The 70,374-nt window shown below is 48.6% G+C and overlaps 2 protein-coding genes and 1 long non-coding RNA gene across 3 annotated transcripts; 2 read left to right on the forward strand and 1 right to left on the reverse strand.

The window, feature by feature from the left end:
* The first annotated feature begins 21,032 nt into the window (after nt 1-21,032).
* ENSA (endosulfine alpha) lies at nt 21,033-37,202 on the forward strand. The gene is made up of 3 exons (XM_081173930.1): nt 21,033-21,231; nt 30,114-30,242; nt 32,148-37,202. The coding sequence occupies exons 1-3, from the start codon at nt 21,169-21,171 to the stop codon at nt 32,316-32,318; spliced, it is 363 nt and encodes a 120-aa protein (XP_081030056.1). The 5' UTR covers nt 21,033-21,168; the 3' UTR covers nt 32,319-37,202.
* Nucleotides 37,020-42,397, reverse strand: LOC308575353. The gene is made up of 2 exons (XR_014002805.1): nt 40,641-42,397; nt 37,020-40,369 (listed from the first exon to the last, which is right to left on the reverse strand). It is a non-coding gene; the product is annotated as an uncharacterized lncRNA (long non-coding RNA).
* A 10,339-nt stretch (nt 42,398-52,736) lies between these two features.
* MCL1 (MCL1 apoptosis regulator, BCL2 family member) lies at nt 52,737-59,681 on the forward strand. Its single transcript, XM_081173745.1, has 3 exons — nt 52,737-53,552; nt 57,435-57,682; nt 58,121-59,681. The coding sequence occupies exons 1-3, from the start codon at nt 52,808-52,810 to the stop codon at nt 58,235-58,237; spliced, it is 1,110 nt and encodes a 369-aa protein (XP_081029871.1). The 5' UTR covers nt 52,737-52,807; the 3' UTR covers nt 58,238-59,681.
* Nucleotides 59,682-70,374: the final 10,693 nt, after the last annotated feature.

Consider the following 70,374-nt stretch of genomic DNA (forward strand, 5'->3'; position numbering starts at 1 on the left):
CGGAGCTGGACCTCCGTGTCTGGGCAGAACGGTGGTGGTGGAGACGCTCCTTCAGGTATACAGGACCGAGGCCGTTTAAGGCTTTCAAGGTCAGCACCAACACTGAATTGTGCTTGGAAATGTACCGGGAGCCAATGTAGGTCTTTCAAGACTGGTGTTATGTGGTCTCAGCGGCTGCTCCCAGTCACCAGTGTAGCTGCCGCATTCTGGATTAGCTGTAGTTTTTCAGTTTTGTCTTTCAGTTGGAGGAGAATGAGGAGCTGGGTAAGTATCACTCAGCTGGGAAGGAGTCTGAGACAGGAACCCTGAAAGATCCCACCTCCCCCAGCTTAAGCTTCTTGGATTCAAATACTGCCTGTGTTATGGCCACTTCTGCCCAACAGCGCAGGGAGCATGTTCAGCAGGAGACCCCGTAGAAATCTCTGGGATCCCCAAGTGGAAGAATAATGTGATCCAGTGCACATTTTCCCACCACACTTAACCTAATTCACACTTTCGAAAACAAGAGTGTTTGTATGAACTTAACGGTGCTTAGTTTATCTTTTGGTTGCTATTTTGTTGATGTCACTAATATTGTTTTATATATTATAAATGCTGTCTTGATTTGTTAATCATATTATGTGACTTTTGCTTTAATTGTGATGTGCAGCTTTATTTGTTGCTTTGTTTATAGTATTTTATAGGTTGCAATTGTTTTACTGGTGATTTGTTCATTATTCTGTATGATTTGTATTGTATTTGGGATGTTCTATGTATGTTCTACCATGTTATTTTTATTTGTTGTTTGTAAGCCGCTTTGGGATTCATTTGAGTGAAAAGCAACATGTAATAAACCAAATCAATACAGGAGCCAAAATACAGCCGTCCTTTAAAATTCACGCTTCTCCGAATTTTGCAATGCAAGTGCTCCAGAGAAGCAACGTGTACAAAAAGTACAAATACAGGGATGTGCATATAAATGTGTAGATTAAGAAAAATAAAATTACAGAAATGCATTGCATTGGGGAAACAGCTTTCCAAAGGTATGTCTCTCAGGCTATATTGACAAGGGGGGAGGGAATGTACAACATGATAAATCTTCACTGAAATGCTGGTTTTGAGAATTAAAAAACAAATAAATTCCAAACTGATGTGGAAATGTGGAGAGCTGAACTTTAAAAGAGTGAAAAAGTGAGAGAAGCTAAAATTGACAGAAATTGACAGAAATTTGTCAGATATTGGAATCTCCCACAAAAAAATCAGAATGAATTATTATGCAATAGTTGGCATTGTCTGATCTCCCAGCAAACAAGCACTCAATAAAACAGGTCGTTTATTGTTCTTTGTGAAACGGGGCCCTTTGCCGTCCTGACCAACACGGCGATAGATTTGGCTCACACATCTCACCTGCCTTGTGAGGTGTTGGGCGGAGGATTTCAGCAGAAACTCCTCCGAGATGATAGATAGATTTCCCACCCACCCGAATTGAATTGATTTAAAGAGCCATTTCAAGCAAGTCTTCCAAACCATCTCACCCCCAAGGATCTTAAAACGCCTGGCAGTTTTTATTTGGGCCCTCAATCTCTTTTAAAATTTGTCGTCGTCCGCAGCTGTCAGAGCTGCTTCAAGATCCTAGCTCACAGAGGATCACGCTAGCCAGCGGTCATTAAGTAAAAGTCTTTATTGAATTACAGTTTCCATTCTCACGCTGCTGTCTGCAACTCTACGTCTACTAGCTAGATCGGCGAGGCTCCGTCTGAGTCTCCGCCCCGTGCGCACCAACTTAATATCCTAGCCTTGCTCCACCTTTTCCTCCTGACTGTCCTCCTCTGGGTCCCTCTACCCCCCGGGGCTTCTTCCTTCCGGGATTCTTCTGACGCTGACCCGGACCCTTCTGCCTCCTTGCGCCGGGCTTTAGGACCTGGTTCCCTTTCGGGGCTGCTCACTGCGCCGCCTTCCTCTGCATTTGAACTTGGCGCGCGCGCCCAACCTTCCACTTTCCTCTTAACCGTTTCTTCGCTCCCCGATGGAGGTGTGGCCACTCCTGACTCCTGCCCTCCCTCCTGTGGTGAGCTGCCAGCGCTTCCCCCCTGGCTCCTTTCCTCTTCCCTGCTTCCTGGCGGTGACGCTGGTCCCGATTTCCAGCTGCTCCCCCCTGAGTCTCCTCTGGCTCTATCTTCCTGGGGTGCCTCTCTAGATTCCCCCCTTGCCCTGGCCACTGGTGCTCCTTTCTGTGAATCCTCTGATTCACTGGAAAGACTGGGAGATCTCGGGTCGTCGTCATCACTCATCCTTTCCTCTGTCTCCTCCCCTTCGCTCTCTGTTTCCTCCCTTGCCCGTGCCTCTGCACCTAAACCCCTGACATCCATCCCCCCCTCGAAGCCCCCCAGTCCCCCCTCCCCTCCTTCCGGTGCTGGAGCTGGGGGCTGCTGTTGCAAAGGGACGAACGTCGGATATCGGTCGCTTCCCGTGGCAGGCCTCCATCGGAACTCTTCCGGGTCTTCCTCCCTGCTCTCGTTGACGACAGTCACCTCCTCTTCCATCTCTGTGCCGCCGTGCTCGAAACCAGGGTCGTCCCCGAAAATGTCCATGTCCGTCTCTCCCGCACTTCCTCCAGGCGGCGTTGCTCGGCCGGAACAGTCCAGCCACTTCCTGCGGAACTGCTCCTCCGGCCTATCGTCCCACCAATACGAGGGTTCTGAGACAGATCCCGAGGGTGACCCCTCCGGGGAACGGACGTCTCGTGTCGGTTCCTCGTCCGAGTCGAACCCCCTGAACGTGCTGTCCGAAAGCGTGGGCGTGAAAAGCCAGTCGTCGAAAAAGTCCGCTGGCATAGGTCTATGTGGGAAGAGGGCATGAAACTCGTCTTTGAGCAGAGGTTCGTCTAAAGCGTAGCCCGGCACCCAGCTGTTCGCACTGGCCGGGGTGCCCTCCCTGGCGAGAAAGTATTCTACTCCCTCTTCCCCCCATCTGGAGTCCAAAATCTCCGTGACTTCGTTGATGCGCTCCTCCTGTGCCACTCCCGCGTGCCCCGTTCCTTCTCTGAGCGGACTCGGCGCCGTTCCGGGTTCCTGGAACCTGTGCGGTGCCTTGTAGGGAGTGAGCACCGATCTGTGGAACACCGGATGCATTCTGGAACCCTCCGGAAGCGCCAGCCTGAAAGCCACCGGGTTGACCTGCTCTTCGACTTGGTAGGGCCCCAGTTGTTTATGCCCTAGTTTCTTCTTGGCCAACGACCTGGCCGGCACTGCGTGGGCTGCTAACCAGACCCAGTCTCCCACGTGGAGCTCTTCGCCAACCCTTCTGTGTTTGTCCGCTTGTACCTTGTATGCGTGTTTAGCCAGCTCCAGGTGGCGCCGCAGCTGATCGTGGACTTCCTGCAGCTCCGACGCGAACGCATCTGCTGACTGCGGCTCCCCTTCTCCCCTGCATTCCAGTCCCGGGAAGGTTCTAGGGTGCCGCCCGTTGTTGGCGAAGAACGGCGTGACGCCCGTGGATACGTGCTTCGTGTTGTTGTAGGCAAACTCTGCAAGCGGCAGGTAATCCACCCACGTCGCAGGCTGTTGGTTCGCATAACATCTCAGGTACTGCTGCATGATGGCATTGGCTCGCTCCGCTTGCCCGTTGGTCTGCGGGTGTCTCGCCGACGCCAGATTGATCTTGACGTTTAGGAAGCCCATCAGCTTCTGCCAGAAGTTCGAGATGAACTGCCGCCCGCGGTCGGACAGAATAGACCGTGGCAGACCGTGAACCTTGAACACGTGGTCTATGAACAGTTTGGCGGTTTGCTCTGCCGTGGCCACCTTAGCACACGGAATGAAATGCGCCATCTTGGAGAACAGGTCCACCACCACCAACACTGCCGTCTTGCCCCTTGAGCTGGGCAGATCCGTGACAAAGTCCAGAGCCACCCTTTCCCAAGGTTCGACCGGAGTTTGCAGCGGCTCCAACAGTCCAGCCGGCGGTTTGTGCACCGTCTTTGCCCTCTGGCAAGTGTCACACCTCGCCACGTAGTCTGCGACCTCCCCTCTCATTCCAGGCCACCAGAAATCCCTGGCTACTAATTCCACCGTCTTCTCCTTGCCAAAGTGCCCGGCCGTGGGTGCGTCGTGCAGCTGCTGAAGCACCTTGGCTCGAAGTTCGTCACCCGGCACGTAGATGGCCCCTTTACGGATGAGCAATCCATCTCGTAGCTGGAAACCGTCGGCCGCTGCCTTGCCCCCTCGCACCTTTGCCATCTTCGTTTGTGCGAAGGAGTCCCCCTGCAACGCTCGCCGCACCGCCTCTAGGTCCACGGTCGCCGCGGCGCACGCCCACACTGTCGGTGCAAAGATGTGCATGGCGGCCGCTGGTGTTGCGTCCTCCAGATACTGTGGCTTGCGGGAGAGAGCGTCTGCCATGATGTTGGTGTCCCCCGGGACATACTCTATTCGGAAGTCGAAGTCCGCAAAGAACTCAGCCCAACGTATCTGCCTCTGGTTCAGGAACTGTGCCGTGCGCCAGTGTTCCAGATTCTTGTGGTCCGTGCAAACCTGCACCGTGTGCTTGGCGCCGATCAGAAAGTGCCTCCACGCCTTGAACGCTGCATGAATGGCCAGCAACTCCCTGTCCCATATGGTGTAGTTCTGCTCGGACTTGCTGAGCTTCCTGGAGTAAAACGCTCCCGGCCGCCACACGCCCTGCTGGTCCTTCTGCAGCAGGACCGCCCCCACTGCTCTGTCCGAAGCGTCTGTCTCCACCCTCATCGGCATGCTGGGGTTGACATGAAGCAGCTGCTCTTCCGACGCGAAGAGACGCTTGAGGGCCTGAAAGGACTGCTCCGCCTGCTCTGTCCAGATGAACTTCTTCTTCTTGGAGCTAAGGGTGTCAGTGATGGCCGCCGTCTGCATCGCGAAGCCCTTGATAAACTTGCGATAGAAGTTCGCAAAGCCGACAAACCGTTGGACCTCCTTCCGGTTGCGTGGGCTCTTCCAATCCAACACTGCTCGAACCTTGGCGCTGTCCATGGCGAGCCCCTTGTCAGACAGCTTGTAGCCCAGAAAATCCACCTCCGGCACGTCAAATTGGCACTTCTCCAGCTTGGCGTAGAGCCTGTGTTGCTTTAGCCTGCCCAGCACTTCCTTGACGTGCTTGTCATGTTCTTGTTGCGACTCCGAAAAGATCAGGATGTCATCCAAGAAACAGACGCACGTCTTGTAGAGAAGTCCCGCCAACACGTGATGCATAAATGCTTGAAAAACGTGAGCGCCATTTTGCAGTCCAAAAGGCATAACTCTGTATTCGTAGGTACCCAGTGGCGTGAACATGGCTGTCTTCCACTCATCACCCTCCCGCATGCGAATGAGGTTGTACGCCCCCCGCAGGTCCAACTTGGTGAACACCTTTCCCTTCCGTACCTTCGCCAGGAGGTCGTCGATGCGGGGCATGGGGAAGTCCGACGGCTTGGTCACACTGTTCAAAATCCTGTAATCCACTACGAGTCTTTTTTGGGGTGTGTCTCGCTTCTTAACAAAGAATACAGGACTGCCCCCCGCTGCCTTAGACTCTCGGATGAAACCGCGCTCCAAATTATGATCGATGAAGTCTTTGAGTTCCTGCAGTTCGTCCTCAGACATGGAATACAGCTTCCCTTTAGGCAGCGCCGCCCCCGGCAGCAGGTCAATTTTGCAGTCATATGGTCTGTGAGGGGGTAGCTTGTCCGCCTCCTTCTCGCAGAAAACTTCCAGAAATTCTGCGTACTTGTGGGGAATCGCTTGCAGCGTGCCTAGCAGCAGCTGTGACTCCTCTTCCTCTCCTTCCTGCCTGGGTACGATGCAGTGTTCAGCACAAAAGGAAGAGCCGAAGACCAGCTGCCTCTGGAACCAAGCCATCGTTGGGCTGTGCTTGTCCAGCCAACTCATGCCCAATACAATGGGCGTGTCAGACAGTTGAGTGACGTTGAAGCTGATGACTTCCCTGTGATTTCCAAGTCGCATCACCATTGGTGGCGTCTGCTTCACCACTTGCCCCCCTAGCAGCTCCCTGCCATCCACAGTGACAACCTGCAGGGGCAGTGTGGCCGGCAGCAACTGCACAGCGTGCCTGTCGACAAATTCCTGCCCTATAAAGTCCGCGTTGCTGCCGGAGTCGATGGTGATTGGCACGTCCATGGTGATTCCATTGGGCAGCTGGAGAGATGCTGTGAGCCTCACTACTGGTTTGGGCGGGAGGGGGTTCACTGGCTGTAAAATCTCTGGGGACTGCGTCACTAACACGTCTGGCTGGGCCCCAGTGCCTCTTCCTCCAGCCAGACATCGTCGTTTCCCTGCTGTGGTCCTCCCTGCTGCGTTGCTGCAGTCACCATTGCTGAGGCTGCAGTAAGCTTGTGGGGCCTCTGGGGACACTCTTTCGCCATATGCCCTGGCTGCTCACAGACGTAACACTTCCTGGTCCCTCTAGGAGGCTTCGCCTTCACTGCTGCCGGTGCTAGGGCTCTGGTTGCTGACTGAGCCCTTGCACCTCCAACCTCCATAGGTTCGGCTCCTCCTCCTGGCGGAGGCGTGGATTGCGCCCGTGCTGCTTCTCTGGGAAAGAAGGAGGGGCCCCCGGCTGGTTCGCGCCCTCCACGTCCTTCGTCCTTGCTCCACGGACGTCCTTCCAGCCTCACCCCCACAGCCAGTGCCCTCTGAACGACCTCCTGGGTGGTTCGGGGTCTCTCCCCCCTCGCTATCTCATCTTTAATCGAGTTGTGCAGTCCCTCCCAAAAGAGGTCTCTTACAGGAGCCGAATCTCTGTCCCATTCCAGGGCGCTGACCAAGGCGAAAAAGCGGGCATGATACTGTCTGACGCTGGCCCTCCCTTGTCTCAGCCCATGCACCTCCTTCCGTGCAAGATCAATGTCAATACTTGATAAGAAACACCCATCCATCGCTTTAATAAAGGCATCCGCATTCTGGAGCGCCGGATCGTTATCTCTCCATAAATTGCGCAACCATGCTTTCGCCTCCCCATGCAGATGGGACATGATGAACCCCACTCTCTCCTGTTCATCTCTAAAGTCTTTATGCAACAGTTGCAGTGCGCACAGTACGTCGGCTCTAAAGTTGGGATACTGTTGCAGGTTCCCATCGAAGTGAGAGAGCAGTCCGCCTGTCCGTCTCGCCAACCCAATTCCCTCCTGCCGGGGTGTTTGCTTTGCCAGTACGTCTAACCTGACCTGGAGATCCCTGCAGGCGGCAGCTGCCTCGTCCTCTCTCTTCCTGGATGCGAGAACCTCGGCGTTCAGTTGTGCCACTGCTTTTCTGAGGTCCTCTATCTGCTGCTCAGCCGTCATGTCTCCTGCCGTTCGTGAGCTCGCTAGTGGGCGCCTGTTTCTCTCCCCTCCTCGAGGCTGCAGATGCCCACAATGTGGAGACGGAGCCTACTGTCAGAGCTGCTTCAAGATCCTAGCTCACAGAGGATCACGCTAGCCAGCGGTCATTAAGTAAAAGTCTTTATTGAATTACAGTTTCCATTCTCACGCTGCTGTCTGCAACTCTACGTCTACTAGCTAGATCGGCGAGGCTCCGTCTGAGTCTCCGCCCCGTGCGCACCAACTTAATATCCTAGCCTTGCTCCACCTTTTCCTCCTGACTGTCCTCCTCTGGGTCCCTCTACCCCCCGGGGCTTCTTCCTTCCGGGATTCTTCTGACGCTGACCCGGACCCTTCTGCCTCCTTGCGCCGGGCTTTAGGACCTGGTTCCCTTTCGGGGCTGCTCACTGCGCCGCCTTCCTCTGCATTTGAACTTGGCGCGCGCGCCCAACCTTCCACTTTCCTCTTAACCGTTTCTTCGCTCCCCGATGGAGGTGTGGCCACTCCTGACTCCTGCCCTCCCTCCTGTGGTGAGCTGCCAGCGCTTCCCCCCTGGCTCCTTTCCTCTTCCCTGCTTCCTGGCGGTGACGCTGGTCCCGATTTCCAGCTGCTCCCCCCTGAGTCTCCTCTGGCTCTATCTTCCTGGGGTGCCTCTCTAGATTCCCCCCTTGCCCTGGCCACTGGTGCTCCTTTCTGTGAATCCTCTGATTCACTGGAAAGACTGGGAGATCTCGGGTCGTCGTCATCACTCATCCTTTCCTCTGTCTCCTCCCCTTCGCTCTCTGTTTCCTCCCTTGCCCGTGCCTCTGCACCTAAACCCCTGACAGCAGCGCTTGCGTGTTTGCAAAGCAGAGAAACAAACGACCGGATTAGATTCAGCCGAAGGTCTCCTGGTGAGTCTATCTCTCTGTCTCACTTTTCATCTGTTTCAAAACTCATGCTACGATTTCCCACATGGAAGGAAACACACTCCCATGTCGGAAACAACACACAAACTCCCACATATACAAGTAAGGATGGATAAATCTGTCATGTTCTGTTTACTAAGTTTTTCATTTCTCCAGTCTTAAATTCGGTTCTCCACATTCCTGCAGCAATTCTCAGTGGAAAAGAATACTTCTAAAAATTTGCCACTGTTTTGGTGCAAATTTCTCCTAACAAACAAATTTTTGTATGCAGTTTTGACTGAGATACACATTATTGCAATTTCCCCAGTAGACTGGATCCTTGTACATTATTCCCATTAGCATATTCTTTTTCGTTCATGTTTCCCACTAATATATACATTTTGCACATAGTGTTTTGTTGGCTAAGTGCATTACAAAATTCAGAAAAGTTTGGATTTCAAAGGATAACTGTGTTCTGGGTTGAGAAGTGCAAATGAGGTAGTTTCTCATTACGATGCAAACAAATCAGATTTCACCTCCGTCACTATGTACAAACCTCATGCGAAACATTCTGTATGTGAGGGGGTACATCTTTGAACAGAGAACTTACTCTTTGCTCATAACACTAGAATTAGTGTTATGAACGCTGGAAGATTCACGACAGATAAAAGAAAATCTTTTGTTTTGTTTTTCCAAGCTAGATTTATATTAACATATAAAACACATACATATACATTTGCACAATACACATACACAACACACTACTTTATTTTCATAACATAAAACATACCTACATTACTCTATATAATACCTACCTATACTATACATATCAACCTACCTACACACCTACCATCACACGGACACCCACCAAGTGACTTGACTTCCAGCCGTTCTTGTTACGCTACTTTATTTTTCCAACTAGCTTAAACGCATTTCATTACTTCTTTAATCTCTTATTTTATCTTAACTTTACTCTCCTTTAATCATTTTCTGGATTCACTCAATATCTGTCAGAAATTCTACTTTTCCCACATAACTTTTGATGTATTCCTTAAAGATAGCCCACTCCTTATTCACTTTTTGTACCATATTTCCACTTATCCTCCCTGTTAGTTCGGCAATATGGAAGTAAGGTACAGGTAAAGGTACCCCTGACCATTAGGCCCAGTCGTGACCGACTCTGGGGTTGCGGCGCTCATCTCGCTTTACTGGCCGAGGGAGCCAGCGTACAGCTTCCGGGTCATGTGGCCAGCATGACTAAGCCACTTCTGGCGAACCAGAGCAGCACATGGAAACGCCGTTTACCTTCCCGCCGGAGTGGTACCTATTTATCTACTTGCACTTTGACGTGCTTTCAAACTGCTAGGTGGGCAGGAGCAGGGACCAAACAACGGGAGCTCACAGTGTCGCGGGGATTCGAACCACTGACCTTCTAATCAGCTAGTCCTAGGCTCTGTGGTTTAACCCACAGCGCTACCTGCACCCCAATATGGAAGTATTCCATCATTTTAGATAACCAGTCTGTTTCAGTTGGAACACTGTTGCTTTTCCAATTACACACAGTAGACAGTTAAACTATGGCACCCACTCCCATTGGAGACAGTGATGGCCACCAACCTAGACAGCTTTAAAAGAGGGTTGGACAAATTCATGGAGGAGGCGGCTATTGGTGGCTACAAGCCACGAAGGCAAAGCTCTGCTTCCACATTCAGAGGCAGCAATGGTCCTGAGCACTAGTTGCTGGGAAGAGTGCGCAGAAGGGGAGAGTGCTCTTCTGTTTGGGTCCTCCTTGCTCCTTTCACACAAACTTCCGGTTGGCCATTGTGAGAACAAGATGCTGGACTGGATGAGACATTGGCTTGATCCAGCAGGGCTCTGTTCTTATGGAACCTCCAGGTCCAGAGGCAGTCTATCTCGATTCCTAGGCTCTATGGGGCACATGAGCTCTAGAACAACAGGGTGCTGGAATAGATGGGCTCCCATTGCCCTGATCCAGCAGGCTTTTCTTATGTTGTTGTTGTTGAGTCGCGTCTGACTCTTCGTGACCCCCTGGACCAGAGCAGGCCAGGCACTCCTGTCTTCCACTGCCTCCCTCATGTCTGTAGCTTCGAGAACACTGTCCCACCATCTCGTCCTCTGCCGTCCCCTTCTCCTTGTGCCCTCCATCTTTCCCAGCATCAGGGTCTTTTCCAGGGAGTCTTCTCTTCTCATGAGGTGGCCAAAGTCTTGGAGCCTCAGCTTCAGGATCTGTCCTTCCAGTGAGCACTCAGGGCTGATTTCCTCCAGAATGGAGAGGTTGGATCTTCTTGCAGTCCATGGGACTCTCAAGAGTCTCCTCCAGCATCAGAATTCAAAAGCATCCATTCTTCGGCGATCAGCCTTCCTTATGGTCCAGCTCTCACTTCCATACATCACGACTGGGAAAACCAGAGCTTTAACTATACGGACCTTTGTTGGCAAGGTGATGTCTCTGCTTTTTAAGATGCTGTCTAGGTTTGTCATTGCTTTTCTCCCAAGAAGCAGGCGTCTTTGAATTTCGTGACTGCTGTCACCAAAGATTTATGCCATTTCTTATGTTAGAAATGGCATAAATCTTAGTGGTGGTATGGAATGGTTCTATTAAGTCAGGGGTGGGGGAGCCTTTCTCAGACTGGGGGGGCCACATTCCTTTCTGGGCAAGCTTTTCGGGGCCACATACCTATGGTGACAGAGCCAGAGGCAAAAGTGGGCGGAGCAATGAAGATATATTTTACCTTTGCACAGGAGACCACACCTGCACACCGCAGTCTCTGCCCTCCACCCGGGCAAGCAAGAGGCATTCAGAGAGCTCAAGGACACATCTTTGCCCTGCAAAAACAAGGAAGGGGCGGAGCAGGATCCATAAGGGGTGTGGCCTGAGAAGAGGCGGGGCTTAGGGACAGTTTCAAAGGCCGAACAGAGAGACTTGGAGGGTCGTATTGTGGCTCTGATCTGCGTGGGGTTGTTGCCATCAGACTCACTCTTTACTCCTATGTGGGGTGGGGAGCTGCTCATTGGTGCGGAAAAAATACTCTGGACATGCTCAGAGGGCTTGTAAGTGAGCAGAACCACAGATGAGAGAGGGTGGTTCTACACATGCAAGATGAATTTTTTACAATGCGGAAGCATCAGGCGGTGGTGGCGGACACTTCTGTGGCGGACACACAACTGTGCAGAGAAATTTCGTCCCTTATGACCGCCCCATCTTAACAGCGTCCTTAATTTTGGCTTAGAAGCGCAGAAACTCCCTGCAGAAAAAGGAACGGGTTCTGTTTGAGACATGGGAAGGTTAGAAAAACAAAAAGCACCCTATTTCATCTGGGGAGATCTCTCTGTCTTTTTCTGTGTCTTCTACCTTGCTGGATTTTTTTCTTCCAAAGGAAAAAAATTACACACACACACACACACACACACATATATATATATTGAGCGCTCCCCAGCAGCCAAGAACTTTGGAGCCATCTAGCAAAGAGCCCTAATTCTTGTCTTTCCCGTTGCCATAGCTGCAGAGCAATTCCGGGTGTATTGATGTCCCCCCATTGATCTGTGCGATGGTGCGGTGTCTGGACGTGCAGCACAGCCATTGTGCCCGGCAAGCTGACAGACACCAATCAATACCGCCCGATCTCTCTCCTGCCCCCCCTCCCCGCCATTACCATCCCACCCCCAGAATCCTCTCTTGTGTTGCTAGCACCTTAGGTAAGGAAGTGAGGCAGATCCCACACCTGTGATTTGGGCCTGGCGGTAGAGAAACTTTGGATTTGGGGAGCCGGGGGGTGTCATTTTAGAAACGTTCCGTGGAAGGGGTGTGTGGTTCTGTAGTGGGACGCCTGCTGTGCCTGCAGAAGGCCCTGGGTTCAAGTGCAGGTAGAGCTGGGAGAGACCCACGTGTCAGAATCGTGTTTTCAGGGTCATGAGGACTGGAGTCTTGCTTTGTTTTCTAGGGGAGGGTTGCAATGGTGGAGCACAGGCTCTGCATGCAGAATAATAATAATAATAATAATAATAATAATAATAATAATAATAATTTATTATTTATACCCCGCCCATCTGGCTGGGCTTCCCCAGCCACTCTGGGCAGCTTCCAACAAAATATTAAAATACAGTAATGCATCAAACATTAAAAGCTTCCCTAAACAGGGCTGCCTTCAGATGTCTTCTAAAAGTCTGGTAGTTGTTTTTCTCTTTGACATCTGGTGGGAGGGTGTTCCACAGGGCGGGCGCCACCACCGAGAAGGCCCTCTGCCTGGTTCCTTGTAACTTGGCTTCTCGCAGGGAGGGAACCTCCAGAAGGCCCTTGGAGCTGGACCTCAGTGTCCGGGCTGAACGATGGGGCCAGGTTTGATTCTCAGCATCTCCAGGAGAAACCCTGGAGAACCGCTGCCAATCAGTGAAGACAATCTGACTCCTCTGTGGGAGGAGATTCCTCTGTTTCTGTTTAAATCAGTCCTTTCTTCAGAACTTCATGAGGACTGGAACCTTAAGGGAAGGGCCATAGCTCGATGGTGGAGCTTAGGTAGGGGGCTTAAAAGAATCAGAACCTTAAATCAGAGGTGGTTAAGCACTCCACCTAGGGGACGCCTCAGAGGGTCCCAAAATACGTAGGACCTTTCCCTGTCCTTTGCCCGCTGGTTTCCCTGCAAAGGTTTTCTCTTTTTTGTCGCTGCCTCTGCCAAAAACCCTGCACTTTGCCTCCACCGCCTTCCCTCCCAGCGACTACGCAGCTGCTAACGATGTTGCTAATAATAACGAGCTGCACATTAAAAGCCCATCCTCGGCTTTGGAGTGGCTGGAAGCAGCCAGAGAGAGCCTCCTCCCCCGCCGCACTTTCCCAAGAGCCATCCAGAGAGGGGCCTTCAACGTCAGCCGGGATGCGAGGCGGCGGAGAAGCTGGAGGTGTTCAAAGGATGAGCTTAGGCCAATTATGCAAGGCTTTCGCCCACACACAGAGATCAGATTCTGCGCTGATTAATCCCAAATAAATGCCTCTCCCCGTTCCCGTTGCTTAGAGCAGCTGCTTTGCATGCAGAAGGTCCCGGATTCAATCCCCGGAAACTCCAGGTGAGCCTGGAAGGACCCGTGCCTGAAACCCTGGAGAGCTTCTGCCAGTCATGGAATCGTAGCGTTGGAAGGAGCCTTGAGGGTCATCCAGTCCAACCCCGAATCTCTTGCCCAACATTGGGCTCGAACCCACAACCCTGTGACTTATCATGCTCTAAGTTGGATTATCCTCCCCCAGGGCCAGGGCCTTTTCAGTGGTGGCTCCGACCTGGTGGAATGCTCTGTCCCAGGAGACCAGGGCCCTGCAGGATTTAACTTCCTTCCACAGGGCCTGTAAGACAGAGCTATTCCGCCTGGCTTTTAATTTGAGCTTAGCCTGATCTTTTATTCCCCTTACTTCCCTCCCCCTCCCCTTTTTATGAAGATTACCCGCTCTCCCCTGGTCTCCTCGCCGGCCCAAACAGGACTAATTTAGCCAGGTAGCCCTGGTGATCTAATGTTTATTGGATGGATTCCCCCCCCCCAAAAAAAAGATTTTTGATTTGTTATTCATGTTTTATACCGCATTTTATGCTGGTTTTTTTGTAGCATCAATTAAGTGTTTTAAATTTGTTGTTAGCTGTCCTGAGCCCAGTTTTCTGAACCGGGAAGGGCGGGGTATAAATAAAAAAATATTCTTATTATTATGATTAAACTCTACCAACTGAGCCATCCCGACTGGTCAGTGTATAAAATGGACAAATAGTCTGAGGGCAGATGCACACGGTGCGTTCAAAGAGCGTCCAATGTGTGCTTAAAGCTCATGACTTCCCGAAGGAACCTTGGGAACTCTGCTTTGTGAAGGGAGCTGGGAATTGTTGCCAGAGGCATATCTAGGCTCATTTGCACCCGTGGCAAGGAGATTAATTGGCTCCCTAAAATTGGGAAAGGGGTTCAACAAGGCTGTATATTGTCTCCCTGCTTATTTAACTTATATGCAGAATTCATCATGTGAAAGGCTGGGCTGGATGAATCCCAAGCTGGAATTGAGATTGCCAGAAGAAATATCAACAACCTCATATATGCAGATGACACAACTTTGATGGCAGAAAGTGAGGAGGAATTAAAGAACCTTTTAATGAGGGTGAAGGAGGAGAGCGCAAAATATGGTCTGAAGCTCAACATCAAAAAAACAAAGATCATGGCCACTGGTCCCATCACCTCCTGGCAAATAGAAGGGGAAGAAATGGAGGCAGTGAGAGATTTGACTTTCTTGGGCTCCATGATCACTGCAGATGGTGACAGCAGTCACGAAATTAAAAGACGCCTGCTTCTTGGAAGAAAAGCAATGACAAACCTAGACAGCATCTTAAAAAGCAGAGACATCACCTTGCCAACAAAGGTCCGTATAGTTCAAGCTATGGTTTTCCCAGTAGGGATGTATGGAAGTGAGAGCTGGACCATAAAGAAGGCTGATCACTGAAGAATGGATGCTTTTGAATTCTGGTGCTGGAGGAGACTCTTGAGAGTCACATGGACTGCAAGAAGATCAAACCTCTCCATTCTTAGGGAAATCAGCCCTGAGTGCTCACTGGAAGGACAGATCCTGAAGCTGAGGCTCCAAGACTTTGGCCACCTCATGAGAAGAGAAGACTCCCTGGGAAAGACCCTGATGTTGGGAAAGATGGAGGGCCCAGAGAGTTGCTGCAATAGCCTGTGCTGGTGACTGGATGCCTCCACCGAGGGAGTGCGTAGGCAGCGTTGGCCGACTCCTAGCCACTCCAAGCAAGAATGGAGAGACGTGCTTGTTCTGCCCCTCCCTTGGCCTACGCCCTTGGCAGGGGCCAACCTAGGTACGCCCCAGATTTTCACTTTGCAAGGAGGTGAGCACAGTTCCCAGGATTCTTTTTTTGGGGGGGGTATCATGTGCTTTCAATGTGTGGCGACAATAACGGATTGACATAACAAGCTAGAAGAATTTGCTGAAATGGCACAGTTGACAAATAGCCTGAGAGACAATTCGAAACAAAAAATTATGGGAAAGTGTGATAGGTATAAGATCTATGTTCAAAAATACAGTAAAGGTTCGCTATCTACGCTAGCGTTCAATTCACGTTGGAGAGAGACTGAGTTGAGAAAGAAGACCAAGGGTACATATTGATATAGGAATGTATTAGATAAAATGTAAAGAAATATACAATAATGAGAGTACATTCATTTGTAAAAAAGGAATATACAACAGGATAGACAGGAAGTCCAAAGTGTTGGTATATACAGTGGTACCTCGGGTTAAGTCCTTAATTCGTTCTGGAGGTTCGTTCTTAACCTGAAACTGTTCTTAACCTGAAGACCACTTTAGCTAATGGGGCCTCCCACTGCCACCGCAATTTCTGTTCTCATCCTGAAGCAAAGTTCTTAACCCGAGGTAATATTTCTGGGTTAGCGGAGTCTGTAACCTGAAGTGTATGTAACCTGAAGCGTATGTAACCCGAGGTACCACTGTATATGATTTTGGAATAGTATTTTGCCCTTGTTTTTTCCCCTTTTTTCTTTTAGTATATAAACTTTGTATACATGTTGAAAATTATAGTATTATAAGCCTTGTGATACGATAATGTTTACCGATGTAACGTAAGAACTTCAATAAATAAATAAAATTCTAAAATAATAATAATAATGTGTGCTGAGGATCTGAAAGAGAGCGATAGGCACGTCTAGTTCAGCGTTCCAGTTTCCCCAAATATTTCCCTCGGTCTGGACCCCCCACACACACAACTGCGCATGGAGGCAAGCCCCCTTCCTCCTCTTAACCCCCTACCACATAGTGGTCCCCTGCTTCGCAACCAGAAACTTTGCCTGTCCTGGATGCCCCCCCCCCCCAATTCAGCTCCGATGACTTGCTTCCCTGGAGGGGGGATACAGAGGGGTGTATCTAGAAACCAGAGGTGCTCAGAGGTAATATTTACAACCACTGCTCTGATCCTATTTGCCCTGGGCCCCGGCCACCCCTGAGATGTGGCCCCCAGTAGGTTCCTTGGGAGGCAATGCAGCCCTCAGGCTGGAAAAGATTCCCTGCCCCTGAGATAGAGGGAGGCTGACCTCACGCTTGGGGAGCGAAGGACTCCCTTTCTATCTCTCTGTCTCTCTCTCTCTTTCCACTTACAGATTGAGCTAAAGCGAAAAGCCCAGGCAGAGATCCCTGGTCTGCTTCGAATTATTGAAGGAGTCTAAATTTAGGAGCTCGGCAGAGCCGCTGTTTAGCCGCTTGACTCAACGTTGCCCTGAATTATTAACTCCACTTTCTATCTGCCTGGTTGGGCTTGCCTGGTAGCCCACTAATAGATGCCTTTTAATTTGTGTCTGTCTCAACTCCGGGAGGATGAAGTTTCTCATTTTGGACAACGGGAAACCCCGGCTTTCCAAAAGGATGCTGGCTCCCTCTTGTGGAGCATCCTCCAGCTGCAGCCCTGAAGAGGAAAATAGCTGCCGCGGCAGACATTGGAAGCTGCCTCATAACACAACTCAGGTGGTAGCTCAGTATTGTCTACACGGACTGGCAGCAGCTCTGCAGGGTTTCAGGCAGGGGTTTCTCCCAGCCTAGTGTTGGGATGCCAGGGACCAGGCTTAGAAAGTTCTGCGTGCAAAGCAGATGTTGTTGTTTAGTTGTTTAGTCGTGTCCGACTCTTCGTGACCCCCTGGACCAGAGCATGCCAGGCACTCCTGTTTTCCTCTGCCTCCCGCAGTTTGGTCAAACTCATGCTGGTAGCTTGGAGAACACTGTCCCACCATCTCGTCCTCCATCGTCCCCTTCTCCTTGTGCCCTCCATCTTTCCCAACATCAGGGTCTTTTCCAGGGAGTCTTCCCTTCTCATGCGGTGGCCAAAGTCTTGGAGCCTCAGCTTCAGGATCTGTCCTTCCAGTGAGCACTCAGGGCTGATTTCCTTCCGAATGGAGAGGTTGGATCTTCTTGCAGTCCATGGGACTCTCAAGAGTCTCCTCCAGCACCAGAATTCAAAAGCATCCATTCTTCGGTGATCAGCCTTCTTTATGGTCCAGCTCTCACTTCCATACATCACGACTGGGAAAACCATAGCTTGAACTATACGGCTTTTTGTTGGCAAGGTGATGCCAAGATGCTCTGTCGGTAAGTGGTGGGCCTTCCCCCTAAAACAAGGCAAGCTTCCAGTCCTCATGGTTCCAGACAAAGGGCTGGTTTAAAGAAGTTGCCTTCTACTGAGTCAGGCCATTGGTCCATCGATCTCAGAATTGCCTACACTCACTACCAGTTGTTCCCTGGGGTTTCAGGCAGCTCTCCCTAGAGATGGCAGGGATTGAACATGGGACCAACAGCTATGGCTGTTCCTTTGATGAAACTTCATTGAACCTTTTAAATAAAAAAATAAAATAAAATTGGGAGCACGCTTCCTGGTTACATAAGGCAAAATCAGTAAACATCAGGCAAATTTCGCTAGGTGGATGTTTAGCTACACATGCCTGCTGTATCGTAAGGAGAACTTGTGTTTGTTTGTGTGCAAGTTGACCTTGTTATACTGAGCGAACCTCCCACAAATAGCAAACTCAACTGTTCAGCACCAACAGAACTGGAGGCAAAATGGGGCCAGTGGGGAACTAGAGGAAAGTACAGTGGTACCTCGGGTTACACACGCTTCAGGTTACACACGCTTCAGGTTACAGACTCCACTAACCCAGAAATAGTGCTTCAGGTTAAGAACTTTGCTTCAGAATGAGAACAGAAATCGTGCTCCAGCGGCGCGGCAGCAGCAGGAGGCCCCATTAGCTAAAGTGGTACTTCAGGTTAAGAACAGTTTCAGGCTAAAAATGGACCTCCAGAATGAATTAAGTACTTAACCCGAGGTATCACTGTACTGGTGGTTGGGGCCCTGACCCACCAACTTCAGTCTGTCCTCAGCCCCTGTGTGCCTACCTGCTTACACCCAGCCCAGGGGGTGGCCTTGCCTGCCAGCTTCCTCCACCCGAGTCTCATTGTTGTCCTTGTAGAACTCAGCAGGGAGGACAGGCACAAAAGTAGAATTGGTTGGCTCTGCCTGTCGTTGGCTGTGGCGCCCCCTGCTGTTGGTCTCCTGGCCATCTCCCCTACCAGTTGCAACAAACACAACCCAATACTTATGCATTGTCGTCTCATCTCCGTGGCCACGTTTCCAAGTGCACAGGCATCTCACTACTTGTAACATTTCCCCAGCCTCTAGAGAATAGTGACTCATGCTGAGAGGCAACCATTACCCTCCTCTGAGGGCCACTAAACACAGCATCTCTGAATCAGAACTGACATAACCAGGCGGACGTACCCAGTCTGGGAGGGACCAAGGCTAGAATGAGGAAATCACACAGAGACACAGCAAGCAGCCTCCTCTCTCTCTCAGAAGCTGCTTTGAACCTGAACTGCTTTGGGGTGGGGTTCTGTACTAATAATTTATTTCAGGGTTCTTGAATCGCCACAAATCAAGATCCGCGATGTAAAGGTGCTTGAACGGTTTCTTTTGGGGCGTTCTTTGGGGGTGTATATTAATGGATTATGCCAGGGGTCAGCAACCTTTTTCAGCCCTCGTCCCTCAGACCATGTGGTGGGCCAGACTATATTTTTGGGGGGGGAATGAACGAATTCCTATGCCCCACAGATAACCTAGAGATGCATTTTAAATAAAAGCACACATTCTACTCATGTAAAAACACGCTGATTCCCGGACTGTCCACAGGCCGAATTGAGAAGGCAATTGGGCCGGATCCGGCCCCTGGGCCTTAATTTGCCTACTCATGGATTATGCTTTATGTACATATTCTTATATTTCACTCTTCCCTTGGTGGTAAATAACTAAATGCAAAACAGAAGGCCTGAGAAATCTTGAGTTTGGCTGTGGATAGTGGCGTAATTTCTGGTCTCCCTTTTGCCCTGAACAATAATACATAAGTGTTGCATCGAGGATAGATCATTAAGCCTTGGAGTGATGTCTTTTTCATTCCCCACCTGGCTGAAATGCTTCAACAGGGTGGCAAATCAGCTCCTGTGCCGGCAAGAAAGTGTCCTTCATTTTACTTTGAAGAGTAAAATGCAGCCAGAGTTTCCAAAGGCACTTCTTCATGGGGCTGTTGGTCTGAAGATATTTATAAAAACTTATTTCTTTTCTCAGACAAATCAAAGGCAGCAGAACCAGCGATTAAATGCAGAAATATGGGGGAGGTAAAGATGGCAAAGTGGGTGTCTCTCTGAGGAGGGAGTTATGCTCAGAGGATAAGCACTCTGCATACATGTTCAGAGGCATTTTGGCCTGAGATTGGGGTGTGTGGAGACTAGTCTGCTGGGCACTCTGCACATGCATCAGAGGCATCTTGACATCAGATAATAATAATAATAATAATAATAATAATAATAATAATAATAATATTTATTTATACCCCGCCCATCTGGCTGGGTTTCCCCAGCCACTCTGGGCGGCTTCCAAATGAATATTAAAAACAATACAGCGTCAGAGGTTAAAAACTTTCCTAAACAGGGCCACCTTCAGTTTTCTTCTAAAAGTCATATAGTTGTTTTTCTCTTTGACATCTGGTGGGAGGGCGTTCCACAGGGCAGGTGCCACCACCGAGAAGGCCCTCTGCCTGGTTCCCTCTAACTTCGCTTCTCACAGGGAGGGAACCGCCAGAAGGCCCTCGGAGCTGGACCTCAGTGTCCGGGCAGAACGATGGGGGTGGAGACGCTCCTTCAGGTATACTGGACTGAGGCTGTTTAGGGCTTTCAAGGTCAGCACCAACACTTTGAATTGTGCTCGGAAATGTACTGGGAGCCAATGTAGGTCTTTCAAGACTGGTTTTATGTGGTCTCTGAGGCCTCTCCCAGTCCCCAGTCTAGCTGCCACATTCTGGATTAATTGCAGTTTCCGGGTCACCTTCAAAGGTAGCCCCACGTAGAGCGCATTGCAGTAGTCCAAGCGGGAGATAACCAGAGCATGCACCACTCTGGCAAGACAGTCCGCGGGCAGATAGGGTCTCATCCTGCGTACCAGATGGAGCTGGTAGACAGCTGCCCTGGACACATTTACTTTTAACACATTTGGTCTGTGCATTTAGCCTGAGGTCATGGTTAAATCTCCTTTTCCTGGTGGGAACATGATCTCTAGATGCTCACAGAGGCACCTGGACCTGAGGTTATTCCAATAAACTTGACCTGCTCAGAGGACAAGCCCTCTGTACACGCTCAGATCCACTTTGGCCTCAGCTCTTTTTATTTTTTAAACCACTAATTCTGCTGCCTGGAAACGAACACTCTGCACGGGCTCAGAGGCACCTTGACCCGATGTAAGGCACTCTGTAAACCCTAAGTAGCATTTGGCCAAGATGTATTTTTTTAACTAGCACTCTGCACATGCACAGAGAGATTTTGTCAGGAAAAAAAATCTTGTCCTTCGGCGCAGGCGAATAAACACTCTGCACATGCTCAGGAACCTATTTCTTCAGGCGCCAGTTGGTTTTCCAATCCACTTACGATTTGATTGGCTCTCTTGCCAATTGAGCCCTCCCGAGGTCATAACCGGCCGCTCCCTCATTGGCCCAACGAGCCCCTTCTCTTATTTCTATTGGCTACAGAAGACGCCCGTCTAATTCGAACGTCTCTCCTCCCGCTCGTTCCCCCCCTCCCTTTTCTTTCGGCTGTCCTGTCACTCGTCGGGCAAAGCCGCACCGGATTGGTCGGCTGAGACACCGCCCGCCACCGGGGACTCGGCTCCTGATTGGGCCCGAGGTCCGCCGCTCACGTCAGAGCGGGGGATGGGGCGGGGCCAAGCTTTAGAAAGGGGGCGGTGGAGGCGGCGGCCATTTTGACTCTGCTGTGGAAGAGACGGGAGAGAGCGGCGAAGAGGGCGCCGGAGCAGGAGCGCCGGCCTCGCCTGGCCCCAGCGCCTCACCGTCTCGCCCGCCTGCCTCGAAGCCCAAGGCCCCGTCATGTCTGACACGCTTGGCGGCGGCGGCGACGCCCGTTCTGACGAGACGGGCGAGGAGAAACAGGTGAGGTCGGGGAGGGGAGCGAGCGAGAGCTCTGTCGCTGGTGTGTGGGTCTGTGTCCTGATTGGTCCGCCGGCTCTCGAAGCTGCTTCCGATTGGTCGCTCCCGAGCAATGCTAGGCGCTCATTGGTTGGCGCCTTCCAGGCAGGTGCCCTTTCCGGTATTGGAGGCCGTTGGAACCATAGAGATGCATTCTGAACTTCCGGCTTTTTTCAGCAAGACCCCCCAGCACCTGGATTCTCTCCCATTTTGGCATCTCTGGGGTTAAAAAGCCACTGTTTTTAATTATGAATTTAAAAAATGCATAGTTGACATTGGAAAGGGAAGAGGGGATTTGTCCGTTGCTGGGAGCGCGTTCCCGTTAAGTCGACCAAAATGTCACAAAACTCTGCAAGCTTTTGGGTTTCCCAGAGCTCTTCGTGAGCGCGCAAGCTTTTGTGAAATGCAGGACTCTTCCTATGCCTCTCCCGCTGAGGAGATTTGAGGGGCTTCACTTGCATGCTATTTTGTAACATTTTGGCAGGCCTTGTTGTTTAGTCGTGTCCACCTCTTTGTGACCCCCTGGACCAGAGCATGCCAGGCCCTCCTGTCTTCTACTGCCTCCCGCAGTTTGGTCAAACTTATGCTGGTCGCTTCGAGAACACTGTCCCACCATCTCGTCCTCTGTCGTCCCCTTCTCCTTGTGCCCTCCATCTTTCCCAACATCAGGGTCTTTTCCAGGGAGTCTTCTCTTCTTGGCTGGCCTACTAAAAGTAAATGGGGACACGGGTGGTGCTGTGGGTTAATCAGAAGGTCGGCAGTTCGAATCCCCGTGACTGGGTGAGCTCCCGTTGCTCGGTCCCTGCTCCCGCCAACCTAGCAGTTCGAAAGCACGTCAAAGTGCAAGTAGATAAATAGGTACTGCTCCAGCGGGAAGGTAAACAGCATTTCCGTGCGCTGCTCCGGTCCGCCAGAAGCGGCTTAGTCATGCTGGCCACATGACCCGGAAGCTGTACGCCGGCTCCCTCGGCCAGTAAAGCGAGATGAGCGCCGCAACCCCAGAGTTGGCCACGACTGGACCTAATAGTCAGGGGTCCCTTTACCTTTACTAAAAGTAATGTTCACATGTGAGTAAGGAGCTCAGGAAAACTTTTGATGCCCTGGTTAACTTGGCATTGCCCTAAATATGCATTTTGACTGATTTTACATCTGAGTGGAAATCTAGTTCCATTTGAAGCCAGAAGAACATAAGAGGAGCCTTGCTGGGTCAGGCCGAGGACCCATCTAATCCAGCATCCCCTTCTTACATTGGTCAACCAGGTGCCTGTTATGGGATACCCACAAGCAGGGCTTGGGCACAAGAGCAACTTTCTCTCCCCTCCCATGGTTCCCAGCAACTCGTCTTCAGAAGCATTGCTGCATCTGAGTGTGAAGGGAGAGCCTAGCCATCATGGCCAGTAGCCATTAATATAGCCTTATCTTCCATAAGTTCCATTAAGGACTGGGATGGTGAGTGACTAGCGTTTTAAAAGAAATCCTTAGCTCTGCATCTTGAAAAACGGGAATTGCTTCAGCTCTTACAGTACAGAATCATGGGATAAAAATTCCATGCTCTTAAACTGTGGGCTCGGATCATTGAGGTGGGACATGTTGGAGCTAGGAACTGAAGAAGGGGAACAACTATAAAGCCGGTTTTCAACCTTAGATGCTAGGAAACTGTGCGATACCCATTGGCAGACATGCTTCCTGTGAATTTCTGCTACAACTGACCAATCTTACTAGGACTGTGTTGCACGGCTACTGCGCCAATGCTGGTGGGTGTGAAATAGAATGGCGAGGCTTGTGGGACCTGTCACTCATCATAGAACAGGAGTGGGAAACATCCAGATATTCTCAGAACACAACCCCATCATCCCTGCCAGTTGACCATGTTGGCTGCTGCGAGTTGGAGTTCAAAACATCTGGAAGATGTCAGGTTGAGAGAGGCTGCCCTACATGCGGTTAAGACTAGGGCCTGGACAATTCAAATTCCCACTCAGCCCTGAAGCTCACTGAGTGACCTTGGACCAGTCGCTGTCTTTCAGTTGTTGTGAGGATAAAATGGGGAAAGGAGGAAAAAGGGTGGCATAGAAGTACAATCAATATATAAATAGCTGATGGAGCTCAGATAAAATCAGCCCTTTATATTTCCAGACAAGATTTCTCTCCTGCCCTTGCTCAAAATAATGTGGTTTCGAAATTAGCAAAGAGAACATGAAGTTATGGGTACGTCAAGAAGTAGCGCCACTACACATCTGGATTTCCCCTGACATTACCGGGACTTCAAAGGGGGAATTGACGTCTGCGGGGAATTTCCTATCGAGAAGGATAATGAGATCAAATCCTTTGTAGTTTTAAGACAGTACATTTTCTGATATTTTACAGAGGATATTTACAAGCAGGAACATGTCAGGAGAAGGGTAGCAAAGTTGGCATGGGACTTGGAGATCAAAATCCTATGAGGAAATGTAGAGGTGGAGTGGTTTGCCACGTTTAGCCTGGAGAATGCACCATTGAGAAATGCTACGGTAGCCATTTTCAAGCATTTAAAGGGACAAGTCCGAGAAGATGCAGTAAATTCATTTTCTGTTGCTCCAGGAAGGTAGTATCCCAGCAGGTTCAGAAAGGGGTTTTGACTGAACAAAGTACTTCCTGGTGGAATGAGCTGTTCGATGGCAGATCAGTTTGCTTTGGACTTTGGTAGGCTCTTACTCATTGGTGACTTATTTAGATGCTGGGTGACCATCTATTAGGGCTATTACTGAGGGCTCCTTCCAATACAGCTGCATCATTCAGAGTCCGAGACCATTGATCTGGGATGGCCTGCACTGTCTAATATGCCTGACCGTCACCCACCAAGGTCTGTGGCAGAAATCTTTAACTCCCAGCCCTGTGAGCTGGAGATGCAACCTGGGGGCTTTTGTGAGTCAATCAAGCACTCTACCCCTAAGCTCTAGGTCCCTCTTTCTGCTTGTCACAGTTGGAGGCAGGATGCTGGGGCTCAGACAAGCAGCTTGTCTGAGAGTATGCAAAGGAGTCTCTTGGCAAAGGTGGAACAAGTCGCCCATTTGAACCTGGCCCCTCTCATTTTCAACCGAGGACCCCTTTTCATCCTTATGTGGTTAATTGGGATTTCTGCCTACAAAGCCAGCCAGGCAGAGCTGAAGGGTGTGTGTGATCTCCCACCTGATGGGGCACATCAAGCTTGGGTTACTGGTTGCCCCAAATAAACGGCTCAGGACCGATGTCTCTGCCAAGCTCAGATTGGCATGGGGGAAAGCTTTAGCAGAGCGACAGAATTTTAGGAAGCAAGAATCACCGGTGGGGCATCCAGTTTGGCATCGCCCAGATAAGTGATGTCTGTTGATCTCTGTTGACATGACTTTGCAGGGCTCTGCAAACATAATTGGGTTGGCTTGGGTGAGATCTAGGTTGTGTCACACTTGGTTTGTGTGTTGCTGCTTTTTGAAGAAGAACAATATTTATCAAGCTGAGGTTCTTGATGCTGTAAAGGTAAAGGACCCCTGACAGTTAAGTCCAGTCGCGAACGTCTCTGGGGTTGTGGCACTCATCTCACTTTACTGGCCGAGGGAGCCGACGTTTGTCCACAGACAGTTTTTCCAGGTCGTGTGGCCAGCATGACTACGCCGCTTCTGGCAAAACCAGAGCAGCACATGGAAACGCCATTTGCCTTCCCGCCGGAGTGGTACTTATTTATCTACTTGCACTTTTTGGGGTGCTTTCAAACTGCTAGGTTGGCAGGAGCAGGGACCGAGCAACGGGAGCTCACCTTGTTGCAGGGATTTGAACCGCCAACCTTCCGTTCGGCAAGCCCTAGGCTCAGTGGTTTAGACCACAGCGCCACCCTTGTCCCCTTGATCCTGTACCTTCCTCTTAATGGTGATGGGATTTTTGAGTTCGTGGAGAAGCTTGAAAAAGTCCCAAGTTCTTCTCCTGAAGACATCCTGCAAGGCAGTGGAGGTTTAGGATCAGAGTTTTCCTTCTAGATGGACTCCCTCCCCAGGCTGATGAGCAGCACCTGCCCCTCACTTCCCTCTACAGCGCAAGCAGAAACCGGCTTCTTGGCATTTGGACCCACTATTGGTCTTGCTAGCTAAGTCTTTCAGAGCCTGTATTCACATGCAGGGGAAGTCCCTAACTCACAGAGGGTTTGAGACCCATCGGCTACCCTCACCTCACCTGGTTTAGCTGGGCGGTTGAAGTTGCTTCCTGGGGTGTGGCCCCTGTCACATGCCGACAGCTTCTTGGAGCAATAGGTGAGCTGAGTGCAGGGTGGGGACCGCCAAAGGTGAACAACCTACCCCAGAAGGAACATGTGTCCCCCAGCCAGAACCGCCCCTCCCCTAGCACAACTGTTCTTGTACTGTCTTTTACATTATTATTATTATTGTTATTACAGTGGACGCTCAGGTTGCGAACGTGATCTGTGTGGGATGCGCGTTCTCAACCTGCAGCGTTCGCAACGCGTGGGTTGCAATTCGGCACTTCTGCGCATGTGCAAAGCTCAGTTTAGCACTTCTGCGCATGTGCAACTGCCGAAACCCGGAAGTAACCCGTTCCGGTACTTCCGGGTTTTGGCAGTCTGCAACCCGAAAAAAACGCAACCTGAAGCGGACGCAACGTGAGGTATGACTGTACTACCGTGTTAATTTATTTTTCTGTTTACACAACAACATCATTACCAACTCTCCCTGCAGTACACAGACAGCATTAAAGAAAAGTGCATTGGAAACAGGACTTGGAGTGACGCTGTGTTCTTATGTTTTTTTAAAAAGAGAATCTTTTGTCAGCTTGAATCTGAGTCACAGAAGCTGCAATCCAAAGAGCAGAATTAGCTGCAGATTTATTTATAATGCATCTATACTAGCCGCTACACCCAGTTCAGAAGTGGGAAAGGCAGCAGCCCTGCCCTGGAGGCTTAGTACTGAATGCTGCGCTGACGCACATCGCCCCCCCCCCACCCTGAGCGCAGGATCGCTTGCTGCGCTGACATAACAGTACCAAAAGCCATTCTCCCTCATCCCACATAATTCCTCCACACAAGTATTATTTTCGCCCCTTGTTTTGCCTTCCCTGAGTCATCCACTTATTGTGAACGCTGCCCACAGAATCTGCTCTTAGCTACCGCCTGGCAATTTAACCATTCAAGCGTTCTGTCTTTCCCAGAGACTGAGTGTTTGCTTCCTCCTAATGCACAAGATAAAGAGGCTTTTTTTTAAAAAAAAAAAACATAGTACAGAGCATTCATAGAATCATAAAACTGTAGAGTTGGAAGCAGCCCCCATGTGGAGAAATTATAGTTAATAATCCCTGATGGATGGTCATCTAGCCTCTACTTAAAAACCTCCAATGAAGGTAAGTTTTTCATCTTCCCAGGCAGTCCGCTCTGCTGTCAAGCAGCTCTGTCAGAAAATTATTCCTGCAGAGAGATAATTCACATATTTCATGATGGGCTTAAAAAAAACAACCAAATAGCTGTGAAGGCCCGTCACCATTGGTTGAAATGCTGTGATGTCATGGAGTGCATCTGTCAGGCACAGGATATTGACATGCCATGAGGAGAGCAAAATTTTGCTGCGGCCAGGTGGGCACAGTGGAGAAATAGGAGTTCCTTAAAAGCTAGGAGGAACAAAGTAAATAAAAGAAAGGTGTGCAGCTGTTGACTTGAGAGAAGGAAGGTTAAGTAAGGCAGGTGCCTGAGGAAAAGAGTGAGAGCAAGGCATGTAAAGGTGGGGTGGAGGAAGAACCAAACACAGGCCCCAGACCCAGGAAGACCTGTTGGTGGAAAGCTGTATAAACAGGGAAAGGGGTGTGTTGAACTTACATATGAATTAGTCTTGAGGGATAGACCTCTTGGCTGTGAGTTCTCTTGTTCGGACATTAAAATGATGAACTAAAACCTTGCCAACAAAGGTCCGTATAGTTAAAGCTTTGGTTTTCCCAGTAGTGATGTATGGAAGTGAGAGCTGGACCATGAAGAAGGCTGATCACCGAAGAATGGATGCTTTTGAATTCTGGTGCTGGAGGAGACTCTTGAGAGTCCCATGGACTGCAAGAAGATCCAACCTCTCCATTCTGAAGGAAATCAGCCCTGAGTGCTCACTGGAAGGACAGATCCTGAGCCTGAGGCTCCAAGACTTTGGCCACCTCCTGAGAAGAGAAGACTCCCTGGAAAAGACCCTGATGTTGGGGAAGATGGAGGGCACAAGGAGGAGGGGACGACAGAGGACAAGATGGTTGGACAGTGTTCTCGAAGCTACCAGCATGAGTTTGACCAAACTGCGGGAGGCAGTGGAAGACAGGAGGGCCTGGCGTGCTCTGGTCCAGGGGGTCACGAAGAGTCGGACACAACTAAACAACTAAACAACAACAAAGCACCACAAAAGCAGGACTTCTGACCCTGCCTGCTGAGTGAGGGTTTAATGGCCGGTGATGGGATCTGAACTCTGATCCAGTGCTCCTTCCAGTGATCTCTGCTAGGAAGTGTGTGTCAGGAGAGCCTGAGGTGGCCTTCCAAAGTTTTGCTGAGCTCCGACATTCAAGTGTGGTTTTCCAACTTGGCGGCAGAGGCCCTTGAGCTGAGCTCAGCAGCTTCCAGCGCCGGGTGTGGAGGCTCCCAGCAAAGAGAGAAGGGAACTCTCTGCCTGCAGACTTCTTCCCATGAGGATGAGGAAGAGAATGACTGGGATGAAAGCATGGGACCTCTCAGAAATGCTTCTTAAGCAGTAAAGAACAAGTGAGCACCTTGAGGACTAGAAACTTGGGTTGATTTGTTTTTTTAACAGGTTCTTCTTCCTTCAAAAAGCCACACACCTGGCCTTGTTGTGTTGCAGCAATATAATATCCGTTGCCAAGGTTTGTGGATCTCACCTCCCTTGCATCAGTCATTCGGGAGGTTGGTCTAGAATCATAGAATCGTAGAGTCGGAAGGGACCCAAAGGCCATCTAGTCCAACTCGCTGCAATGCAGGAATCTCAGATAAAGCATCCATGACAGGTGGCCATTCAACCTCTGCTTAAAAACCTCCAAGGAAGATCTAGATGTGTCTCTCCCAGTTCTGTGTTTCAGTGGTCGTGGAAGGCGTGGGGAGCCTTCATCTCACACCTTCCAGCCCAAATCTATGGGAAAATTGATATTTAGCCTCACTACAACTGCCGGCTTGCCTCACACATCTCTAGCTTAGCAGTTATGACTGGCTTCTTTCCAAGCGGAACGGCTTCTAGCCTGCTGGCAAAGAAACCTGGGTCTCCCCGACCCCTCCTTGGTTTGCAGACCTGGCTTGTACCGTCTCCCCCTGAGGTCAATAAGAGAGCTGGGGTGTAACTTCTCTTTTTTCCTTTTAGACCGTGCAGTCGTGATTTATTTCCATCCCAAAGCCTCCTGACAGGTAGCAGTAGATTTCCCAAAAGTGTTCCCTCCTTCCCTTCCCGCCCCCCCCACTCCCAATTAAAACTGAGGCTCAGTGGCGTGCATTTTCCTAAAGATGTTAGAACGAGCTGGGTTTACGGGACAAGGGCAGTGCATTCGGGAGCATGGCTGCCCTCTGGCACATGCTGGTCTGAAAATAGTCGGATGTTCCAGATGGTGCTCGTGACTCAACAAAGGGCATCCTGGCCTGGAGGTTTATAATGGAACAGGGACTCAGCAGAAGTCAATAAAGGCTGAACCTGCCTCTCTCCCCATCTCTCTTTCGTGCTTGCTCATATCCCCCCCCCCCACACAGTCTCTCTCTCTCTTCCTTTAATGGAGCAAAGCAAAAACTAGCATTGCCCCAATGTTACTCCATTATATCCTGGCATTATTACTGTCAATCAGATTTCTTACCTGCATGAGGTCCCAGGTCGAGTTGTAACCATTTAAATATATATTAAAACAATTAAAATTAATGTATGCCCCACTTTCCTTGAAAGGCGGTCAGGGTTACATGACAATTTTGACAATGTAGATACCACTTGGATTAAAACAAAACTCTTAAGGGGTTCACAGCACAGATTAATACACCTTAGCTAAACTACAAATACTGTTGTTACTGTTGTTGTTGTAGTAATAATAGTAAGAATGTTCTATATATACTGTTGTGTTGTTTTGTTATGTTATTGTGAAATCATTTTTGCACTGTTTGGTTTTTAAAATGCATTCGTTTTCTTGTGGTAAGCCACTTTGAACATGATTTTTTGTTTGTACGAGAAATAAAATGAATGAATGAAGGAGGTGAGGGTTAATTTAACTTAACTCAAAGGAAGAAAATCTCAGCAACTTAGAAGAGCCACCTTTTTCCTTGCAATGACCCTGTTGGCTAGGTTAGGCTGAAAGGGCATGACTGGCACCAAGGTGAACTTCAAGGCAGGGCAAGGATTTGGAACAAGCTCTATATAAGCCCTGGGGCCATGCTCTCCTGCTGCAACTGGGCCCCAGGATGATTCCTATCCTTGGCAAGCCTTGGGGGGCACCCATCTTTTGGACCAGCTGGACTCCCAAATCAAATGTAACTGCTCTGAGAAATGAATCGGAATTGAGACGAGGGGAGTTGTGCATCTTTATGTCAACAATCAGCAGGAGAATCGTGCGTTCTCTTCCCCGTCTGCAAGAGAAGCTGGTTTGCTGCTTGGGAACGTCTGCTCTTCCCAGCGCTCACCTCTTCTTGCCCAAGCAAATAGCCCCCTTCTCCTTGTTCACATTTCACGGGCACAGGTGTGAACTGTGGTTCGCCCCAACCTGGAGTCCCCACTTCAAAAGCACACTTTTTGCTTTCCAGAGAAGCGCTGCTCACAGTCAGAACGGAGCCAAATCATTCTGTTTGCTCAAACGGCTGGGTTTCATTTCTTGCGGGTTCTTCTTTCTTTCAGGACTCGCAGGAGAAGGAAGCAGTCATCCCCGAGAGAGCGGAGGAGGCAAAACTCAAAGCCAAATACCCCAGTTTAGGACTCCAGAAACCCGGCGGCTCCGACTTCCTAATGAAAAGACTCCAGAAGGGGGTATGTGTGTCGAGAGGGAGAGAATTCAATTCTGAAAGCTTACAGCGGGGCTGCAAAGGGCCAGAGCAGGGACAGTGGGCTAATAATAATAATAATAATAATAATAATTTATTTATACCCAGCCAAGACCAGGCTCAGGGCGGCTAACAACCAATAATAAAAACAAGTTGATTAAAATACAATTTTAAAAACAAGATTAAAATAAAACATTAGGATGCAGCCTCTTCACAGGAGTAGAAAGGAAAAAGAAAGAGGGGGAGGGAATCAAACTGATTCTAAGCCAAAGGCCAGGTGGAACAAATCTGTCTTACAGGCCCTGCGGAAAGAAATCTGATCCCGCAGGGCCCTGGTCTCATGAGACAGAGCTTTCCACCAAGTCGGGGCCAGTGTTGAAAAGGCCCTGGCTCTGGTTGAGGCTAATCTGACTTCCTTAGGGCCCGGGACCTCGAGGGTGTTGCTATTTATGGACCTTGAGGCTCTCCGTGGGGCAGACCAGGAGAGGCAGTCCCGTAGGTACGAGGGTCCTTTTGTGGGAAGCCTCATGATAAAGTCCTTCACGCGGTGCATATTTAAACTGTGGAACTCTCTCCCACAGGAGACAGCCATGGCCACCAGCTTGGGTGCCTTTAAAGGAAATTGAACAGGTGCTTGGAGGATAAGGCTATCGATGGCTATTAGCCACAGTGGCTCTGCTTCCACTCTTTGAAGGCCCATAGCACGTTTGAATGCCAGTTGCTGGAAACCGCAGGAATGGGAGAGGGTTCTTGTGGCCGGGTCCTGCTTGGAGGCTTCCTATGGGGGCAATGCTGTCCAGGGTTGTAAAGACTGCAGAGAGAATAATTGGGTGCCCTCTTCCCACCTTGGATCAAATCCAAGCTTCCAGGTGCCATGAGAAAGCTGCAGAGATAGCGCAGGATAGTGCACACCCTGGAAATGATCTCTTTCAGCTTCTGCCTTCTGGAAGAGAAGGTACAGGGTTATAAAGACTAGGACTAGCCGCCTGAGAAACAGTTTCTACCCAAATGCACTTTATGTGGGTATATTGTATTCAGTTATGGGGTATCAGAGTTTTTAGGGGCTGACCATGCTGGGATAGCAGGCTAGTGGGTTTTTGAATGTCTGATGTAGATTTTTTCAATTTCGTTGTTCTTTATGGGACAATGACAATAAAAATTCTCATATCGTATCGTATCGTATCTGGTTGGCTGCTTGGAGAAGAGAATGCTCAACTGGCCAGGTCCAGCAGAACCTCTTCTTAGGTTTGGCTCAGCGGCGTCCTGAACTCTCAGCACGTTGCTGACTTCTCCTCTCAATAATAATAATAATGATAAATTATTTATACCCCGCCTATCTGTCTGGGTTTCCCCAGCCACTCTGGGCGGCTCCCAAGGGAATATTAATAATAACAATAATAACAATAGCGATAAAAGATCAAACATAAAAAACTTCCCTAAACAGGGCTGCCTTTAGATGTCTTCTAAAAGTCAGATAGTTGTTTATTTCCTTAACATCTGCTGGGAGGGCGTTCCACAGGGCGGGTGCCACTACCAAGAAGGCCCTCTGCCTGCTTCCCTGTAATTTTGCTTCTCGCAATGAGGCAACCGCCAGAAGGCCCTCGAAGCTGGACCTCTGTGTCTGGGCTGAACGATGGGGGTGGAGACGCTCCTTCAGATATACTGGGCCAAGGCCGTTTAGGGCTTTAAAGGTCAGGACCAACACTTTGAATTGTGCTCGGAAACGTACTGGGAGCCAATGGAGGTCTTTCAGGATCGTGTTATGTGGTCTCGGCAGCCGCGCCCAGTCACTAGTCTAGCTGCCGCATTCTGGATTAGTTGTATTTTCCAGGTCACCTTCAAAGGGAGCCCCACGATCTAAACATACACATTTGTCTCTCCCGCTTTTCAGCAAAAGTACTTCGACTCCGGGGATTACAACATGGCGAAGGCCAAGATCAAGAACAAGCAGCTGCCAACCGCAGGGACCGACAAGAACTTGGTGACGGGAGACCACATCCCGACGCCGCAAGATCTCCCGCAGAGGAAATCCTCCCTCGTGACCAGCAAGTTGGCAGGGTGACCTGCGCTACTCCGCCTCCCGATGAGTTTTCTTCTTTTTTTTCCTTTTGGGGTTTTTTTGATTTATTTTTATTATGTATATTTTTTTTTTGGTCAGATGGATTGAACTTTGCTGTATCATAAGGCTGGGATAATGCAGGACTCGTTTTAGCCATTGGAAATATTTATACAAATCCCAAACCAGGAGCCTGGCACGTGGACGTGGTTTATTCTTTGCAGTTCTGATCTGATGTCCTTTCCCGCCCCCGCCCTCCGTTCTCTTGATGGGCACTGAAAACAGGTTCTTAAATTTCGCTCACCCGCCAGGATGAGTTAAGAACCTCACTTTCAAGTGGGGTGGGGGGGGGGTGTCCTGCCGGGCCAAAGCCAGATTTTTCTATGCTGCTGTTGCTTGTTCCTGCGACGCTGCGGAAGGCCAGTGGAATAGCACCAGCCCCACCTGTGAGTTTCCCCCCGCTGTGAACTCTGAAAGCGAGATCCGGAACTGCCAGTGGCGTTGGAGAAAGCCTAAGAGCAGGATCATAATTAAGAATTAACACTAAGCGTTTTTATGTAACATGCCCGGGTGCACACAGCCATTGTGGCAACAGCCCTATGAAGGTAGTCCAGGATGCTCGCCCCCACACGGCAGGTGGTGAGCCGGGGCCTTGCGGCCGAGAGAGACAAGCTTGCTTTCGGTCACTTTGGGAGCTCTTTACAGGGGTGAGATTAGAACTGGGGGCTGCTTGAGACAGGGCCCAGCTTCTTGAACCTCATCGCTATGCCAGCTCTCGTAAGAAGAGCCCTGCTGGTTTTTAGACCAAGGATTCATCTAGTTCTGCATGTTGTTTCCCTCTGGGGTCTAAAGCGTCATGGCTCCGGTATTCTGAGCCCAACACCTGGCACATACAAGGGTGCCACCCCTCCTAGCAGGGGCTGATGGGAATTGTAGTCCAAGACATCTAGAGAGAGCCCCAGGTTTGGGGAAAGGCTGGTTCGAACAGGATTTTTTGTTTCAACGTTTTGTAAGCTAAGATAGCAAAAGCTTGATGGGCTTTGGTCCGTGACATTGTGGGTGAGCTCGGCTGCTCAAAGTGTCCACACAGCAGGTTTTGGTGGACGCTGTGTCTCTTTGGCAAACTGAGGAGGGGCAGGCGTCTTTGCACGGAGCGCCGCCTCCCACCCCAAAGGCCGCCTGAGCCGACTTTTGGCCCAATGTGGCGCTTAAGGGGTAGACGGTCCGTTATCAACTTACAGAGGATCAGGGATGCTGTGTTCATTTCAAAGCAGAGTTTTGAAAAGCGTTTTTGTCAGACCAACTTTAGGCAGGTGTAAAGAATGTGGAGAGTTTTAAGTTTCACACGGCTCTTCAGCAAACAGGCAGGCCGCCACTGTCGCACCAGTCAGCATCTAGCTTTTCCTCGAGGGCCCTTTGACAGAGTGGCGGCGGGTGGTTCAAAGTCCCAGCACCCCACTCCCCAAATGGCTGTGTTTCCCCTGTGGATTGTTAAAAACCACAACATGAAATTCTGTGCCAATGGAAGCAGAGGGTCGGTTATCTGGATCAGTTGAGGAAATTGTAGGGGCCGCAGAGATGTTTGCTGCTTCTCAGTCCTGATTATTGGGAAGGAGAGATCTCAACCGATACGGCAGCGCTCAGCTTCTGACATTGCAGCAAAATATATTGCCCTTGTGCTTTTGAGGCTTAAGGACTAGGACCTTGGCTTAGTTTGTAAACGGGTGCTGAAATCCTTGACCTACAGAGCTTCCCTCTCCATGGCTGCCCTCTACCAAACTGCAAGGTATTCTGTTCACAGGGTGTGATGCTGCCTTGTTGGAAGTGACCTTGATTCCAATGTCGTTCTTGACAACTTTTAACTCTCCCCCCTCCCCCAAAAAAGGATTTAGAAAATGGACACAAATTCATCCCCAATGCAGTCGGTGAGCATAAATAAAATAACTTTTATGCCTAAGGAAAGCAGGTTGGATTTCTATTTGAGAATTGGTAAGAGAATCATGATCACTATAATGGAAATCTTTTAGCTTTGAATTCAAGCATCTGGGTATTGGGTGACAAATTTGAGGGTTTTATTTGGCAGTGGCCATTTGGTTCCACAGACATCCATATACCTTGATGCTCAGCTCTGTTTGAACCTCCCAGGGTCTCGTTGTGTGAAAAACCTTTTCCTTTAAAAATATTGAGCTGAGTTCTGCCACTCAGCACCTCCAAACCCTTGACTCTCCCCCCCAAAAAAAACTAATTAGATTTTCAAATTAACAAAATTCAGTGCCTTAAGTGGGATGAGCTACGGCCAAGTTAGCTTGACCTTAAGAGTTGGTTCAGCTTCTGGCGGACTTCGAAATGAAATCTCTCATCCGTTAGTTGATTTCCCACTGTCGCCCACTCTAAATCTCTGGTTCCCCACCCCCTCAAAAAATTAGGATTTTATTGGCTCTTTGTGTTCAGGACATCCTTTGCCAAATAGGCCTTCCAGATGCGTCAAGACTACAAAGCCCATCAGCCCCAGCCAGCGCAGCCTCATGGGAGTTGTAGTCCAAAACAGCCAGAGGGCAACAGGTTGAGGACAGCTGGGTCAGGGAAACCAATCCTGTAGCAAGGAGCAAGTTCTTCCCAATGGCTATCCTTGAAGCTTCTGGAATAATACTGCACACAGCAACTGTCAGAGCTGAACTTATCCTCTAAAAGAAAAAAAAAGCACAAAAGATTAATTTGCTGCTGCTGGAAAGATTTAAAAACAAAATCTAGCATATTGCCTCTCCCCCACCCATCCGTGTGGGTCCTCACAGCCTACAACAGAGTTTGTAATAATTAATTTGGCTCCATTTGTTACAGGGCTGTGAGGGCGAATGAGAAAGTAAAAAATGGCAGCAGGGGGAATCTGTGTCCTAGCTACTGTCCTGGGCTTTGCCTTTCGATGACACCCGAGAAAGTTCTCTGCAGTTTCCATAGAACGAGACCCCCACCTGTTAAATGTTCTGCCTTCTTGAGTTGACAGCTCTTTGGTGGGGCAGTGTTGCAAGAAAAACGCAGCAGAGTGTTTTGTGAAGCCTCTTCCCCCTGTGACCTCTGGCAATCTCGTCCTGCCTCATCTCTTGGCTTGAGGGACTTCACCAAGCATTCCTTGCTAGTAATGCTGATCCTGTGGTCTTAAAAGGGTAGAAACTTCGGGAAAGCTGGAAGTCCCCGGAAGCCCTGCTCTGCTGCCAACGCCTGAAATCCACGCTGCTCTGCATGTTTGAGCTGCCTGGTCCTCTGCTTCACCGCCGAACTGGCGACGAGATCCCAGAACCTCTGCAAGCCTGCATTTAAAAACATTTTTTTACCATGGTGCATCTCCTGGAGAAAACACATCCCACTACCCTTTCTCTGCTCCCAGGAGTTTTCTCCCTGCACTTCTGACACAGGAATGTGCCACTCCCATCTTTTGTCGCCCTCTGCCTCTGTCATTCTGGGCTGAGAAGAGAATTTGGGGCCGTCAGATGGGTTTGGAGTAAAGGCAATAGGAGCAAAGGGTAATGTAAAAATTAAGATGGATGGCTTCACGTATTATTATTTTTAAAAATTGAGCGGTGGCCATCCAAGTGTCTCTCTGTCTTACGTCTTTCCAAGAGGAGCTGGCAGGCCGAGGCGGCAGAGACTGGGCAAAATATCTGACGAATGATCTGACCGGTTGGACCTCCGACTTCCCCTCACTGTCCTGCCAGTTGATGCTTCGGGGTTACAGGCCCAGCGGGGGAAACAAAGCCCACCTTGATTTGAGGGCAGTCGGCACCAGCTCAAAATGGTCACAGTTGTCAGATGAGTGCAGAAAAAGGTGCCATCGCCAAGCCTTCGCTGGCTAGAAAGCCTGTGGGGGTGTGCCTACCTTGGCACAAGCTGGCCAGTGAGGACGGAGGACTCTCAGGAGTGAGTTAGGCTCGTTTCCTCCGTGTTCAGATATCTGTGCAGCCGCTGCCCCTTCCTTTCTGCTGCCCACTGTGCCCACTCCCTGGGTGGTGGGACTGAAACCGCGGGGCTTTTTAGAGCGGCTTGTGTTTGGCGGTAGGCTGTATTTGGAGGCAGACTCTGTTTCCTTCCCTTCTGCCCTTTCAAAAGACTTCTCCCCTCAAGTTCGCTTCCGTTTCTCCCAGATGAACTACCGTACAGCAGGGGTGACTTAACACCCTCTTTTGGGGCTCAGGGGTCATTTGAGAGCCGTCGGGGGGCTGCAGGCCAGTGGCGATGGAAGGGCGTGTGGCCAGTACACACTCCAGAGCATCCTTGCAAACGGGCAGCGGTGATAAATTGAGCTGGGGGCTGGCTGTCCAAATCTGGCTCTTGGGCCATCTCTGGCCTGCAGGCTGACAGTTCACAACATGGATATATTTCTAGCCTCCTAGTTCCTATACTCCCCCCCCCCCGCCTCCCAGCCATACTGTAAATAGATGTGAATCATATATATATAAATATATATATATATATATATATATATACACATACATATATATATATAATTTTTTTACATCATCTTCATCTCTATCTTCTGGTGTTTGCTTTTTTTCTAAAAAAATAAAAATAGTCAAAAAGACGCATTCTAAAAAACACGCAAAAAGCGCACCACCCCCACATCTGTCGCACATCACTGGCCCGCCTGTCAGCCGTTCCCCTGAGGCCTCGGGTGCAGCCGGGATTTTGGAGTTTTGAAGCTGCTGCTTCTTGTAGTGGTGGGGGGGGGGAGGTGATGGGGAGGGGGGTGTTTTCACCCTCCTTTCGTCCGGGTCCTGTTGGGCAATTGCAGATGACTGTGTTGTTGTTGATGATGATGTAGAAAGAGGAAGGAAGGGAGAGTTGGGTGTGAAAGAATTAAAGAGAAAATGTGTGGAAATAAAGTAACCCTTGTCTCGACCCGCAGGTTTGAAGTTTGTGCTCTCTTAAAAGTACCTAAAAAGGACTTTGAAATGCCGTCCGGCTCGTGTCGACGTGGACTTTTTGATTCCTGGTTCTCTCCTGCGATGGCTGCAGCATTCGCTTCCATGGCATCCCAAACTTCGTTCTGTTAAGTTACTTAGGTTTCCCTGCTCACAGTTTTAGGCAGCTAAGTTTCCGACAGGGAGTCTCTCTGGTCCCTACCTGGAGATTGAACGGGGACCTTCTGCTTTGTCCCTGAGCCACAGCTCTTCCTTTAAAGGGGGAGTATTTCTTTATTTGGGACGTGGGTGGCGCTGTGGGTTAAACCACTGAGCCACTTGGGCTTGCCGATCAGAAGGTCGGCGGTTCGAATCCCCGAGACAGGATGAGCTCCTGTTGCTCAGTCCCTGGTCCTGCCAACCTGGCAGTTCGAAAGCACGTCAAAGTACATATAGATAAATAGGTACCACTCCAGCAGGAAGGTAAACAGCGTTTCCGTGTGCTGCTCTGGTTTGCCAGAAGCGGCTTAGTCATGCTGGCCACATGACCCAGAAGCTGTACGCCGGCTCCCTCGGCCAGTAAAGCGAGATGAGCGCCGCAACCCCAGAGTCGGTCACGACTGGACCTAATGGTCAGGGGTCCCTTTACCTTTACCTTTTTATTTCCTTTTTAAATTTCTGCACCACCCTTTCTTCGAAGATCACAGGGCAGTTAAAAATTAAAAACGCTAGTCCTCATGTTCTGAAGAAAGCTGTTGACTTAAGATAGGATCATAGGAAGCAGTTGCGGATTACAGTTGCAATGGATTAGTTATCAGCTCCCTCCTACTGAGTTGGGGGCATTGGTCCATCTAGCTGGTCTACACTGACTGGCAGCAGTGGCCTTCCAGGGTTTTGGCTGGCGGTCTCTCCCAGCCCTATCGGGAGGACATAAGAAGGATCTAAGAAACCTTGGTGGATCAGGCCAAAGGGGACTTGCCCTGTTCTCACCAAGGCCAAATTCCTTTAAGAACCTAGAGATTTAGGTAGACTGCCTCTGGACCTGGAGGTTCCATATGTACAGCAGAAGAGACCCATAGCTGGATCAGGGAAAAGCTAAGGACACACACCCCCAGCCACTCTAAAGTATGGATTATAGTCTAAACCTACCGAATCTTTTTTTAAAATATCCTAAACGACCACAAAAGCAGTCCCTTGTGACATGCCAGTAACAATCGGGCCAACCGTCCGAAGGCCCCTTTCCCCACCAAAATACCAGTTTAAAAATAAGATCCAATAGAACGTCAGATGGGAGGGCCGTTGCAGTTCTCCTTTCGGTCAGCAGAGGCTGAAAGAGACTTTCGGATGAAGCCGGATAAATGCGAATCGCTCCCAAATAAGGGAAGGGGAGGCCAGAGTTTTGCCTTGCATTTTCAAAGGTTTAGGTCATTTGGCTCCGGGAAGTGTAGGAAGAAATGATCAGCAACGGAGGGGGGGGGGGGTTTAAGCCCAGCAAACCATGGGAACCAACTCCTTAGAATTTCCTGTTTATTTGCAATTTGAGGAGAAGCCCAGGTTTGGAAGCATCTTCAGACTTCTTCAAGTCTGCCTTCTCCCCCTGCCGAAACAAATACACCCCATCAGGCTCTTCACCCTGAAATAAATAAATCAGGATCTCTTTCGTTGGCCTGTTTTGCTGATGGTGCAACGGAGAGTCATCAAAGACCAACTGTTGCTTCTAGAACTGAAGTGGGAAACCTCAGACCTAGTGAGGCTCTTCTGTTTGGCCCCTGGACACTCCCTCAATAGCCCTGCTTTGCACCCTCCTGGAGTGCTTTTGGCCTGGTCAGAATCCATCCCTGAACTCCAACCGTGTTTGGAAAAGGGGACATGTGAGTGGCTTTTAGAAACCTGCCTACTCTACACAGTTTATGTTCACAGTTGTTGCTCCCCCCACTTTTCCCTCTGGCCCTGCCTACCTCGGGCATGCGGCCCCTGAAAAACTTCCCAGAGGGAAATGTGGCCCTCAGGATGAAAGAGGTTTCCAGTTCTGATCTGGAAGTTGGAGGAAACCTGTGCAGTTTTTGGCTTGACATTTGTTCCTATTTCCAACGGTCTGGACTCCTAGCAGTCAGCGTGACTGGGCCGGGCGAGCAACCCTCCTTCACCTGTGTTTAAAAATAAACCTCTCCTGTTTGCTTTCAAAGATATAATCGCTGTTTTCTTTTCCCCCAGGTGCATACCTGCACCCTGTGATTAACTTGGGAGTGTGTCATGCAAGGGATAACATCACTTGACTGGTGCAAAAGGGGGAGACTGCAGCGGGGAGGGAGGGAAGGTTTGCTGGTAAAGTTTTGGATCTGAACCACAGGAGACCCCTTCAAAAAGGATCGGTCTTCAGCCAACAGGCCAGAGCTTACTACAGGACCACTGGTTTGATTTCAGGAGGGTTGCAACAACAGCACTATCAACTCTGCAAAAATAGAGTAGACCCAACGCTGGGTGGGTTGGGAAAAATTGTACCACCCGACATTCCGATTTATTTATTTTTCATTTCAGTATTTATAAACTCTGCTTTCATATAAATATATTGCCAAACGAGAAGCACGGTTAAAAATGACAAGCCTCAAAAAGAGCTGGCTGGCAAAGCGATCTCTGTGATAGTAATCCTTGCACTCTGGCCTGCTATCTAAAAGACGTAGCACAAAAGGAAAAAGTGATGGGGAAATAGGAGGGGAGAGCAAAGCAAAATTGGGCACCAGTTCTTCACTGCAAGGTTCTCGTGACAACAGGCTGGAGTGGAACAAGCTGAAGGAGAGGAAAAAGCTGGAACTTGTTGATCTCTCAACTGAGCCGATAAGGAAGCCCCCCGGTCCCTTTTCTCTCCTCCTGTCGCCTGACGGAATGGCTGCTTCTAGGCCGGCCGGTGAAAGCGGAGCCTGATGGAATCAATCGAAAGTAAATTACATTTTTGTTGAGCCCCGGATGCAGAGACACGCTTGAATTTGGCTTGGGGTAGCAAAGCGTGTCCGCAAAATTCCCAAGCTGCCACTTGTAGTTTCCATTCAGTATCTTAATGCTGTGAAACGAAACAACAACCAAAGTCCCGTGTGATTTCTCAAGCAGAAACTGGTCCAGGGAAACAGATGAAAGCGCTCTTCTTCGATGCAACATTCTTCTTTGCTTCTTCTGGCATGATGCAGTTATGAATGAGTAGGGGCTGCCAACCTTTCCTCCTGTTTTGCCCTTCGCCCACATCTGACCAGCTCCCATCTCCTTTACACCTCACCTATCCGTCACCAGGCCACCCACAGCTCACCCAAGCCCCTCCCACCACCCCTAAGTTCCACCCCCTTTTAAAGAGGGAGGAGCTTCACAGCAGCTTGCTAAACCGCTGTGTATAGTGCCTCCGCCCTGCGTTCAACAGCTTGCCTGCAGAGGGTGACGAACAACTTACATTTTTATGAATACAGGAAGGAATTTCTGTCTGTGCTGGTAAAACAATGCATTAAAAAAATAAAAGTTTAAAACATTAACGCCATCAAAAATATATATTAAAAAACTGTCACCTTTGCAGCTAATAATTCCAAGGTTGCCATCAAAAGGCCTGAAGTGAGCAGGAATGTTTTTATGTTATTCCTGAAAGTCAATAAAGAGGGAGGGTGTTCCGCAAGGAGGGAGCAGCCACCGAAAAGGTCCTGCCACGTGGCTTTCTTCGGGCTGCCCCAAGATGCAGAGGAATTCCACTCGGTGCTTGAAAAATTCACCCTAAAAACGGCGTATGTCAACTTCCGTCTGTGAGAGTTAAATCTGTGGTGAAAGTGTTTATTTGAATGACGTTGCTCTTCCGCCGCAGAACCCTCACAAAGCTGCCTACAGAAAAATTAGTTGCTGGGTGTTTTTATAGCCATTGCGTCATGAAAACAATAATTTAAAAATGGTTTGGTTAATCCTAATATAGCTCTGCCAAAAACAAGCAGCACAGTCAAAATGTACCCAAATCGACCTGGAAAGCCCCGTGGGTCAGGTTTTGTCAGATTTTGAATAATTCCAGCGCAGTCTCCGAAGGAGAAAACTCAGAAGCTGTCTACCATAGGTGAGGGGAAACGAGAATTAGAGGCAGAACATGGCCAGTCAGATGGGTGGAGGATTATTATTATTATTATTATTATTATTATTATTAGCTCCTAACCTTTGATAGCCACCTCCTCCTCCATGATTCTGTCTAATCTTCTCCATGCTGAGAATCATGAGGCCCAGAGTATTTTTAAGGGACAGCGCTCTCCACACAGAAGCTCCCACCTTCAATCTCTGGCCTCTCCAGCTAGGGCAGAGGGAGACTGCAATGCGAAACCTTGGCAAGATGCTGCCAGCCAGTGTACGCAGCACTGAGTCAGTTGCACCAAGGGTCTGGCTCACTACAAAGCGGCTTCCTGAGTTCCTCTTGGAACCAGCCCTTTATATCAGAGCCATGGGGATGTGGTCATTTGCTTTTGTTTTATTGGAAGGGCCCTAACTTGGGGCAAAGCATTGGCTTTGCCTGCAGAAAGTCCCTGTTTCAGTCCCCACTGACATTTCCTGGTAGGGCTGGGAGAGGCTCCCTGTTTGAAATCCCCAGAGAGCTGCTGCCAGCCAGTGCAGACACTACTAAGCTAGATGGAGCAATGGTAAAAACCAGCTTCCTCTGTTCTGTGAATCGCGCCGTCTGTTTCTACCACAAGATCAGGTCTCGGGAGTCTTCGAATTCTGCAAGATTCCGCTTTTGGCATTGGGAGGCAGCCAGTGGACAGGAAAGGCGCTGGTTGCAAGTTCCCGCTTTATTGTCCCAGGAAAAGGAAACTTATTTCTCTGATCTGCTGACTCCTAATCCCAAAATAACTTGATTGCGATGCATTGTCCAAAGTCAGGCGCTTTTGGCTCCAGGCTCTTGTCCATAAATCACAGCGCAAAAAGCAACACTTGAGTCAACTCTCAGATTAAGCAGAAAAATAACTTAATATTATTAAGGTTTTCATTAGATTTCCGTAACTTCCTATAGTCATCCCTTTTATATACTGCTTACTACCACACTTATCACCGAATTCATATTCCTCGATTACGTCATGCATTTCATCTAACGTATATTCCTCTATTTCATATACCGTATTTTTTGCTCTATAGGACACACTTTTTCCCCTCCAAAAATTAAGGGGAAATGTGTGTGTGTCCTATGGAGTGAATGCAGGCTCCCTGGCTTCAGAGATAGCAACGCGAAGCCTATGCGCCGGAGGCTTCGCGTTGCTTTCGCTGAAGCCTGGAGAGTCTGGTCTTTGAGGCTGGCAGTGGGGGGAAAGCCCGCAGGAGCTGCTCCTGTGGGCTTTTGCGGGAGATGGGGGAATTCCCCCACCTCCTGCAAAAGCCGCACGCTCTTTAAAGGCTGCACGACTTCTGCGGGCTTTTCTACGAGGTGGGGGAATTCTTGGGGGCTTTTCCCCAAGGAGGGAGAAGAGACTGATGATTTCCCAGAGTTTCATTACCAGGTCACAGGTTCTTTTTCTTTTTCCCAAAACAGCATGTTATGTCACTCAAATTTTGGATTAAAATATTTCTTTTAAAAAAACTTAACTTAAAAGGTGTCCTTGACCTGTGATTGTGCCTCTTGCTTGTCCTTACAAAGGTAAGACTCACCTGCCTGGCCCCGCCTACTTTTGCCTCTGGCCCCGCCTATACCATAGGAGGTTACCCAGGGCATTCAGAAAACCCTTCAAGGTAGCAAAGGGCAGCCACTCCTGTTTCTGCCCACGCAGCCCGAGTCAGGAGATTCTTGGGCTGTGCTCTGGATATGATGATGATGATGATGATGATGATGATGATGATGATGATGATTACATTTATTACCACCCAAAGATCACAAGTAAAAAATGCTACAGTCACAGGAATAGGGAGGGTTCTGGAACAACATAGCTCAGGTGTCAAAGGTGTGTCTCTTCAGCATGTGTCTTCTGCATGGGTAGGCAAACTAAGGCCTGGGGGCTGGATCCAGCCCAATCGCCTTCTCAATCCAGCCCGCAGAATCCAGTCTGGGAATCAGCGTGTTTTTACATGAGTAGAATGTGTCCTTTTATTTAAAATGCATCTCTGGGTTATTTGAGGGGCATAGGAATTCATTCATTCCCCCCCCTCAAAATATAGTCCGGCCCCCCACAAGGTCTGAGGGACAGTGGACCGGCCCCCTGCTGAAAAAGTTTGCTGACCCCTAGTCTTCAGCATTCGCCCAAAGCCATATAGTGAAGATGCCAGGTTCATGCCGGAGAGCAAGAGTTTAAAGATTTTTAAAGTCACAGCTGTTCCCCGAAGAGATTTGCAGCGGTGCACCCCAGGTTCCACTGTTATTGAGACCCCCCAAAATATTAAAAGGATCTCTGAATCGCTCCATTGTTTTCGAGTTAAGAGATAGGGAAAATTAGCTCAGTCTTCACCCAATCTTCAGTCATCTCTGAGTCCTCTTCCCTACTTTCAGTTTTGCATTGTAAGCCCCACAGGACAAGGAGGAAAAATACCATGTGCAACAGGGAAAGTGGGCATGCCAGATGCCACAACTGGCAGGCAGTTTCTTAAAACTGGGCCCACAAAACAGATGACTTTTGGGATAGCTCAGTCAGTAGAGCATGAGACTTTTAGTTGGGCGAAAGATTCCTGCATTGCAAGGGGTTGGGCTATCGCTGTCAACTTTCAGATTGGAAAATAAGGGATCAGCAAACTCGAAAATAAGGGATCAGCAGTTTCACCTGTCCCGGGGACAGTCTATGGGATATCTAACAATCTGAGATAGCAGCGGGAAGCAGCAGGAAATGGTGCTGGAATAAGGAAATTTCCCGCAAAAAAAGGGAAGGTTGACAGCTATGGGTTGGGCTGGTTTACCCTTGCTGTCCCTTCCAATTCTACAATCTATGGGTGATCAGAACCGTGCGCCTGAGTGATAACATTAACTCCCCAAAAACCTCAGCGATGGGGCAGGGATTTAAGGGTTCAGGAAGTCCTTGGGATATCCTGAACTCAGGCTGTTAAGGGCCCTGTAAATCACAACAAGGACTTGAACCCGGCTCGGTCACGTAGGGGCAACCAGTGGGGGCTTCTGAACACTGGAGTTATGCGCTGGAGATACTCCAGTCTAGCCACAGAGCTTTGTACCAGCTGGAGACTCTGGCCCAGGGTCTAGGGTAGCCCACATATGGGTCGTGGTGCCTGGTTGGGCAAGGTTGAGCTAGGTTTATCCTGACTTCCTGCATATTTCAATCTGCTCCATCGCAGTGTGGTTTCTGTGTGGAGTTTGGGGTCCCTTCCCACCCAAGGCAGGGTGCAGATTCCCCCAGGATATCTCCGCGGTCGAAGGTCTACTCTTATCTCCTAGGAACGTTATTGCTAGAGACTTTGCCCTCTTTTTTATGTGTAGGACTTTGAGGCTGGTCTGATGATTAAGTTTATGGGGAGTCAAACATGAGAATTCTGTTATCTCAGGGCCAAAGTCTTAGGCGGACGTCATTCGTCCAGCAGGATCCTGGATGTCCCAGGAGGTTCTTCGGTGCATGACTCAGCCAGGTTGTCAAGAAATGAGCAGGGAGACTTTTGCAGGCTGAGGGCCGCATTCTTTTCTGAGCAACCTCCCAGGGGCCAGAGGCAAAAGTTTGTGGAATGACACACTTTATGAATTTTGTAAATGTTGCCCTTGCACCATAGCTGTCAAGCGTCCCTTATTTGGCGGGACAGTCCCTTATCCCAGCGCCATGTCCCGCAGCTGTCCCTTATTGATGATGTCCCTTAAATAAACTCCTGAAAATAATGGGGCCCTTTCTATGTCCAGCTGTCCTTTGTCAACAACAAATTGTTGCTGCTTTTTTGTGTTGAATATATGCTATATTGTAATTTATGGACCTAATAGGTATCTAAAGCCATTTGCACGCAACAAAATATGTATTTTATCAAAGTAATTGTTGATCCCTTATTTTGGCTGCTGGTCCCTTATTTTCAAATCTGTAAGTTGACAGCTATGCCTTGTACAGAAGACTACTTTCTACAGATACTCATGCACGTCCCTCACTATATTCCACCCTTTGGCCATGCTTGCTGAGGCTTTTGGGAGTTGTACCTGCCCTTCATTGGCGTCAAGCGTTTTCCTGCCGCAATGAGGGCTAGAAACTTGCTCCCCACCCTGTATTGATGAAGATCAGATCCATGAGCAATTGTTGCTGTTTAATAGAGAGGTGAGTTTTTCTGGTTTTCCCAGGAGGCGGAGGCAGACTCTGTGTTTTGCTAATCTAGTTGCACCTTTCTCAAAATAGAAAGGGGGAAAAAAATTGATGATTGGCAGTCCCTAAGCGCAACTCAGGACAGGTTTGGGCTTGTCATACGTCATTTTTGTGACATCTGAATACGGCATGTACTTTTTAAAAATAGGTGTGCGTTGGTGTTTATTTTATTTCCCCAGGTATGTTCCCACAAAAGGGTTGCGGTGATGCAATCTCCAGCGACCTGTTAAATCTGCTTACATAAGAGCGGGCATGTCTTTCAAAGACAGTCCTCAGAGCCCGCAGAGCGAATGCTTTCGTCTCTGTGTCACCTCTGCCGGTTTCAGTTGCAACTGAAATTCAGGGTGGGCTGCCCAGGGCCGGCTCTGCCATGGGGCAAAGTGAGGTAGACGCTGGTTCTCACCTTTGGTGAGGTTTTGTTCCAATTGGCAACAAATATTGTTCCTTTGAGAGATGGGAAGCTGAACGCCAGCCCTAGGTTCCAGAAAAGTCCCAGGGTCATAATATTCTCACATTTCCCCCTGGCCTTTGGTCTGACAACTGCCTGATCCCTTGTATCCCTACCTGATCACTGAGATCTTGGGAGGAGTCTCTGCTGATGGTCACCCATGGCTGAGATGCATGGCTTGTAACTACTAGAAGATCTGCAGTTGGTCTCATTGGCCCAAGCCTGTGGAACTCCCTCTCACATGACAGTACATTCCATGCTGAACTTCAGCTGCACAACAAATACGTCCTTATTCTAGCAGGTGTCTCTTGGGCATTTATGATTATTATTTTTTTAGTTCATTCTCTGTATGGCTCATTTTTAGACACAGCGCTTAGAAATACTAGACAACTGAGTGGTATATAAATGCCTTAAAATAAATACTAAATGTATTTTTGTTTCTAACGGCTCATCTAAGCTCAGTATTGTTGATACTTACTGGTAGCGGCTGTCCATGGTTTCAGTCTTTCCCTTAAAAATATTATACTCCTCGTGATTCTGAATAAAGAGCTGGTTTAAATATGAACATAGGAAACTTGTACCAAGTTAGGCCATGATTTTGGGCATTGGATGGCAGGACAGAGTCTCAAAGATGTGCTCTCCGAAGCCTACATTCTGAGCATGATCACGCCTCTGTCTCGGCGACGTCTGTGCTGGCTTGGCCATGTGCACAGATTGGAAGGATCGCCAAGGACGTTGAGAGACCAGCTCTGTGTCACAAAGATGTCTACAAATGTGACGCAAAGGCTGGCAGTATCAACACCGCCATGTGGGAATTCCTTGCAGATGACCACAGTGCCTAGAGACAGACAGGTCGGACATTCATAGCAGTGACCAGGGGAGGAATGACCGCTGGGAGCAGTGCAGAGAGAAGAAATGTTGTGGTGCTTCTGCAGCAGCAGAACCGGGCACCTTCATCTGCCCCGGCTGCAACAAAACATGCCTCTCCCGTATCGGTCTCTACAGCCACAGCAGGCGCTGTAAATCTCCAGCAGTTTGACTTGACCTCCAAAGGCGCACTCCTCCGTTCTCTCCCGAGACAGACGGGTGCCAACCATCTAGTTCAATATTGTCAACACTGACTGGCAGCTGCTCTCCTGGGGCCTTTTGCATGCAGAGCAGCCGCTCTGCCCTTTTGCAAGCCCTGACGATCAGCTGAACGGCGACATCCTTGCTGGTTCCAATGACCACTTCGGAAAACCCTATGCCCTCCACGAGACACAGACGTCATCTGGGACAAACAGGCTTGTCTGGGGTTCCTCTACCTCCTGACCTATATTTCTGCAAAATCAGCTGGTGCTTTTTTTTTGCAGAAGTCGGCAGCGGGGGATTGAACATCCGGTGGAAAAAAAAGCATCACTTTCCAGCGTAGACGTGACATCCTGTTATGTTCGGTGCAGAATCAGGAAAGAGGGCAGAGCGAGCTGGACTTTGGGTGGGTGGGGGGAATGGACATATGCTAAAATCTGGGGGGGGGGGGTTCCGTCAAACCCTTTTCACTGAAGCCAGCTCACACCCACCTCAGTCATAAATAAAACATTGACAAATCCCCAGAAAACTCTTTGCACCTCTGTTGTTTATGGGGACGAGGTGCCCGTGGCAATGAGCAGTGGGCAAGCTCCCTTTTAATCTGCTGCTGCTTTCTTTCCTTATACCAAGGCAGAATTAATAATAATAATAATAATAATAATAATAATAATAATAATAATAATAGTAATGATAATTTATACCCCGCCCATCTGGCTGGGTTTCCCCAGCCACTCTGGGTGGCTTCCAACACAATATTGAAATACAATAGTCTGTTAAAACATTAAAAGCTTCCCTAAACAGAGCTGCGTTCAGATCCACAGAGTTCAGGGCTGTCCACACTGAATGGCAGCGACTGGGCTTTCAGATGGTAGATATTCCAAGCCCTGCCCAGAGATAGTGAGGAGTGAACCCGCGTGCTCCCGGCTTGCTCTAATCTGCTCTACCAAGCGAGCGGCAGCCCTTGGCCTAAAGATAAGGTTCTAGTCCTCATGGTTCTAGAGATAGAGAGAGCCGGTTTAAACAGGGGGAAAGGAAGGGGCCTGCCACTGCCAAAGGGCAAGTCAGACCATGGGTCCATCTGCCTCAGTAACGCCTGCACAGGCTGGCAGCTGCTCTCCATGGTTTCAGGTAAGGGAGATGCCGGCACACCTGTTCAAGTAGAATTCAAAGATCCCAAGCGCAAAGGACAGGATGCTGGAGTATAAGGGACTGTGGGATGTGCTCTTCTGATGCCCTCATAGTCTTAGAGGATCTTGCATCCACCAAGGCCCTATGGCACACACATTAAAGTGCGCTTTTCTTTAAAATGCATCATTTCCTTTTATTGGGTGCTGAAAATAAACCTTTCGGGAAGCTGCTGGAAGTTTCCAATGTTTGGGAGAAGTTCCCCCCTTCCTCTTTTTGAGACTTGTTTCCCTTCTCCTCTCTGCCCCCCCCCCTTGAGAAAGCGTTACATAACAAAGCATTCTGCATTCTCCACGGGTGAGTCACACACAGAGATACTTCCTATTCTCCTTCAAGATCTCTCTTTGCTTTTCCATTGATGGGAGAGGGAAAAACCCAAATCCTTCACCCATTGAGCTTTCCCCCCCCCCAAACAGATACTCCTCCCTTTCCAGCTTGGCTCCGCCTTCCTCCATTAAGTTCCATGGAGCTGTTGATCCTTCCCACCTCTCCTGTAGCCTCGCTGCTTCAGTGTTCAACACAGATATGTTAAATTGTAGACTGAACCATTTCTTTCTTCCTGGGGGGGCGGGCGGAGGGAGAAGTGAGTGCTACCCATCAAACTCAACCGGTGGGGGAGGGACTCCAACATTTTATTTCGTTTCCTTAATTTTATTTATTGTTACATTTCTAACCTACCTTTCCTCCAAAGAGCCCAAGGTGATTGATATAAGTAAAAAAAAAAACTGCTCCTTTTCCCTTATGGGGTACCCAAAAGCCCATATAGAGTCCTTTTGTAGGTTCTCTATCGGTAGGAGAAAATAACAGAGACCAACCAGAGAATATTGAAAAGCAAAGCAGCTAATAAGCCTGATCTTTATTAACTGTTGCAACAGGGTCCTCACTCCCCACATGCAGGAGAGAGGACCCAGAACAAAGGTGTGCCTGCCCTTATATAGACATTTTAAATTACCCGCCCTGGAGTCCAAGACCACCCCCAGAAACATCATACCTACATCACAGAAAAGGCGGTCTACAACAGAAATCTGAGTGTGTTGTTACCCTGTCTGCCAGGTTACCTGTTAATGGTCACTTGACTGGATTACCTGTGGAGCCTGGCCATTCTTTTGCAAAAATAATACTTAATTCCTGATCCAGGTCACAGGCTCACCCTATTCACACCTTAAATGTGCCCTTAAGGCAGGATTTGTGAGGACAGAGACAATGGGGAGGTTTCTGCGTTTCCTTTGGCCTTGCAGAGAAATATTTGAGGTGACTGAAAGAGTCAAAATGGCTTTAGGACTTTTCCTATGGGTTTCGGGCATGTGGTTTATATATTTATATATGTGTTTGCTTGGTACATTTATGAACATTTATTCGAGATATATAAGACCTTAAAATTCTTATAACAGTGACTGTTCTCCCACTCTGCATTTTACCCTCACAACAATCCTGTGAGGTTGGTCAGGCTGAGAGGTGGTGGCTGCCATAAGGTCACCCATAGGGAGCTCCATGGGCAAGTGAGGATTTGAACCCAGATTTCCCAGGACCTAGTTTGATGCTCTTAACAACTACACCACACTGGCTAATGGGCTATAATTGCTTTGGTAGGCCAATTTTGCTTAGTGTTGGGAGGACGCCTACTGAAATCACTGGTGGCCATGAGTAACTTTTGAGTCCATGGATTTATAGGAGAGTACCGCGGGACGCCGGTGGCACTGTGGGTTTAACCACACAGCCTAGGGCTTGCCAATCAGAAGGTCGGCGGTTTGAATCCCTGCCACGGGGTGAGCTCCCATTGCTCGGTCCCTGCTCCTGCCAACCTAGCAGTTCGAAAGCACGTCAAAGTGCAAGTAGATAAATAGGTATCACTCCTGCAGGAAGGTAAACGGTGTTTCCGTGCGCTGCTCTGGTTCGCCATAAGTGGCTTAGTCATGCTGGCCACATGACCCGGAAGCTGTACGCCGGCTCCCTCGGCCAGTAAAGCGAGATGAGTGCCGCAACCCCAGAGTCGGTCACGACTGGACCTAATGGTCAGGGGTCCCTTTACCTTTACCTTACCCCATGTTAGAAAGAGCTCTTCCTCTTCCTAACCCAGGTCTTAAGTGTGGCATTTATAGCCCCATCCTGTACCTGTCTCCTCAAAATAAACAATTTCTGGACAATGGTGGTTTGATGCAGCAAAAACAACAGGATCTCGTGGAACCTTAAAGGCTGATGCATTTTATGACGGCATCAGCTTTTGTGGATTGGAGAGCCCCGCAACAGGATCAGGCCAAAGGGGCCTGTCAAGTCTAGCATCCTGTCCTCGCAGTGGCCGAATGCCGCAGAGAACCTAGGAATCTAGATAGACTGCCTCTGGACCTGGGGGTTCCATAAGAAAGTCAGAAGAGCCTGGTTACTGGATCAGGCCAAAGGGGGCCCATCATAGTCCAGCGTCCTCACAGTAGCCAACCAGATGCCTATTATGCAAAACCCTCAACACACAACCTGAGCACAACAGCACTCTAAGGAAGGGGGGGGGGTCTGGTCCACGGAAGCTGATGCCATAATAAAAATTGGTTAAGTCCATTAAGATGCTGTAAGCCTCTTTCCTGTTCTTACTCAGAGGTGAACACTCTTCACCTCAATAAAACTCACTCCCACACAAATGTGTATAAGGGTTACAGCCTCAATGTTGAAAACCTGTTCATATCAGCAGGTCATTGCAACCTGTCAGTTTCAAGGTGAGTCAACTAAGGGTGACGTTTCTGCATGAAATCAAGCGCTGGATTTGGCCCAGGGAGGAAGACACCCCGGGGTAGTTTGAGCAGAGAAAGACTTTGCTGCAAGCTGAGGGGGTGCTTTACATGGGTGGTCTTGTCCCATAACTCCATATCCAGACCCAGATGAGCCTTACAATTTTTAAGCACTGGACTGCATTGCAGGGCTGTTGTAAGCTGCTCTCTCAGTTGCAGCAGCACAGAAGGACCCCAATCTGCAATATGGGAGTCATAGCAATGGACATCATTGCAGGACTGTTGTAAGTTTTTCTCTCTTTCCAAGTTCTTGCAATGCTGGACTACACAGCAGGGGCGTTGTAAGCCCACCTGAAATATATGGGCAATAGGCTGCACATTTAAAAATTACACATTCCACACAAAATAAGACAGAGGTTTTTAAAGGGTAATTGCTTGGCTATTTCCATTTGTTTTCTCTTTGCTAATGGTTTGTGGGTAGGCTCCCTGGTATCCCAAATCACAGCTGCTCTGAAATCCGTTTTTCTCTCTCTTGGTGCCCACAGCATGGCTGGGCAGATTTCATGCCCTGGAGATTTGTTTCCACCAGATTCCCAGAATCCAGAAACCGGAGCCAAGTGTTTGCACAGTGGCTGAACGGGTCAGACGCACCCTTGGAATCGAAGGAGGGTAAAGAGTACATATGGGAAAGCAAACACGGCTCAGCCCAGGAATCTTGTTTACAGTTCCAGTTTTCGGTTTCAGAACTCAACTTTCAGCCTCAGCTTTTTTTGCTCAGACATCCACTCCTGGTTTCTGCCCTGCCTGATCTAGAATGGCAATCCGCTAATCTGGAATGGCAAACCACCAATCTAGAATGGAAAATGCTAATCTAGAACTGCAAGCCCACAAACTAGGGCTGCGAAACTCTAATTTAGAATTGCAATGCCCTAATGCAGGATCGCAATACCCTAATCTGAAATGGCAAACCTCTAATCTAGAAATGCCAAAAAATAAAATAAAAACCGCTTAATCTAGTATGGCAAAACCCTAATCTCGAATGGCAAAACTTTGGCCACGGATCTCCTATGCATTCCCTGCTCTTAGGGGAACTGTCTACTGTGAGAACAGGATGCTGGACTAGATTGGCAAGGGGACAGAAGAACAAACCATCAGAAAGAAAGGGGCCAATCTCCTGGGAAACCACCCTGACGCCTGCTTTGCCTTTGGTTGGGACTCAGTCTGACCCTTATGTTTCCCTCCCCTTATGGTTTTGATCTATGGTCTACTTTTAAAATGAGACTGCATTTTAAATTGCATTTTAACCTGTACTTTAAACTGGGTCCCCCCCCTCTTTCCCCCCTATTATGTTTTGTACTGTGATTTTATTGGTGTTAGCCACCCTGAGCCCGGCTCTGGCTGGGGAATAAATAAAATTATTATTATTATTATTATTAATTATCATCACTACTACTACGGGCTACTTTTAAAATGAGGCTGCATTTTAAATTGCAGTTTAACCTGTATTTTAAATTGGGTTTTTTCCCCTCTATTATGTTTTTACTGTAATTTTACTGGTGTTAGCCGCCCTGAGCATAAATAAAATTTATTATTATTAATTATTATTATTATCACTACTACTACTACTACTACTACTAACCGGTCCCCACCTGCCCGCCCCTGAACAATGGAGCAACCAAGAAGCGCCCTATACAAAAGCGGGCTCCTCCTTCTACCCTTTAAACGTCTATGGTGGCCTGTTTTAGCCACGCCCACCTCCCCTCCCCTCCGCGTCACTGCCTCAAGCCCACGTCGCATGCCACGTCCCTTCTGACGCCAGCGCGTCAGAGCCTTTATAAGACCCTCCCCGCCGCCGCCGCTCCCCTCTCACAGCTCTGCGCGACGAGCTTCGGAGTTCGCGGGAAGCTGCGAGGAGGCCGCCATGTTTAACAAGAAGTCGGTGGTGTTGTATTGTGGGGGCGCACCGAGCATGGCGCCCGCCACGCCGGTCTCCCCGGGGGCCGGCGGAGGCGGCAGCAGTAGTGGAGCCCCAAGCGCCTCAGCCGCGGCGGCCGCCGTCTTCACCGCCAACGGCCGCTCTGAGGGCGCCGGCCCGTTCTCGCCTCGGATTGGGCGCGGCTGGGGGCCCAGCGTCTTCCCTGAGGGGCCCTTGGCGCGGATTGGCTCAGGGGCGCCCCTGGCGGGGCCCCTGGCGCGGATTGGGCCCTTCGAAGTAGCGCCCCGCGCGCTGATTGGCTCCCCCGCCGCGCGGCCGTTGGCGCTGGCGCTCCCTGAGGGAGAGCTGGACGGCTGCGACGACGACGAGGCCGAGGCCGCCGCGGAGGCCGGAGACGTGCCTTCGCCCACCCCTTCGCTGGAGTCCATCCCGTCCTCGCAGGGGGACGACGACGCGGCGGTGGCGGCGGCGGCGGCGGCGTCCGCCCCGGACGACCTGCGCAAAGTGACGCTGGAGTTGGTGAGCCGGTACCTGCGCGAGGCCGCCTCGGGCGACGGCGACGCCAAAGGGCCGTCGGGAGGCGGCGGGAAGAAGATCCTGAAGGGCCTCCTGGGCCGCATGGCGACCACCCACGAGGAGGAGGAGGCCGCCGCCGCCGCCTCGCAGGCGCTGGAGACCCTCCGGCGGGTCGGGGACAACATCCTCGACAAGCACCAGCTGGCTTTCCAAGGTGGGTGATGGGAGCGGAGGGGGGAAGGGGAACCCCGAGGTCATCCAGCCCAACCCCCCCCCGCGCGGGGGCTGGAATCGCAGTTGGGCCAAGGTGGGAGGGAGGGGGTTGGAGGAAGTGGGGAAATGAGGGGCAAGAGGGTTGCCTCTTCGCCCTTTAATCCCGGTGTCGAGGTTATTGCAAGCCGCCCCGGAAAGGGGCCAGGGCGGCTCACAAGAGCAGCAGGAGGTGGGCGTGGTGCCAGGTTTTTTAGGCCGCGCACTGCCCTCGACAGCACCAGGCTGGCACCCTTTTTTGCAGGGTTATAATTTTTTTGCGGGGGTTGGGGGGAGAGTAAATGGAAGGGGTGCCTAAAAGAGGGCTGGGGAAGAAATGATGAATCATTTCTTATTCTAGACAGCCATAATAGTGAATAGTGGGGGAGGAGTCTGTTCTGGGGCCACGCCCCCTCTTTATCGCAGATTGGCACCCTTCATTGGGGATGGAAAAAGGTCAAGGGAAGAAGAAAGCCAGAGGGGATCTACAAATAAGGGCTGGGGGAGATTATAACTTGCCCCCAAAGCAGCCCAAGCTAGCTTCTGTCCATAATGATGATGATGATGTAGGGGGGGGGTTGTGCTTTTTCTTGAGATCACACCCCCTTTTCCCAGGCTCTGACTTTTGCATGCTTAAGTGTTCTTCGCCTGGCTGGAATGTGTCCTTGAGCTATGATGATGCCTCATTAAATAAATGAAACAGAAGCTGTTTTCAATGAAGATGATAAACATATACAGAAAACAGGAAGTACATGCAAGAAAAGACCATAGGCCTAACAAACTGGTAAAGACTCATTTATCCTGTGAGGAAAGCCTGAAGCAGAAGGCCACGGGCCACATTTGGGCAGCCTTTTTGTGGGAACTGTTTACAGATACAAAATACCAGAGACAGATGCAACAACATTTGTGGAAGAGATAAAAAATACAGAATAGCCAAAACAGTGGCTGCTTCATTTTAAGAATATAAAAGGCTCTGCAGAGGCCCACTGGCATAAAACAGTTTTTTCAAGAGGATGCCTGCCTAATCTTCTGGAAGTGTACCCCACTGCCTGGGACCTATTGACACCAAGTGCCTGCCTGCTAGTTGAAGCCAGTCAGGCAAGCTGACAGACTGGAACACTCCCCAGCAATATTTCCTGGGTGGCTGAAGAGAAAAGCAACATTTAAAATAAAATTATTCTAATTACATACACTGAAGTTGAGGTGTGGCTTTCTTAGAATGAGTGTGGGAAGGAAATGGGGGCGTTTGCTTGCTTGGGAGGAAACAGTGAGGAGTAATAACTGATGGGGGGCTTAAGTCATGGGGTGTGGAGAGGAGGAAACTATCAGTATCTCACATTTACTGACATTTTAGTATCTTGCCTTTCTCTTAAAGCAGCCAAGGTGGTTCACAAAAAACTAATACAAGATTTATTGTTATAAAAAAGCAAAAACGGGAAGTCGGAAGTGCAGCAGGGTACTGAAGTGGAAAGGGACTGGGGAAGGAGGAGGATGGGAAGCACTCACTAAGGTGTGTTTAGGGAAGAGCATGAAAGGAGCTTGTGTGGGGCAAAGAAAAGTTGGTGTCAGCTGTAAGGTGTGAATGGAAGTGGAGGTGAGCACCTGTAGGGCTGGTGAAGTGCTAGAGGTAGGGGTTGGGATGGGGGAGGGAGGAAAGCAGGTGGCTTGGGGGGAAAAGTGAAGGTGAGGAGCTAAACATAGTGGATCAGGGTGTCCTTGGGATGGGAATGTAGCAAAGGAAATCGATGGGTGGGAGGGGGAATGTGTTGGAGGGGCAAGTAAAGGGGAGAAATGGCAGGGCTCTTATGAAAAAGAATTGGAAGAGTGTCCAAAGTTTAAAAAGAGTAAACAGGGATGTTGAAGGGAAAGTTCCTGATGTGTCCGTGGACTGAAAGGTTGCACATTTTTTGAGTCTGGTTGGTTGACTTCAGTTCTGTGCAGTTTGGGCAGGATTCCTGATCTCCAGTAGAGTTCAAGCTTCTTGAGAGGCCACCCTGGCAGCCAGAGGTTTGTGGGTGGCCCAGCCTTCCTTCCCACCCTGTTTTTCTGCAAGGAGTCATTGTGAAAGCACCAAGCCCAGCAGAAACGAAACTGATGAATTTAGTTCGCTTGACAGTGGGGGTGGGGAGAAACTCTTGCAGGCAGAAGAAGATAATCTGGGTACAGATTAGCTCTTGCTGACATCCTGCTCCTGCCTAGCAAGTGAAATATAATTCATTGTAAACATGGTGATAAAAGATTAGCTGGTTCCTGCTGTGAACAACTAACTTCCTTCTGAGTTGCTTTGGAGCAGGTTTGCTATTTACCAGCACTTTGCCATTCCCATTTGCCTTCATTTTAGTATATTACATTAGCCAGGGCACTGACTATGTAGAGCTGGGAAGTAGCCTTAAAATAACCTCCAGTAATTTGAACACTCCTAGAGAGCCCCGATGGTTTGCCACCTCTAAGTCAGTGTCCTCCAGTTGTCTATCTCCTCCCAGCTACCCTTGTGGCTGAGCTGCTCAGGTTTTTGTAATGTGGATGGGCAAGAAAAACTTTTGACAGTAGCTATTTGTGAGATGTCCTGTAGAACATTCCTTACATCCTGCATATACGGAAGTCACAATGGCACAGACTTCCCACAGAGGTATTGTTTGTTTTCTGGGTTAGGAAGCGTTAGGACTTGGCTCACTCATCTAGTGTATAAGAACAAATTTCATTAGACTTATGGTTAATGGTTTGCTTTAAGCCTTCTGAATCACTGCCTCTCCACAGTAAAGACTCTGCTTTGGGGCAACTCCTAAATGCGGATGCAAGCATCCCTGTTCCTGAATCATGAAAATGAACTAGCTATAGTCACTTCCTTGTTGACTTCTGGATTTCAGCTTCCTCAAGTTTCTTTTAAGTATCAGTGGCTAATAGTTGAAGGCTGCTTAACCCTTAAGGACAGAATTGTACTGCCAGGATTCAAGTCTTGAACCACTAGCTCAAAGCATGACGACTGTTGGATTCCTTGTTTTGTATTAAAAATAGCTGAAGCAGCACTTACTTAGACGCTAGAGCTGGGCTTTGATCTAGGGCTGCAGATATCAGTGGCTGTAAGTAGGAGTTGTGTTAAGTTTGTCTGAGAACTGGACTCTGAAACAGGCAGCTGCTGATCGGCAAGTCTAAAGCAGCTCTAGAACATTTTCATGTTCTTCTCAGGAAGTGCTAGAACTTATTTTTATTAAGACAATCACTTTGTATTCAAATGAATTCATAAAGTGATAGTCAAAATAAAAAAACAGTAGAACATCAGTATGGGAAGTGAAAACCATTTAAACGAATCTCAAAGCAATGTACAACATGGGAAGCAAATACAATGCAAAAGAAGTTTAAAACAGCACAAAATAGAAATCAAATGCAATACAGTATATTGATAATCAAATAAAAGCCTACAGTTACAAAATCCCAACCAAACACTTTGTACGACAAAGACAGCTGACCAGATAAAACTCATATAGCTCCAGAATTAAAGTAAGTAATAATTGCCTCCCACCTAGGACAGCACATACACTCCCTGTCTCATTGGGGAGGGGGAAGCTCTTGCCAATAAGACTTCTGAGCAAGCTTATCCCATCAACATTCCATCTGTTCAGGCTCTGACCCTGTTTTAAACATCAGTGCCCACCCACCATCCATTGCTCATTCAACCAAGTACTACAACCTCAATCCTTCCAAAAACAAAGAGCAAAGAGTGGGGGAGGGGGAGAAAACTAAACTGCTTTGTTAATGATTTTGATTGTTAAAACTTCTTGCACACTTAAATGTGGAATTTTCAGTATTTTCACCTGTGTTCCTTGCTTATTGCTCACCCCCTCTTCAGGAATGCTTAGGAAGATTGAAATAAAGAAAGAGGATGACCTGAAGACTGTGTCAGAAGTTGCAAAGCACCTTTTCAGTGACGGCATAACAAACTGGGGTCGAATTGTGACTCTCATCTCTTTTGGTGCCTTTGTTGCCAAACATCTGAAGTGCATCAATCAGGAGAGTGCCATCGGTCGTTTGGCAGAGCTCATCACCGAGGTTCTGGTTACAGATAAGCGGGAATGGATCCTCAACAATAATGCCTGGGTAAGTGAGTCATGGTGGGGCTGAATGGTAGGTGCTGTTGTGCTGCCCCTTTCCCTTGTAACTCTTCACAGTCAAAATCCAAACCTGGAGACCCCAATACCTTCCTGTAGCTGATCTTTCTGGAAGTGAATGCATGCTTCATCAGATTTTAGGGCTGCCTCCCTATGTTAACTCTCCATAAATAGAGTGAATATCTGTCATGAGATGTTTAAAAGAGCTACGTTAAAATTGGTTTCCCACAAAGGGAACATTGTTTGTGTGTGTGTGGTTGCGGTTGTTGAAAACGGGGAGTGGATTGGACTGAGAACTGCTGGATGTTGGACTTTGCTCAGTACATGGTTTTACCTTCCATTCTTCCTGCGAATTCTCTTTGAAGCAGTCAGACACACATGGCTGCCAGTGCTTAAAAGCAATTAACAATGCAATTCTTTCTTCTAGGAGGGATTTGTTAATTTCTTCCATGTAGAGGACGTAGAAGGCAGCATCAGAAGCGTTCTGATGGCTTTTGCAGGCGTGGCTGGAATAGGAGCAGGTTTGGCTTACATGATCCGGTGAGTCAAGGAGTGCTCCCAGTGAGGAGCTAGCTTGGACTATCCTGTTCTACTGTGACTAGAAAACTGAGCCGTTCTTTGAAAGTTGACGGGAGAATTAAAACACCTCGAAATCCCATGGAAAGTTTGGTCTGAACTGTCAGTTTTAGAATGTCACCAACAAGGATGTCTTTACAAATTGGGAGTAGATCCTTCAAGCCAAGGAACACGCACTCCGCTTCCTCCAGTGGTGGAGCTAAGAGGACTGAAGCCCACCTGAGCACGGTCTTGGGCTTGGACTATGAACCCACAGCCACATTGGGCTTATAAGAACTGATGGATGTGCTAGGTAGTGTTCTATTTGCACAGAACTGTGACCATACGCCCAAGCGGGGTATCTAAATTATCACCTTCAGAGAAGAGAGTGGCGTGTTAGGGGTGACGTGCAAGATGCTTTGTGCGGTGAGCAAAATGAAGGACCTTCAGGTGAACACTGCAAATGCCTTATCTGTTCGCTGGCACAGGTGTGTGTTGTGTCTGCTGTGGAGAGAGAAAACTCCAAAATCTGAACCCATCTCATTGCATCAAGGGCTGATCCTGTTCTATGTACTCCCTTCAGTTTTTGTTTCCTGTTCTCCTGCCCTCCCCTTGGAAGCGTACACTGCCATAGCTCCCAAGTTATCACAAGACATGGAGCGCAATAGTGTAAATATGTATAAACCTTCACGGGGAAGTCAGCAGAAATGTATGTACATTTGTAGCTGAAACTGTACAAAGTGTATACCTTTAAAAGAGATTTATCTTTGGGAAAGGTTGTAAAAGAGTTTTTTTTTAATGTAATTAGATTCAGGTTTTGCAGCTCTTTATTCTTTAGCCCTCTAAATGTCACATAATCTGGGCCTACCTTTCTATGTACTTCAATAACAACTTGGTTCTGCCAGGTGACTTTACTGAACAACCATCTAAGTACAGCTAAGCGACTTTCTTTTTGTTCTTTAAAATGTTTTCTTTCTTCGTGGTTGCCAGGGGAGGCATTTCCACAAATCTTAAGTTTTTTTACCTTCTTTATTTTGATTCTTGCTTTCTTTAAAGCCAATTATTTTAAGCTAAACTTACAAAAGAATGTCATACTTGTCTCTAAGAATAAAATTTCTCAAATGAGTTAGCAATGTAAGACATTATGGCCTATGCACGGAATAAATCTGAATCTTTGAGGGAGAATATGAGAGAGGCTTGTAGACTTGGGTTTCTTGAACCCTTTATTAGGCAGAAGTGTTCAGTGTAGGAGCAAGAGGTTAAGTTGTTTTTGCAGTTTGACTAGATTGCGTTTAGTCTTCGCTGTACTGTTAGCTTTGTTTAGACCAGATTGTGGCAGATGTGAAAACCTAAAACAAAGCATAGACTCAACATGGTGCTATGGTCAGACTTTCTTGTTTACATAAACTGTCCAATAAAACAATTCACAGGTGGTTGCAGTGTGTGCCTTCTGTTAAGGCAGAAACATGAAACAATTGAAGCTATATTTGTATGCATCCTGCCTTCTCTGTGGCCAAACTCTACTAGAAGGCCTGGCCATTTGCTGCCTCTCTTCTTCCTTTTTTGTCACTCAATCTTGCAGCTGGCTCTGGAGGGGAGCACCCCTGGCTGGCTTGTGAAAAAGTAGCCAGTTACTGCTGGATCCTGGATTATGCCCCTGGGGTTGCCATGACTGGTATCTCTGTATCAGTGGTGGGTAAGCTTATAACCCTAGGTGCTGGTGAGAGTTGCAGTCAAACAGCATCAGGAGTGCTTCAGTTTCCCTACTGCACTGCCTTTATCCATAGCTCTCTTAGCATATCTATGCCTATATGCATTTTTCAACGGTAGTTAAAAAAAGGTGAGAGTTACCGTATTTTTTGCTCTATAAGACTCATTTTTCCCTCCTAAAAAGTAAGGGGAGATGTGTGTGCGTCTTATGGAGCGAATGCAGGCTGCGCAGCTATCCCAGAAGCCAGAACAGCAAGAGGGATTGCTGCTTTCACTGTGCAGCAATCCCTCTTGCTGTTCTGGCTTCTGAGATTCAGAATATTTTTTTCTTGTTTTCCTCCTCGAAAAACTAGGTGCGTCTTGTGATCTGGTGCGTTTTATAGAGCGAAAAATAAGGTATATTAGTGCAATATTGCAGTAGTCTCTTTGAAATTAAGTGCTGTATTTTACATTATTATTTTTATTACTGCTACTACCACCACCCGCCCTTAACTAGCAGATTTCAAGGCAGATTGCAACAATTTAAAATTCAGAATTGAAAACAGATTACAGTCATAGGAATAGGGTGGGTCCTGAATTTATATAAGAAGCAGTCTTCCCCTTCTAGGTGCTGTGACTCTTAAGACAAGAGGTATGAAACCATTTTCACAATCCTCCACACCAACTTTGTAATGCCTTTGAATGTGCTGGTGGTGCACTCTGGCCCTATGCAAAGCTTTGCCCTGGAAATATGCAAATCTGCACCTTCTGCAAAGTTCTGTTTCTAGCTAGTGGTGCAGTGTTTGTGTCTAAGGTGGATGCTTCCTGGTTAGGGTAGATCGGGCAATTTCTGAAGCAACTTATTTCACATAACAGGAAATCTCTCTGTCAAAAGTAGAGGGAGGGGTTTTTATAACCAGACCCTTCACTTAACTATTTAAACACAGTTCTAGATGTTTCATTGGACTCTGTTCTGCTAATTTGCACTTGGCAAAAGTTGACAAAAGCCAATTCCCTGTGCTCCGTTTCAAGGGAATCCTGAGGAAAATCAAGCATTTCATGCTTCTAATGCCAGAGAGGGAAACCTGTGCTGGAATACAACTCATCATATCCCTGGCCATTGGCTGTGCTAGCTGGGGCTGATGGTAATTGTTTTCATTATTATTATTACTATTTATTATTATTATTTCGGTTTATATACCAGTTTATATCAAAAGATCCCATGGTCATGGACAACATTTTACAGAACATAATAACAATACAAAGCATAATAAAATAATCTTAATAACAGATCCCTTTAACAGGCCATTGATTACTTAATGGCTGAAGACCTGGGTAAAGAGGAATGTTTTTGCCTGGTGCCTAAAGACATGTAATGATAGTGCCTGGTGAGCCTCTCTGAGGAGAGCATTCCACACATGGGGAGCCGCTACAGGAAAGGCCTGCTCTTATGTTGCCACCCTCTGAACCTTTAAGGAAGCAGGTACATAGAAGAGGGTCGTGGATGACAAGTGCGGTCTGTTCATATAGGGAGAGGCAGTCCCAAGGTATTGAGGTCCTGAACCATGTACGGCTTTATAGTTCAACACCAGCACTTGGAAGTGGGCTGGGAAACAAATTGGCAGCTAGGGCAGTTGGGTCAGGGTTGGCGTTATATGCTGAAACAGTCTTGTTCTGGTGAGCAACCTGGCCATTGAATTTTCTACTAGCCGAGGTTTCTGAGCCATCTTCAGAGGCCTTTGTATAACGCATTGCAGTAAATCAACCTAGTTCATCCCTGTCCAGATATGAGCATAGCTGGGCCACCAGCCAAAGCTGATAAGAGACCACCTGAGTTTCAAGCAACGCCAATAGATCCAGGAGCACCCCCAAGATACATCCCTTCTTAAGAGGGTGTGTAACCCCTTCAAGAGCAGGCAGACTCCCATCCATCCGGTCTAGGGGACTACCCATCAACAGTATCTTATCTGGCTTGAGCTTCAGTTTGTTGGCTCCCAACCAGTCCATTACCTAGGCAAGGCACCAGTCTAGTACACCAACTGCCTCCCCCTGCAGATGTAAAGGTGAAATAGAGCTGTGGGTCATCAGCATTACTGCTGGCAACACATTCCAAAACTGGAAGACTCCACTCAGCGGCCTCATATAAATATTAAACAACATGGGGGATAGAACTGCCCTGAGGAAGACCCCACATTGAAGACCCCATGATGCCGAAAAACACTCCCCAAGCATCAGCTGATGAAGCCAACCATCCAAGTAGGACTGGGACCACTGTATTATTTATTTATTTTTTTATATTTTCAAATCTTATATTTTCTTCACTAGTTTCTTGACCTCACACCTCCCATTTTGTATTCCAGTTCAAATATTAAATTCAGCAAATCCTTACCCTCTAACCTTCATCCTTGCTCCATATATTAACCTATTATTATAGATATCCATTTCCAATTATCAATCCCTATTTACATTTTCTTAAGCATCTCTTTACCAGTACCACTTATTTTCAATCAAACGTCATTTCAACATTCCTTAATTGGACTGGGACCACTGTAAAGCAGTTTTGCCCACCCACAACTCAGCAAGCCTTTCCAGGAGGATACAGTGGTTAATAATAATTTATTATTTATACCCCGCCCATCTGGCTGGGCTTCCCCAGCCACTCTGGGCGGCTTCCAACAAAATATTAAAATACTGTAATACATCAAACATTAAAAGCTTCCCTAAACAGGGCTGCCTTCAGATGTCTTCTAAAAGTCTGGTGGTAGTTGTTCTTGACATCTGGTGGGAGGGCGTTCCACAGGGAGGGTGCCACTACCAAGAAGGCCCTCTGCCTGGTTCCCTGTAACTTGGCTTCTCGCAGTGAGGGAACCGCCAGAAGGCCCTCAGAGCTGGACCTCAGTGTCCGGGCAGAACAATGGGGGTGAAGATGCTCCTTCAGATATACTGGACCAAGGCCGTTTAGGGCTTTCAAGGTCAGCACCAACACTTTGAATTGTGCTCGGAAACGTACTGGGAGGCAATGTAGGTCTTTCAAGACCAGTGTTATATGGTCTCGGCGGCCGCTCCCAGTCATGGTAATGGTTATTGGTATTGAAAGTCGCCAAGAGGTCAATTAGGATTAACGGATACATTACCCCGTCTCTCTCCTGACAGAGGTTATCATATATTGCGCTTTGAGCACTTTCCAGACCAAAGCCCTGATTGAAATGGATCTAGAAAATAAAGAACAGTTAGAGGGCCAAAGTTTCCCCATCCCTCAGCACAGACCCCTCTACTTGTGATCTAGGTCAGTAATGGGGAATCTAGCTCTCCAAATGATGGAACCCCCAGTTCTCCCATCATTCCTGACCATTGACTATGCTGACATGGGGTGATAGAAGTTGGGGAGTCCAGCAGCACCTGTAGGGCCACAGTATTCTTCTCAAAGCCATGCATACCCCTAACCTGATCGTAAGAATGGGACAGGATCTAAAATGCCCCTGTTCTCCGCAGAATTCCTCTTTGGAAGGATCTTTGTAGTTCAGCTAACCTTGCTGTGCATCCTATAGCATCACAAACATATTTGCTCCGGAACCGCCCACATTTTCTTCATATGTTTCAAGCATCTCCAACCAACCAGCAGTGAATTCTTGCTCATAAGCTTACTGCTGCTGCTGGGTAGTCCTGTTACCTAACAGGGTTTACCTTGGGGGTTTCTGCTAGCTTGGTATGTTCAGCCTGGAAATAATTTCCCTCTAGAAAGAGTGATTCACAATTGCTGTGTCTGCCAGAAGATCCCGCCCTGCCCCACCCCCCAGAAGATCCATTCCCTGCCATTTGGAAGGTTAATAATGTCAAGATCATTTGCTTTTAATAGGTGGGTGAACGTATTGTTTCCATGGTACTAGACTTGAAGCATAAATACACCACTGAAATGGTTACCTAATGCAGCCGGCTGGCCTATGCCCACCCACAGGAATAGTTACTGGAGAAACATTCTGCCCTGCTATGAAGGTGTTAAAGTGGGAAGGGATCCATGAATCTCCTGTGAAAAAATGCAGTGAAACTATATAACAATTGGGCCTAATGGAGTTCATTTTCCTCTTAAACTATAATAACTCCTAATAATAATTTATTATTTATATCGTGCCCATCTGGCTGGGTTTCCCCAGCCACTCTGGGCGGCTTCCAACCAAATATTAAAACAATACAGCATCAGACATTAAAAACTTCTAAACAGGGCTGCCTTCAGTTGTGTTTTAAAAGTAAAATAGTTGTTTATTGCCTTGACATCTGCTGGGAGGCCGTTCCACAGGGCAGGCACCACTACCGAGAAGGCCCTGGGGAGGGTTTATTCTTCGTAACATATAAAAACTAAAAAGTAGCTGTGGGTATTTTGCCAGGGAATTCCCAGTTATCAAAAAAAATAAACCCCAACACGTTCTGCCCTTAAGCACATAGTCATTATTTCCCAGCCTTGATTGATCCAGACTAGTTAACAGGAGAGTTCTTTTTGCACCTTTCCCCAAAAGTAGGCCTTTGTAAGTTTGAGCAAATGTTTTTTTTTCCAGTTTTGCAATACACACAGGTGGCTGTTTTGGAAATCAGGTTGGGTGTGGTGCTTAATTCAATGGCTGTTCTTCAAAGCAAAGGAGGAGGTCATGCTTTTTTAAAAAAACAAAAACCCAAGGGAAGGACACGCACACACAATGATATTCCTGTGGAGGGAAACAAATCTGGGTCTCCACTAAACTGTGTGTCTTTCTTGCCAAAAACAAAAATCAGTTTTGCCTGTTAGAACTCACTTCAACATTGGCTGAATTGTTTAGGCAAATAATGGCAAGCAGCACCGAGTATCAGCCTTCTCTGTTTACATATCAACTTCACTGTGTGGCATTGATCCAGCCCCGGGGTCTGTGTTGATATGAATGGGGGTCAGGGGAGAATCTGGATTAGGAATACAGTCTTCTCTTGTAGTTCCAGTTATTCTTACTTCCAGAGTTTACCGCCATAGCGATCATGTTTCAAAGTGCCCTCCTGTCACCATGGGGACTAGATGCTTACTCCGAAGGTCGGGTTCTCAGAGGTCCATGGTGACCCAACTGCAGCTGCCTTTTGCAAATGGGTTTCTTAGGCTTTTTTGTGATTCATTTGCAAACAACATGAGTTGATGGCTGTCAAGGGCACCATCTGTTTCAAAGGGTGCTGGACTCCTTCAAAACAATTGACCGAAGTCTCAAGGAAAGACTCCAGAAGGGAGCAGCCCTTTGATTTGCTTGATTAGGGATTTCGGCAGAGTCTGTTGAGGATCCCTGCCATGGGCTGTTCCTTCTCTTTTGCCTACCCTGTCTGGGATCTAGCTGATTCATAAAGCCGTCCGGCCCTTTCCACGGAGCCTAACTTAATGCAGCTGCTTTTAGCTCTCGGTTGCGAAAGCAAAAAATAAAGCCATCCAAATGTTAACGCCATTCCTCCCCGGTGAAGTCATTGCTGTGGCTTTTCCTGTAATAAGAGGCCTTGCAAATAAATAAATGAAAGGGAAGCTTTTATCCAGGCAAGCAGACGGGCAGCGTTTCCTTCACAGGCCTGACAAGGTGGAAAGCACTCTTTGCTAGCGTGCCTTCCTCTCAGTTATTTGTACTTGTCAATGTTTGCACACAACACTTTCATTTTCTTTTTAATTGCAGTATTTGGGGAAGTGTGTTTGTCAGATACGCAGGCAGTTTCCCCCAAACTTTGGATAGCTGAGGCACCATTGGTGAACAGATTTTCCACCAGAGGACTCCGTTGCTTTTGCACCAGAAAGGGTTTGCTTGTTGTATGCCAACTAGATCAGGCAAAATGTTCCTCTGTTCTGGGGCTTCCTGCCCTCCAGATGTTGTAATCCCTGACTGTTCGCCATGCACTGGCTGGGACAGATAGGAGTTGCAAGCTCAACAGTATCTAGAGAGCCACTAGTTAGCCTCTCCTAATCTCCTGCAAACCAGATACGTACATCTGAGAAGCCCAGTATAATGAAACAAAAGGAATAGCTTTCCTCTGTAATTCCTTCCCTCATCTTGATATTAAAGGTAAAAAGGTAAAGGGACCCCTGACCATTAGGTTCAGTCGCGAACGACTGGGGTTGCGGTACTCATCTCGCTTTATTGGCCGATGGAGCCGGGTCAAGTGGCCAGCATGACTAAGCCGCTTCTGGCGAACCAGAGCAGCGCACGGAAACGCCGTTTACCTTCCCGCCGGAGCGGTACCTATTTATCTACTTGCACTTTGACGTGCTTTTGAACTGCTAGGTTGGCAGGAGCAGGGACCGAGCAACGGGAGCTCACCCCGTCGTGGGGATTTGAACCACCGACCTTCTGATCGGCAAGTCCTTGGCTCTGTGGTTTAACCCACAGCGCCACCTGATATTAAAGATATACTACCACTAAACATGGAAGTTCTGTTTCCAGCTATTGTAAAAATGGAGCAATAGTCCTGCTGGACGAGATACGAAGTGCCTGCCGGGTCAGGGCAGTGGCCCATCGAGTCCAGTATCCTGTTCCCACAGGGGCCAACCGGATGCCTGTGGGAAACCCACAAGCAAGATTTGAACACAACTCTCCCCTTCTGTGGTTTCCAGCAACTGGTTTCCAGAAACATTTACTGCCTCTGACTGTGGAGGCGGCAGAGCATAGCCATTGTGGCTATTAGCCATTGATAGCCTTATCTTGCATGAATTTTGTCGACCCTTAAAAGCCAAACAGGTTGGTGGGAATCGCTGCCTCTTGGGAGAGCAAGTTCCATAGTGTAACTCTGCGCTGCCTAGATTTAAGCGTCCATTTGGTCAGCCTTCCGTTTGCAAGTCCTTTCCCAGGGGCATCATTCTGCTGTCTTCCCTCAGCAATTGCTCTTCAGAAGCATCTCATCTCTAACCACTAAACTGGCGTGGCTAACAGCACTTCCTTTTACAGACCCCCACACTCCAAATAACGTCTTGCTTTGAGTTCCGTAAGCTCACTTGCGTGTTTAAAGCATCGAATGAAACACCCGTTTAAATTCCAAACTGTGTTCCTGCAGTATCTGCTGCCCTGATGAGAGCTGAAAGTGAGACTGAAAGCCCTTTTGCGTATGCGCCTCTCGTGAAACCAAGGAGGGAGCAAGAAAAGGTTTCAAATGGTCAGGCAGCTGTCATGGAAGACTCACTTGGCTGCCGTAGATGTATATATCTCAAAAGGGTCTGTTCTGTGTATGGTTCCCCCTTGGAGAACTCAGGGAGGAGGATGGGATTGACTGCCTGTTAGTGGCTCTGGAAGATCATTGCTTCTATAGGGCTTTTGCAAGAAGGTTGAGGGCTATGTGAAATTAAGCCTCGTGTGACCGCAGGGCTAAAGGTTGCCTGCTTCTGTTGAGCCACTTCAGTACACTGGCATCCAAGCTGACCAGTCCAGTTTTGACTTCTGTTCCATAGGACACCAAAGCAACTACCTGCACTCAGGTACATAACATGCACCTGGCTTTCCAACCCCAGTCCTAGAAGGCAACCTTGTGTGGACATGCATTTATTATTTCTTCCCATATACATAAAAATGTACAGCTGTGATTGCGTAGCCCCCGTTGGAGGATATGCCGCGCTTCATCGCAGTCCTGGCTTTTATGAAGAAATGGGGTTGGGAAGGTGGAAGGTGAGTTTAGTAGTTGCATGGGGCGGGTAGGGGAAGTTCTAGCGCAGGCATCCCCAAACTCTGCCCTCCAGATGTTTTGGGACTACAGTTCCCACCATCCCTGACCACTGGTCCTGTTAGCTAGGGATGGTGGGAGTTGTAGTCCCAAAACATCTGGAGGGCCGAGTTTGGGGATGCCTGCTCTAGCGGGTTGGTAAGCAGAGCTAGCAGGGACAAAGCTCCATGTATTTCATAAATGAATATACAACTTGACTGTAAAAACAAACTACCGTATTTTTTGCACCATAACACTCACTTTTTTCCTCCTAGAAAGCAAGGGGAAATGTCTGTGCGTGTTATGGAGGGAAAGATTACGGATGGCAGGGGGGATCTGCTGCAGTCGTGAGCAGAGGATCCATGGTTCCCCTTCCTTCCCTCCTCCGTGGCTCGCTTTGAAACAGCAAAGCGGGAGAAGAGCCGCTGAGTGGGGAGGAGAGAGGGACAGAGAGCCTGCTTCTTTAAAGGAGCAAAGTGGGAGAGGAGAGGAGCCGCTTACATGAGTGTAAGCGGCTCCTGTCCAGTTGGTTCCTTTAAAGCAAGCAGGCTCTCTGTCCCTCTCTCCTCCCCACTCAGCTCGCTAAATAGCAGCAAAGTTTTTCAGCTCGCTAAGCCGGGGATGAGCGGGGAGGAGGGAGAAAAGCAGAGCCTGCTTGCTTTAAAGGAGCAAAGCGGGAGAGGAGAGGAGCCTTCTCCCCTTATACCCCTCTTCTTCATTATTAGCAGCATCCTTCTCCACCCACCCCACCCATGCTCCTTGTCCCTTGAGTGCTTTTCCTTCCCTCCCCACTTAAAACGTGGTTACAAAGCACATGGATCCTCAGGATTTTTGCACTGGGTCACCCCAAATTCACCATCAGATCACATAGCATGTCCATGGCTACATCTTGCACCAAAAAAATCACGCACCCACTGTTGCCTGGGGCCGCAGTGGTGCAAAAACGTGGTTACAAAGCATGGATCCACATGGATCCTCAGGATTTTTGCATTGGGCTACTCCAAACTCACTGTCAGATCACGTCTGTGGCCACAGCATGAACCACAAAAATCATACATCCACTGTTTCGTTTAGAATATTTTTTTTCTTGTTTTCCTCCTCTAAAAACTACGTGCATGTTATGGTCGGGTGCGTGTTATAGAGCGAAAAATACGGTACCCACCTCAAAGTGGTTACCAGACGGACCTGCTTTTTGCTGAGTCTGGACCACTGATCTGTTTTGCTCAGTATCAATTATTCCTGGCCGGCAGTGACCCTCCAGAGGAATCTTCCTCATCCCAGACCAGAGGGTTGGAAGGCACAAACGATGGTTTCTGTGTTCCAAATCAAGTTCTTGCAGGGCCTTGGCATCGGAACTATTTTCTGCTACGGACGTGGCATCAGTCGACCTCGCCACACAGAGTTAAGGAAAAACGACAGCTGTTATGCATTGGTTTCTCTTTGGGCTTCCCTTCAGGTGGTAGGACCAAGGTGCAAATCTGTGTGTGTGGTGAGGGGGGAGTAATTCTGCCCCTCCACCTCAACTGGACCGATCCTATTTGCCAGGCATGGGTTGCCACCTGAATGTCGCTGTTGTATTGGAGTCATGTCAATCAAACTGCATTGGACCAAGACCTCTTGGCTTGCTACTAGGCCCTATTGAAAATGGCGGAAGGGTAAGGAGGAGTCTTCATATCTCCAGCGATAGTAAGGCCTGAAGCAGCACTATGGGCATGTAGGAAAAGGCCATGAATGAGGCTGCCAGAGTCTCGATCGAGTTTTCTCAGCAGACAGCAGGAAACAGGCATTCCACTGACATGAATTCACTCTTGGGTCCTGTCCAGGTCTGAAAAGAGAACAGCTCTCTCTCTCTCTTTTTTCCCCAAGAAAGAAAATCTGTTTTTCTCAGTATAATTGGTGGTCTGAGTAGTTGCTGGGCTTTTCAGAAAGAACCTTAGCCCTTTTTCTTCTTTCACAGGGCTTGCGGTGACTCTTCCTATTACGCTCCTTGCTTTTTAAGATGACAAAGCAGCTGTTGCATTTAAAAAGTAAAATAAAGTAGTTCATATGCAGGCAGGACCCTTGTTGGCATGTTAATTGCCTTCCCTCAATATGGCTGTTATTTATTTATTTGTTAGTTGTCTCACATTTGTATTCCGACTTCCCATCACAGAACACAAGGTGCCATAAAAGTGGCTTCCGGGCTTTCTGGATCCTGAGGTGGCATCCATCAGCCCTTGCTCCATTGGGATCTGATTGAATTGCAGCTGACCTGAAATCTCCAGATTTGACTGGCTCCCTCCAGGTGGCCATGGGGAGGGTTTGGATCTCCAGGTGGCTGAGAGGGCCTTAAATTTTTTAAAATTAAGAAGACTGCTCATGCAGCTTGCAGGCTTCATCCTGGTAAGAGCCAGATGCAAATGGTTGCTGCTCTCCTCTGCTTCTCCCTCCCAATTAACCTCCGTCTCTAAATCTTTGCAAAGGCTTTGGGGGAATTGTCCTCCCTCCTCCCTCTTTCCTGTTCCAATTAATCTCCATCTCCAGGACTCAGTAGGACAGGGGTCAGCAAACTTTTTCAGCAGGGGGGCCGGTCCGCTGTCCCTCAGACCTTGGAGGGGGCCGGACTATATTTTTTTTTGGGGGGGGGGATGAATGAATTCCTATGCCCCACAAATATCCCAGAGATGCATTTTAAATAAAAGCACATATTCTTCTCATGTAAAAACACCAGGCAGGCCCCCAAAATAACCCAGAGATGCATTGTAAATAAAAGCACACATTCTT

Source organism: Podarcis bocagei (assembly GCF_964188305.1).
Source record: "Podarcis bocagei genome assembly, chromosome: 16".
In the NCBI taxonomy this organism is placed as follows: domain Eukaryota; kingdom Metazoa; phylum Chordata; class Lepidosauria; order Squamata; family Lacertidae; genus Podarcis; species Podarcis bocagei.

Bases quoted from the DNA above. Each gene is read 5' to 3' on its own strand.
- ENSA (XM_081173930.1), top strand. From the start codon at position 21,169: ATGTCTGACACGCTTGGCGGCGGCGGCGACGCCCGTTCTGACGAGACG. The intron at 21,232-30,113 runs GTGAGGTCGGGG...TCTTTCTTTCAG, and splicing joins AGACGGGCGAGGAGAAACAG to GACTCGCAGGAGAAGGAAGC. The intron at 30,243-32,147 runs GTATGTGTGTCG...CCCGCTTTTCAG, and splicing joins TGAAAAGACTCCAGAAGGGG to CAAAAGTACTTCGACTCCGG.
- MCL1 (XM_081173745.1), top strand. From the start codon at position 52,808: ATGTTTAACAAGAAGTCGGTGGTGTTGTATTGTGGGGGCGCACCGAGC. The intron at 53,553-57,434 runs GTGGGTGATGGG...CCCCCTCTTCAG, and splicing joins GCACCAGCTGGCTTTCCAAG to GAATGCTTAGGAAGATTGAA. The intron at 57,683-58,120 runs GTAAGTGAGTCA...TCTTTCTTCTAG, and splicing joins TCCTCAACAATAATGCCTGG to GAGGGATTTGTTAATTTCTT.